The 72,089-nt window shown below is 42.9% G+C and overlaps 1 protein-coding gene and 4 long non-coding RNA genes across 8 annotated transcripts in view; 3 read left to right on the top strand and 2 right to left on the bottom strand.

Moving 5' to 3' along the window:
* LOC115156810 (transmembrane protein 56-B) overlaps positions 1 to 9,351 on the top strand; it is a 12,631-nt gene extending 3,280 nt beyond the window's left edge. For all 3 annotated transcript variants that reach the window (XM_029704506.1, XM_029704507.1, XM_029704508.1), the window contains 6 exons: positions 860 to 1,026; positions 1,261 to 1,350; positions 1,479 to 1,537; positions 1,641 to 1,735; positions 6,316 to 6,389; positions 7,613 to 9,351. In XM_029704506.1, coding sequence (XP_029560366.1) covers positions 872 to 1,026; positions 1,261 to 1,350; positions 1,479 to 1,537; positions 1,641 to 1,735; positions 6,316 to 6,389; positions 7,613 to 7,928 — 789 coding nt within the window. In that variant the 5' untranslated portion in view covers positions 860 to 871 and the 3' untranslated portion in view covers positions 7,929 to 9,351. The remainder of the gene's footprint in view (positions 1 to 859; positions 1,027 to 1,260; positions 1,351 to 1,478; positions 1,538 to 1,640; positions 1,736 to 6,315; positions 6,390 to 7,612) is intronic.
* A 1,460-nt stretch (positions 9,352 to 10,811) lies between these two features.
* On the top strand, positions 10,812 to 12,396 carry LOC115156809 (uncharacterized). The gene is made up of 2 exons (XR_003868329.1): positions 10,812 to 11,373; positions 11,467 to 12,396. It is a non-coding gene; the product is annotated as an uncharacterized LOC115156809 (long non-coding RNA).
* LOC115156808 (uncharacterized) lies at positions 11,375 to 14,921 on the bottom strand. Its single transcript, XR_003868328.1, has 2 exons — positions 14,669 to 14,921; positions 11,375 to 11,647 (listed from the first exon to the last, which is right to left on the bottom strand). It is a non-coding gene; the product is annotated as an uncharacterized LOC115156808 (long non-coding RNA).
* A 16,330-nt stretch (positions 14,922 to 31,251) lies between these two features.
* LOC115156807 (uncharacterized) lies at positions 31,252 to 63,480 on the bottom strand. The gene is made up of 3 exons (XR_003868327.1): positions 63,440 to 63,480; positions 47,286 to 47,369; positions 31,252 to 31,291 (listed from the first exon to the last, which is right to left on the bottom strand). It is a non-coding gene; the product is annotated as an uncharacterized LOC115156807 (long non-coding RNA).
* LOC115156806 (uncharacterized) lies at positions 32,222 to 37,054 on the top strand. 2 transcript variants are annotated; one of them, XR_003868326.1, is made up of 7 exons: positions 32,222 to 32,297; positions 32,591 to 32,652; positions 32,734 to 32,834; positions 33,013 to 33,064; positions 34,945 to 35,003; positions 36,162 to 36,246; positions 36,776 to 37,054. It is a non-coding gene; the product is annotated as an uncharacterized LOC115156806 (long non-coding RNA). The 2 variants fall into 2 exon arrangements; XR_003868325.1 differs by having other exon boundaries at positions 34,945 to 35,024.
* Positions 63,481 to 72,089: the final 8,609 nt, after the last annotated feature.

Here is a 72,089-nt window from a genome sequence, read left to right as displayed (position 1 = left end):
AGTGACAGAGCGAGGGCTTTGCTATGTGGTTTTAAAATGTTTTTTGGGGGGACTGGAAAAAAATGCTTGGAACGTAAAAAACATTATTAACCGGTTCCAATGCTTTTAAAGTAACGGTTCTGCTCCTGAACAGTATAGATCGCTTTCATTTCGGGTTCAGCTCCTCAAAAAGTTTGCTTGTTTTTAGTTCTGTTCCCTGAACCGGTTCCAACCTTTTGATTTCCTCACTGAGGTTGTGAAACTGATAATGAGCTTTTAGTGTTAGAGCTGTTTGAAAAGACTGCCTCAAATGTCAGCCTCTTTTGGCAGGATTTTGTTTTGGGCTGCTTGGTTACAGGCTATAAATTAGGTAATAGACCAGTAAGAGTTTCAAACCTCTCTGCCAATAACAGCTATTTTAAAATGTTCCCCTCCCCACTTAGACCACTCCCAGACAGTCCTAGCAAAAGTATTGCATGAGAAATTGCTCTTTGCTAAGAAGCCCCAATATTTTAATTTTTGCTTGATATTTTTTTATATTTAAAGCAATTACAGTAAGGTACTTAATTGTTACCCAGAAATGTTTTGATGTAGAGATTAAAAATGGCTGCATTTGACCTTTTTTAAGCTGAAATGAATTTTAAAAAGTTGAAAATTAATGCATATTTTATTTATAAGAATCTTTAGGGGTGCCAATAATTGACACCTATCGTTTTGAGAGAGAAACTATTACACCTCTTTCTCTGAGTGATTGTATTAGTATAAAATATCAGTTGATGTTGACTGACTTACTGTGCTGTATGTTTTCATATCTCACGCTCCTATTTGACACTCTACTATGAACTCACACTCCCCTGTCTGTTTTTTCTATCTATCTCAGTAACGAGTGATCATGGAGAGCTTCTCTCCGCTGGTCCTGTCCATCGCCGCCACCAGCTTTGTGACGTTCCAGTGTCTGTTCCACTTTGTCAGCCCCTGGATCTCTGCTCAGTTCTTTCCTGGGTACCACCGTCTCAGTCCCAGACACACCATAGAGTGGAACTCCAGGTACAGCATCTGATCATCTGAGAAATGATATTATTGACTATTCAATCAAAGCTCCTATCAGAAGACCTATTGTATTATCATTTTCCCAGTTGAAGCATATTTCTGAGCGTAGACGCTTTCAGATATCGTTGTCAAGAATTGTCAATATGCGTGGAATCCCACCGCTGCCGTCAAATGTTACGTTTAAGGAAGTATGCTTTTATGAGTATTTGTCTGTTTTTTTGTGTTTTCTAGAACTGTGTCTACATTGCACGCCTTGATAGTGGGGCTTTTTTGTCTCTACATATTACTTCATGATGATGCAGTCAATGAAGACCCTGTCTGGTAAGAATCTCCCTGACTACTGAGTGCTAAGTGTGCAATCCTTGGTAGAATAGTCATATTTTGTATATTTGACACCATGCTTTCTTATCATTATTTTCAACATGTGCTTTGTGCTATCTTGCCAATAGGGGAGATCCGTCACTGGTGAAAATAAATGTGGCCATAACCTGTGGCTACCTCCTATCAGGTGGGTCTCCACTTCAGACATGTCTAACCATTGTATTACTTTGCATATTCCCATGGATTATGTTGACCCATGCAGTGAGCTATCTCCCTTGTCTGTCTTGCAGATATGCTGCTCATATGTTACTATTGGCGGGCGATAGGGGACAAGTTTTTTGTAATCCACCACCTGGCAGCACTGTATGCTTACTACTATGTACTGGTGAGTTCCTTACTGACCCAGAGCAGAATGTGCAGGCAAGATGGGGAAGGGCCAAGGGTGAACACCCATGTAGTTTGATGGGTTAGAGTGGATAACAAAGGTCTGGTCAGTGATGAAATAGTAGAGTTCCACTTTAGTCAGCATTATATTTGGAACACTTTGATTTACAGTGTTGTTACTGTGTAATTGCCCTATAAGTACATTGCTACAAGTGTTATTACTCAGTTTTAATAATTGCAAAACGTGTTTTACTGCAGTATTACCCAGTAATGGAACACTGTAAATTGTTTCCCTCCCCTCTTTGGAAGGTACAGTGTAAGTAAGTAGCTACAGTTGTCAAGCACTTTTGATATGTTGCTTGTTCAATTGTATCTGTATGATATAAAACTCGCTAAGGATAGAGTTTAAACTAGGCATTTGGCTGACAATTTTGAGTTTTATTGAGGAAGGACACTTTGCACTTTTGTGCATGTATGAGTCAGAAGAAATATCTGGAAGCTAGTTGGAATGAAAATCATTGTTTTTGTTGCATTTATTGCATATCTTTATTTGATGTACCACCAGAAGCTTGACAACAGTGTGTTTAGGTAGATGGATAGATAGATGACGGTTCACTCTTGGTCCTGTCCTGTGTAGGTGTTCTGGGCCATCAGGTTCAGTGGCTGCTAAGACTAACGATGATGACAATTGGGACCATTTTTTGCATGGAATGTGATGGCTTGTAGTGCGGGTTTCCAGGACACATTCAGCGTAGTCCTGGACTAGAAAACATGCTTAATGGAGAGTCGCCATTGAAAGTGCTTTTTAGTCCCAGACTGGGCCTAATCTGTGTCCCAGTAAACCATCCTGTAGATTTTCTGTCTATACTGCATGAAGCCTTCCCTTCACTCAGTCTGTAATGGTGATTGGTGCATGCTGGCTTTTTTGCTTGTTTTGACCTTTCAAACTTACAACCTATACAACTATACAAAGAAAGGGACCTCTCATATATTTCAAAATCGCCACCACCACTGGCTAATTACTGGTACCTTTTTGAGGTAATGTTAGAATGGATTGTAGAGTAAAGGTTATGAAATTGATCATGAGATGAACTTATCTGTCATCCACATAGGTAGTCCATACATCTTTTATTTTCTCTAGAGTGTTTGTTCTCTTTTTCTATGTTGGGATGGGGGCTTTTAATTGTGCCAGTTCTCACTAGTTGCACTTCTGTTTTGTTTAGGTATGTATTTTTTTCTGTCTCCTCCACTAACATGTGTGATAGTGATGCACCGATATAACATTTTTGACCGATATCCGATACTTTCCTTGCCCAAAAAACGTTCCGATAACCGCTATAAAAATATTTTGCGGCGTTTTAAGCATTCTAGTCCAGTTAAATAGTTAACACACACACATGGACGCAGCGGTCTAAGGTACTGCATCTCAGTGCAAGAGGCATCACTACAGTCCCGGGTTCGAATTCAGGCTATCACATCCAGCCGTAATTGGGAGTCCCATAGGGCGGCGCACAATTGGCCCAGCGTCGTCCGGGGTAGGCCGTCATTGTAAATAACAATTTGTTCTTAACTGACTTCCCGAGTTAAATAAAGGTTACACACACGCACCACACTGACCAAAAAGTTATTTTCTTGGCATTTACGTATGTCCTCATTACCAGTAAAACATACGGTAATCAAACCTTTTTCTTTCACTTACTTGCTGTGCTGTTTGGTTGTTCATTTGTTCAGTCGTTTCATTCTCAACCAGGATTTCTATGGAACGCCGCTTGTGTCTTTGTGTGTCAAAAAAAGATACACGTCAAATAAGCTTGTTGACCAATCAGGACCTGAATATGACTGCACGTCACATAATAATTTAACGCGTTCATGAATTTTGTATATAGTTATTACACTATCACTCGTATTTCATATTTCACAATGATTCATTGATAAGTATGCTATGATGCTGGTACTGTTGTCTCGCGCACCTACAGTGCTGGTCATAAAAAAAGCTAGCTAGCTCATGGATGCAAACAATATTCTTCCCCCAAAACATAGCAAAACGACAATCTGTTTCAGTAGCTATAGTTAGCTAGCTACAAGAGGGATATCTTCAAACACCAACTTACCATCCTGAGACAAGGCCGAGTATAGCCCACACAGATCTCCCCCACGGCACGAACCCAAGGGGGGGCGCCAACCTGGACAGGAAGTTCACATCAGTGACTCAATCGACTCAAGTGACGCACCCCTCCTAGGGACGGCATGGAAGAGCACCAGTAAGCCAGTGACTCAGCCCCTGTAATAGGGTTAGAGGCAGAGAATCCCAGTGGAGAGAGGGGAACCGGACAGGAAGAGACGGCAAGGGCGGTTTGTCTCTCCAGTGCCTTTCCGTTCACCTTCATACTCCTGGGCCAGACTACACTCAATCATAGGACCTACTGAATAGATGAGTCTTCAATAAAGACTTAAACGTTGAGACCGAGTCTGCGTCTCTCACATGGATAGGCAGACCATTCTATAAAAATAGAGCTCTATAGGAGAAAGCCCCTGCCTCCAGCAGAACATTAGCATCGTGGCTCTTATTGCGGGACTCTGAAACAACTGTGAATTGAGCCACATTTATTGTCAACCTATGTGTATTGAACAATATTCCAGAGGAAAAACAATACTGTGTGAATGTTTTGGAGTCTGATAACTCTGAGGACGACGTTGGCAAAAAATATCTTGGGTATTGAGTAGACTGTTACCCCATTTCATTGATCCCCAATCCTTAGATAATGCTGTACAGTGCAAAATGAATGTCAATACACACAATAGGCTGACTGGGGAGGTGATTTCCCACAGTCCCGCGATAAGAGCTACAACGCTAATATTTGCGTAAACTCTTCACAGTTGTGTTCTGTGAGTGTCACCGAGTAGACTCATACCGCATTTCATTGCTTTGCATTCCAACCTTCTTTAACATTATCTAGTCTAAATATGGCATGATTCCACCAATTGTAACCTGCATCACTTTCAAAGGGGTACTTTTATTTTGAAGCAAACCGCAAATTTCACTATTGTGCCTAATCCTTATTGTGGCTAGCTTCACAACACATAATCCAGTCAGGTTGAGCCTCACTAGCCAGAGGAAGCTAGCTGGCTGCTTATAACGTTAGCTTTGGGCAACAGGGTTAAGTAGCTGGCTAGCTATTTATTTTCATGAACTGAAGTTCAATTTCAATAGGTGAACAACAACTGGTTACCTAGCTAATACTTACTCACAAGGATTCCTAAATCATTGCTAAGAATAGTGAAAATGACTGCAGTTTCTATTGGTCATTGTTTTCAGGCTGGTTGTATTGGTGCTAGCTAGGTACCAAGCTAAAGCTAGCTAGCTACCCCAGAAGTTGCGGTCAAACAAATAATGCTTTATTACCAACGCGGTATTGTAAACACATCGTTCGTGGCCAGTGTGTGCTTGTTTGCAGACTTTTTTGTACAGCTTTGACAGTGCTACTGATAGTATTGGTGGCGCATGGCTTGCACGTGCATATTCAAAACACACAACATTCTATAATAGAACTGTGTTATTTGACGTGTCGATTTTAAAGCTTATTTAACGCATCAAATACTGTTATTTGACGTGTATATTTTTTGACACGCAAAGACCCAAATGGCGTTCCATAGTATGTCGTGAACCTAATAGCAGTGACGCTAATACTGTGTAACTCCGGTAGGGCAACATCTGAACAATAGCGTACTTGGTAACGTTAGTGTGTACCGGTGCTCGACCAGTCGCGAAAGCCAACATCACCCAAGACAGAGAACGGTTGATTGTCGAGGGCAATGAATTCCATTATCTTGGCGTTAATGGATTTCGCCTTTGAGTTGTCTCACTGAAATGTTCTTACTCTTTCAAATGACTGCTCGACTTGTTGACTGCTCGATCCACACAGCAGACATTGTGGGCTAGGTTAGGAATGCTGTGTTGCAGGTGTAGCACAAATTTTTACGTGGCGTCATTACTTCATGTACCTACGTTATATAGTTATGCACAACAGCTTTGACATTGGTTTTTCACATCGGCGTTAGACTAGAAATTGGGCCGATACTGATGTTGGCATTTTTTTAGCTAATATCGGCCGATTCCGATATGTTCACCGACGTATCGTGCATCCCTAATTGTGTGATCAATTAACCTAGTCTTGTGTCTCTAACATGCTGACTATACAGTACATGCAAAAAATGGCCTAAACAAAGAGCAGGCCTGTGTCAGTTGGCTAGGTACAGAAGGGGCCCCTTCCTATCTTGTCTGTAGTGGATTATGTTGTGGTACATTGAGCACATGTTGCCTAATAACAGTATGGACTTACCAGTACTTAGAGGTATGAGCATGCACTGCTGGAATGTTCACCACCACTTTTTGTACACATCTTGAAAATGTCTGTGACCCAAGTTTATTAACAGTGTCATAACCCCAGTAAGTGCACCTCGATTTTTCCTTTTTAGAGATCGTACAGTAAGTTTACGATCATGATTTATCCTGAACTCAAATATTATTGAGAGTACTTCTCTTGTCATTATTTTCTTTGCACTTTGTTCTTTCTCTTTTAGAGCATAGGAATGTTGCCTTATTTTGCTAACTTCCGTCTGGTCGCAGAGCTTTCCACTCCTTGTGTGAATCAGCGGTAGGTAACTTCACTGCCAAATGGACTCATGCACGTGCGCAAACTCGCACGCACAACATTACCTGGGAAGTAGAGGGAGCCTTAGTGCCCTGAATGTATTTGCAGAAGGCCTTTTGTCGTTGGTAGTAGTGCATTTAACCATTTTAGAAAAAGTATTGACCGTTAATGTATAACTACTTATAGTAAGTCAGACCAGACACACCCAGCCAAAAGCTTGTATCTGACAGCATTATTAGAGACCCATGTTTCATACTTAAACACATTTTAGTCACATTTCTAATTGTATGCTATTATCCTGATTTGAATCCAACAAAGACAAAATACAGATGCACTGTTTTATTTATTTTTTATTTTTTTATTTTACCGTTATTTTACCAGGTAAGTTGACTGAGAACACATTCTCATTTACAGCAACGACCTGGGGAATAGTTTCAGGGGAGAGGAGGGGGATGAATGAGCCAATTGTAAGCTGGGGATGATTAGACAGCCGTGATGGTATGAGTGCCAGATTGGGAATTTAGCCAGGACACCGGGGTTAACACCCCTACTCTTACGATAAGTGCAATGGGATCTTTAATGACCTCAGAGAATGTTAAAGAATTGTACTTCAAATCTTTCAAGTGCTGAGTATATGTGCCTTCAGAAAGTGTTCACACCCCTTGACTTTTTCCACATTTTGTTGTGTTTATTTTTTATCAATTTTTAATTAAAACAACAACGAAAAATCAACCATTTACACAATACCCCATAATAACAAAGTCAAAACATATATTTTTAGAAATGTTTGCAAATTTATTGAAAATGAAATAGAGGAATCTCATTTACATAAGTATTGCATAAAATGTCTAAATATGTTTTCACTTTGTATTGTGTGGGTATTGTGTGTAGATGGGTGACAGGGGGATTTTTTTTTATTTTAATCCATTTTTAATTCCGTCTGTAACCCACAAAATGTGGAATAAGTCAAGACGTAGTACAATGACTTTTACCATGTCCTCCCATCATGGTGGAGGATTGTAGCGTAGTGATACACATTTTACATAGGGCTGGTCATGGAATACTGGGGACTCTTTCTGAAGGCACTGTATATATGTGTGATGTAGGTGACCTTTCTGGAACAATGCCAGTTGATATCGATGACTCCATTACAAAGTGAGTTCATCTTCAACTCTTATCTCACTCAGTCACCATCCATAACTGTACTAACTGTATCTATCTTTCAGCTGGTTCTTTGAAGTGCTTGGTTACCCAAAAAGATCATTACCAAATATGGTCAACGGCATTGCCATGACGGCATCCTTCTTCCTGGTGAGGATAGCGGTCATGCCACTGTACTACAGCCGGATGTATGCCGTGTACGGGACGGAACCCTTCTACCGGGTGACCTTTGGTGGCCGCTGTGCCTGGATGGGCCCCAGTTTCTGTCTCGACATTATGAACGTGATGTGGATGCATAAAATGGCCCGTGGCTGCATTGGTGTTTTGCGTTCTCCTGGAAAGGTGAATGTGGAAAAGCTGCAGAATGGGAAAGTGCACTGAGGGATAGAAAAAGGCAATGATGGTGTTATTTTATTGTATGTCTGCTTCAAATGGTTCATGGACATTTTTGGATCAAATGGTTCATGGACTGGAAATGTCATGAGTCCTTATTATCCCGTGACCAGCCCTAGGTAAATTGCGTACCACTACACTTATCTGCCCAGAATACTTACAATTAAACAAGAGTTAAATTCCTCCACCATGATGGGAGGGGACATCGTAAAAGCCATTGGACTATGTCTCCTCTTGGTCATTACAGATAGAGAGTAAGTGAATGGACGGTGTGACATCATGGATGGAAACAGACAGACAAATACTCTTGTCTGCCGGACCCTTTGTTTCAAAAATTGTTTATGTCCACCCAAAGGTGTCTTGTGCATATTGCCAAAATGATATGAACTGACATGGACGAGAATGGAAAAAGAGCTCTCATATTTTTGTCATGTTTATGAAGCTGTAAAGATGGCTCTTGCACAAATATAAGATATATATATATATATGAACAAAAAGAACATAATTACTTACATAATTACTAATTAAATCTGTGTTTTCACCAGCATTAGAATGTAAAAAATGTATATTGTCAGACTCCTACTGAAGTCTCTCTGCTCAGGAGCCTGCTCATGTTTGGAACATACAGTAGGCCTAGGAATTATCAGTCATGTGCATAAATTATCAGGGTAGATTAAGACAAACCATAGCAAACATGCCAGATTGTGTCATTTTATCTCCAGAAGTGACCTTACTGAGTGATTTATGATAACAGCCATGAAAGTGCACTTATGTCTAACGGACACACACACACAGAGTACAACTTCGCAGAGTTAACAAATGATTGATCGTACTTCATTATTAACTGTTGAAACAGAGCTTCATAATGTAATGTGAAATCCCTGTTGGATTTCTGGATGAGAGTATAATGTTATTTATTGTGACATTTACAGCCATGGTAGTTTTAATATTTCATTTTTTAAAATGCATTTTAGTAATGTACTCTTCTTTGAGTAAGTGAGTGATTTATGAACTAAAATGTCCATAGCTGCTTTAAATAGTCTTCAGAAAGTTGTCAGCAGGCAACACGTGTTTGCTTGTGTCTGCTGTAGAGATGTCCTGCTCTCATGTGGAGACAATGCGGGACTGCAAACATTGTATTTTCCATTTTGTCAAGACTGAACGTACTCAAAGGGAGGGTATAGTGGGCAAGGCACATTGAGCAATATTCTTCAAGAAATTAATGACGTTAACCTTGGTTTGGTGTAATTTGGTCATCACATTGTTTTGTCTATACTTATGGCAACTTTGCCCACCATTATTACCTCTGTCTGTTGTAAAAAAAAAACATGCTATTATGCATGCGTGTATTTTTTTATTGAATTTGAATTACATTAAATACTTTGATTCACTCACAATCATTTAAAAAAGTTATCCAGAAAACCTACACGTTTATTTACTGCAGGGGATGTTGGCACGTTTTTCTCATTGTGCGAATCTCAATTGCATACTCATCGTGTATTCTTTCCTTCTTTAAACCCATTTGAGTAGAAGGTCAGAGGGGTGGGACCTCTGGCTTTCTCATCCAATAGGTTTTGAGAAAGGCAAGAAGAGGACGCGAGGAGAATGCAATTGAGATATATTTTGGGGCGGCAGGTAGCTTAGTGTTTAGAGCATTGGGCCAGTAACCGAAAGGTTGGTGGAACGAATTCCTGAGCTGACAATGTAAAAACTCTGTTGTTCTGCCCCTGAACAAGGCAGTTAACCCACTGTTCCTAGGCCGTCATTGTAAATAAGAATTTGTTCTTAACTGACTTGCCTAGTTAAATAAATAAATTCCCTATATGATCCCATTTCTTTCAGTCGGGGTTGGTAATGACATAATTTGAAAGACCTCTACCAAACCAAAGTAGACAAACCTGTAACCACAGAGTTTACTGTCTTTGATGTAACGACAAGGTAAACTATTTCACGCCACTTCGATACCAAATCATAGAGAATGATATAGGCCTCAAGTGCCCAAAAGGCCATATATGCATGGGCATAAATGTGACTTGCTTCAGGAAACTAGGCATATGTTGCACGTCACTACTTCACAGAAGAGGCATTTGAACGTTCTTTTTTTTTAAATCAAAATGCTTTCTTTGGCAGAAATGCCTTCTGGAACATGTGAACTTTCATGTTCCTTAATAACAAATGTGTCTGCCATCTGTAAGTATGAATACAATTGTTAAATTACAAGCCTAGTTGCTTTAGCCACAGAAAAAGACAGGAATCTTCCCACTAGCCATTATTGGCTAAGATAATTAATGGCTGGACATGCCGAAAGATGAGTTCGCCATGTATCACCTTCTGTTTATAGCTTGAGCTGCTTGGTAGATAATCCTTTCTACTGCAGCTATTTTGAAAGATATCATGGAGAACTGTAAAAGTGTTTCTCTGGATTACATCTTCAAACTAAAGGCAACCCTGGCATCTGTGACAGAGCGGAAGAAAAACCTGATGATTCTTAAGGCATTGCACACAGTCCGTGTTAACCAGAGTGACTTGACACAACAGGCCAATCAAGCTGTACAAACAAAAAAGAAACGACACGGGACGTCTTATTTAATGAAAGGGGTTCCAGTCTGCCGTGAAGCGTTCATCCATGTATACGGGTAACAGTCTTAACTACATTTTCAGATATTATATGTTTCTAATTTTGTCAGAAACCTATGACAACCAGTTTGTATTGCCCATACTCTTTGGATTGGGATGACTGCTACTGTAGCTAAATGTCTAAACAAAATACTCCAAGTTAAAGTGTACTGTTAGCTAGCTAGCAAACGTTAGCTGGCTGGCTCACTAGCTAACGTTACGTTTATGATCTGTGTAGTAATATTAGTAGTATCTCAAAGCCATTTGCATTGCTAGTTATGGCCTAATGTTAGCTAGCTAACTAACATTTAACCTAGTTGGGTAGCTTTAACAAGCTATGACAATCGGTTTGTATTGCTAGTACTCTATGGGTTGGGTTTATAGTTCATTGTTTAGCTAGCTAGTTACATGTCTAAACAAAAGACCACTTCACCAGATGATTACATGACCCATCAAGTTAGCCAGTTGTGTCTGGCGGTCATTAAGGCCATCTATTGTATAATAATGCTAAAATATTTGTATCTGGAATTTGCCTTTCAGTGGAACACATCTGACTCTCCTCCACCAGTCATACAAGGAGAATGATCTAAGGACTCCCATCAAAAAGAGAGCCGGCCCAAGCAAGCACAGGTTACACCTGAAGCATGAGGACTTGCAGCAAGTTGTGAACTTCATCAACAACTATGCAAAGGATAATGCACTATTATTACCAGGACGCCACCCAGGACACAAACACTTTGGTGGAAAGCTGCTGCCATCTCGTGACAAAAGCAGTGGTGTGGCGTTTCTACAAGGAATAGATGACAACACTTGATATGTAAAGCATAAACAACACTCTTGATTATTTAATTTACCTCCAACATGATTGGCACTACTTTTATTGATCTCACATGATTTGTGTATTTTTCAGAGGTACGTGTATTGAGGCTGTCTTCCTTCAGGAATCTGTGGAGAGATTGCTGGTGTGGTTAAGGACAGAACTGTGACGGCCAACATCCCACAGCTGGTTGGACTGAATCGAGGTGGTCAGTCACAAATGTAGTCAATTGAATGGGACTTCCAACTTCATTTGTCGATCCCTCCTGGTGACCCTGTTGGAGTCAAGAAGAAGACAATTGACTACTTCAAAATGGAGATTGCCTCAATGGTGCTGCACATGCTGTCACACATGCTATAATGGTACAGATACAAAGATGAGTACTCTCTCTATGGCCCCAGCTCGCTGTGTAGTCATGTGGGCCGTGCGACAAAACAGGCTTTTGGCGGACTGCTGTGAGCACGGTAGCCAACTGTTTATATTTCTTACAGTAAACCATAATAAAATTGTTTGTTTTAGATGATTGACTTAAAGGAATAGACAACTATTTCACATAGCCAGCTGTTTCTAAACGAACGTCAAACCGGCTTGTGTGCTGATGGGATGGGAGTCCTTACGAGATCCATATAGCACGTTGGGGGCGATGAAACAGGAAGCCCACACATTTTCATGAAGGAGTGGGCGGAGGGCCGTTGGGGAGGGAGCGTGAACAGGGCGGGACCAAAGCTGGGGAAATGTTAACTTTTGTCACATACTCTGCAACATCGCGTTGCTATTGAATAATTTAAGCTCACTAGTTTCCAGACTCTACTGGATTGGCTGTTGATACCTAGCACTACCTAACCTGCTTGCTATTACTAACATGAGGGCAAATCAAGCTTTGCTATTCGGGTCTCCCTGTGGGGGTCTGTTGGCATGCCCCAGGGATTTATTTTACTACTGTGAGGTCACTTCTGCTGATTTATTTAAAGGACATTCTACTCCAAAATGCATGAACATTAAATTATATTCTCTTCCTTTGAATCGAGGACAGTTTAATTTTACCTCCTGATCTCAATTTCATCACCAGCCAATTCTATGTTAACCCTCAAAATGATTTAGCTAGTGTAACATTACTGTATCTTAGCTAACAATTATTACCGTAATTTCCGGACTATTAAGCGCACCTGAATATAAGCTGCACCCACTGAATTTAATTTTTATTTTATTTTGAACATAAATAAGCTGCACATGTCTATAAGCCGCAGGTGCCTACCGGTACATTGAAACAAATTAACTTTACACAGGCTTTACCGAAACACGGCTTGTAACAAAAATAAATAGGCTTTAACGAAACACGGCTTGTAACAAAAAATAAAAAAAATTGCAGTAAACAGTAGCCTACCAAGAAAGTCATTGGTCACTATCTTCCTCCTGTGCACTGAAACCACTGAAGTCATCTCCTTCGGTGTCGGAGTTGAATAGCCTCAGAATTGCTTCATCCGATATTGGATCGCTTTCATTGTCGCTCTCGTCACTTTCATCCGGAGGCAAATCCCCCGCTGAGCCCTCTTCAACACGCAGCAGTCCAGCCTTTCGAAACCCGTTGATAGTGGATTTTTTGGACAATGCTCCACGCTGTCAGGACCCACACATTTGAAAGCGGGAAAAATCCATATTAGCCGCGTCATTGTTTAAGCCGCGAAGTTCAAAGCGTGGGAAAGAAGTTGCGGCTTATCGTCCGGAATTTACGGTACATACATCTATTAATAGGGTTGTCTTTCAGGATTACAAGATAGCTAGCTAGTTACCTTGGCGGTTTCTCAGATGATTTGATAAGAATCTGAGGAAGACATGTAATTTGTTGCCACTTGTCACTCTGATATTAAAAGCTTGTTTTAGCAGACATTAAAGAATACAAAATATATAGGGGAAACACTGAGCTGAATCAGGTTGATACTGTTTGTAGCCAATAAATCCTACAACTAGTCTGTCGTTAAGTGTTACAGCTTGCGGAAAGCCGTTGATACGACGCTGCAAATCAGAAAATTTTTGACCAACCTTTACTTACCGATTTTAAATTTTGATCCATTCGGAAGACACCGTTGTTTTATAAACGTGTCTAGTTGCAGGTGGTACTCCCAAAAAAGATTTAGAATATTCTACTTTTTGCACCGTACGAGGTAATCTTAGCTACCGGAGATCTCGCATTTCCAAACATCTTTGCAGGAACGAGTCATTTCTAAGCGCCGGGGCCGCGGCCACATGAAGAGGACACAGTGCGACCCAAACAACACACAAATATTTTCCACACACACACGATGACATTTGTCCCTCAGTACAAAACATGGATTTCATGTTTTTTTTAAACAAAAGTTTATAAGACAACAGTGCCTTCCAAATCGAGAACAAAGAAAGTATCGGCAAGTAAAGTTCAGTCGAAAATCTGCTGATTTACGGCTAAACAGCAGTTTATGCACAACCTCAGATACAAGCTTTAGCTCTGCCACGGAGGGTCAGTTTACAAGGCTATTGTTGGTGTTTGCATTTGTCTATCCGCTCTCTGTTTATAGGCTGTCTTTGTCCCGCAACATAAGAATCCCTTATGTTGCGAGACAAAGCTACTTATAGGCCTACCCCTAGCACCATCAGTTGTTAAACCGTGCATAAGCTCAGCATCTGATTCAACAGTTTCCACTTTCAGGGGTGAATGCTTTTTATTGTACAAAATAGGTTCCACCATCGACACACTGTATGACATCAGTACTTTCATTTGTTTGTTGTAATGTATTGTGGTAGCACCACCAACAGAACTCCCTAAGCACAAGGGGTCCGCCCCGTCCCAAGTTGAGACCACAACCCCCCCCAGCAGGATCAGCACATCAGAACCAGGCCTATGAGTTTGTGGAGTGCCCCATGAAGGCAGAAGACAGAGAAATGTGTGTCTGACATTGATATGGAAAACATGATACACAAAACAGAAATGTTTTTTTTAGATGCACTGTATTGTTCTTATTACTGTATAATTACACTACTTGTTACTCCTACAAGTATAATAACTCGGAAATAAGAACACTCACGTGTTCTAGACATTTGTTTTAATAAACTGTGACGTACTGAATGTTCGCATTTGGTGTACTTCCTCTTTTTTATCCAGGAAGTTGTTGGCTAATCGCTAAAATGTATTTAAAACCAGTCAGTTACAAGATAGGAGCTACTACAATAATAAATACAGAATTGTTACGTGATATGCAATGCTTCCATACACTGTTACAGTGGTGATAATGAAAAGTCAGACAGCTAATTTTCAACAAACCTTTACATGGCGATACTTCCTTAGTTCTCAACTTGGAAGGCACCGGTCTCTCCCTTCGCATGTTGCAGGTGGAACGTTGGAATTTATAAAATCTTCCGTTATTAAATACATTTTTGCTTCATGATGTAATCCAATAATGCACAGGCCGCCATTTTGTCTCTTTCGAATTCTCTCATTGATCAAGACAGGTGGGGTGTCCACCCCAAAGTGCTGCATGTCATGACCGTGACACAGATATTAAACATTGCTTTGAATGACATACACCTGATGTAACTGGAAATTCTGTAGGCTACATCGTATCTGGATAAAGAGAAATAACAGAAAACGATGCGACGTAGCCTACAGAGTTTCCAGTTACATCAGGTGTATGTCATTCAAAGCAATGCTTAATTTCTGTGTCACACTCACGACATGCAGCACTTTGGGGTGGAAAATCAGCAGCACGCCCTAGGTCAGCCCTTTGATATGTCAGTGTGCCAGATCCCCTGGGGGGGTATGGGTCAGAACTGGGTCTACCCCTTGGAACAGATGTTCTGGAATGCCATGGTGAGGAAAGGGTGAGTGGACCAATCACAACACTGCTAGAGGAGGAAAAGGGTTTTAGTGCACCATGTAAATGGATATAGCCAGGCTCGTGTTTATTTGCCACTGAAAATGGACTGAAACAGGGAGGACTTATGAACACTTAACTCTTTTTGTTTTGTTTTCCTTTGCAAAACGTTTTCCGTTGCATGCCCTAATGAACACAATCAATGTACTTTTAACTGAAACTTAAAATAACCTCTGAATGACCAGTACTTGTCATCAAATCAAATATATTTATATAGCCCTTCTTACATCAGCTGATATCTCAAAGTGCTTTACAGAAAGCCAGCCTAAAACCCCAAACAGCAAGCAATGCAGGTGTAGAAGCACGGTGGCTAGGAAAAACTCCCTAGAAAGGCCAAAACCTAGGAAGAAACCTAGAGAGGAACCAGGCTATGAGGGGTGGCCAGTCCTCTTCTGGCTGTGCCGGGTGGAGATTATAACAGAACATGGCCAAGATGTTCAAATGTTCATAAATGACCAGCATGGTCAAATAATAATAATCACAGTTGTCGAGGGTGTAACAAGTCAGCACCTCAAGAGTAAATGTCAGTTGGCTTTTCATAGCCGATCATTGAGAGTATCTCTACCGCTCCTGCTGTCTCTAGAGAGTTGAAACAGCAGGTCTGGGACAGGTAGCACGTCCAGTGAACAGGTCAGGGTCCCATAGCCGCAGGCAGAACAGTTGAAACTGGAGCAGCAGCACGGCCAGGTGGACTGGGGACAGCAAGGAGTCATCATGTCAGGTAGTCCTGAGGCATGGTCCTAGGGCTCAGGTCCTCCGAGAGAGAGAAAGAGAGAATTAGAGAGAGCATACTTAAATTCACACAGGACACCGGATAAGACAGGAGAAATACTCCAGATATAACAGACTGACCCTAGCCCCCCGACACAAACTACTGCAGCACAAATACTGGAGGCTGAGATAGAAGGGGTCAGGAGACACTGTGGCCCCATCTAACGATACCCCCGGACAGGGCCAAACAGGCAGGATATAACCCCACCCACTTTGCCAAATCACAGCCCTCACACCACTAGAGGGATATCTTCAACCACCAACTTACCATCCTGAGACAAGGCCGAGTATAGCCCACAAAGATCTCTGCCACGGCACAACCCAAGGGGGGGCGCCAACCCAGACAGGAAGACCACGTCAGTGACTCAACCCACTCAAGTGACGCACCCCTCCTAGGGACGGCATGGAAGAACACCAGTAAGCCAGTGACTCAGCACCTGTAATAGGGTTAGAGGCACACATGATATGTGTGCCATGCCAGATATGTGAAATGTATTTTATTGATTTCTTTCTAGGGACTGTCCCTATAGACCATCCCTGTTATGGTTAGTGGTGGAAAAAGTACCCAATTGTCATACTTGTAAGTAAAGATACCTTAATAGAAAATGACTCAAGTGAAAGTCACCCAGTAAAATACTACTTGAGCAAAAGTATTTTGTTTTTATTTATTTTATTTAACTAGGCAAGTTAGTTCAGAACAAATTCTTATTTACAATGACGGCCTACCCTGGCCAAGCCCTAACCTGGACGATGCTGGGCAAATTGTGCGCCGCCCTATGAAACTCCAAATCACGGCTGGTTGTGATACAGCCTGGAATCGAACCAGGGTCTGTAGTGACGCCTCTAGCACTGAGATGCAGTGTCTTAAACTGCTGCGCCCATCAAGAGCCCCCGGTTTTAAATATGCTTAAGTATCAAAAGTATAAATAATTTCACATTCCTTGCTTAAGAACGATTTTCTTGTTTTTTAATCAAAGAGTCTCCAGCTTCAGTGGTTTTTGCAGTTCGTTCCAGTCATTGGCAGCAGAGAACTGGAAGGAAAGGCGGCCAAAGGAGAAATTGGCTTTGGGGGTGACCAGTGAGATATACCTGCTGGAGCGCGTGCTACGGGTGGGTGCTGCTATGGTGACCATTGAGCTGAGATGAGACTAGTAGATGACCTGGAGCCAGTGTTTTTACATTTTTTATTTCACCTTTATTTAACCAGGTAGGCTAGTTGAGAACAAGTTCTCATTTGCAACTGCGACCTGGCCAAGATAAACGCATAGCAATTCGACACATACAACAACAGAGTTACACATGGAATAAACAAAACATACAGTCAATAATACAGTACAACAAAAGAAAACAAAAAGTCTATATACAGTGAGTGCTAATGAGGTAAGTTAAGGCAATAAATAGGCCATGGTGGTGAAGTAATTACAATATAGCAATTAAACACTGGAATGGTAGATGTAAAAAAGATGAATGTGCAAGTAGAGATACCGGGGTGCAAAGGAGCAAGATAAATAAATAAATAAATACAGTATGGGGATGAGGTAGATAGATGGGCTGTTTATAGATGGGCTATGTACAGGTGCAGTGATCTGTGAGCTCCTCTGACAGCTGGTGCTTAAAGCTAGTGAGGGAGATATGAGTCTCCAGCTTCAGTGATTTTTGCAGTTCGTTCCAGTCATTGGCAGCAGAGAACTGGAAGGAAAGGCGTCCAAAGGAGGAATTGGCTTTGGGGGTGACCAGTGAGATATACCTGCTGGAGCGTGTGCTACGAGTGGGTGCTGCTATGGTGACCAGTGAGCTGGAGATAAGGCTGGGCTTTACCTAGCAGAGACTTGTAGATAACCTGTAGCCAGTGGGTTTGGCTACGAGTATGAAACGAGGGCCAACCAACGAGAGCGTACAGGTCGCAGTGGTGGATAGTGTATGGGGCTTTGGTGACAAAACGGATGGCACTGTGATAGACTGCATCCAATTTGTTAAGTAGAGTGTTGGAGGCTATTTTATAGATGACATCGCTGAAGTCGAGGATCGGTAGGATGGTCAGTTTTACGAGGGTATGTTTGGCAGCGTGAGTGAAGGATGCTTTGTTGCGAAATAGGAAGCCGATTCTAGATTTAATTTTGGATTGGAGATGCTTAATGTGAGTCTGGAAGGAGAGTTTACAGTCGAACCAGACGCCTAGGTATTTGTAGTTGTCCACGTATTCTAAGTCAGAGCCGTCCAGAGTAGTGATGCTGGACGGGCGGGCAGTGATCGGTTGAAGAGCATGCATTTAGTTTTACTTGCATTTAAGAGCAAGTTGGAGTCCACGGAAGGAGAGTTGTATGACATTGAAGCTTCATTATGAATATAGTGGAGTAAAAGTTTCAAAAATATAAAAATAGTAAACTACAGATACCCCAAAAACTACTTAAGTAGTACTTTAAAGTATTTTTACTTAAGTACTTTACACATTTGGTTAAGGTTTGGAGGCAAAGTGAAATAATTCACTCCTAGAGCCAGGTTTCGCCACTGGATGGGGTGAAAACAGTTCTGAGGGAAAGTTACAGACATTACATATAGACCTAGTCCAAGCAAGTACTGCTAGCACTCTTTATGTGGTTGTTTCAATTTATAATACAATAGATTATATGACCTAATCTTTTCTTCTACTCTTTGCAGGTATGGCTTACCGTTTGACATGCACGACTGGATCGTAGACCGCCCATGAAAGGAGGTGCGCTTGTGATTGACTACTACGATGGCGGTGAGATTGATAAGCAGAACTTCACCATTCTTTGACTCCCTCAGTGTTGTGTGGGACCGTATGAGAGTGGCCTGGGGGCGCTGGACCTCCTGTTAAACCCACAGTGCCCACACTAATAGTCTGGTCTCAGATCTGTATATTGTCATGCCATTCAATGATAGTCAGAGGAGATGGAAAAATCACATACAGCTCTACGGCCAGGTTATCCACTACCACTGTAGATTAACAGGGTTGAATACAGTTTCCATGCTTTCCTTCATTGATTTGAGGGAGTAAACATGTATTTTTTTAACAGACTCTGCTAATAACTAAACCTTTAAATGACAGCTAGGTTGGCTTCATTGCTTGAAGTGAACTGTTTTGTCCACACACAATCAAATTATATTTGTCACATGCGCCTAATACAACAGGTGTAGACCTTACAGTGAAATGCTTACTTACAAGCCCTTAACCTACAATGCAGTTTTAAGAAAATCCCCCCAAAATTAAGATAAGATTAACAAATTATTAAAGAGCAGCAGTAAATAACAACAATAGAAGGGCTATTGAAGTGGGTACTGGTACAGAGTCAATGTGTCAATGTGTGGGGGGGCACCGGTGTCGAGGAAATTAAGGTAATTATGTACATGTAGGTAGAGTTATTAAAGTGACTATGCATAGATAATAACAGACAGTAGCAGCAGCGTAGAAGGGGGTGGTGGTGGGGGGGGGGGGGGTCAATGGAAATAGTCCGGGTAGCCATTTGATTAGCTGTTCAGGAGTCTTATGACTTTGGGGTAGAAGCTGTTTAGAAGCCTCTTGGGCCTAGACTTGGTGCTCCGGTACCGCTTGCCGTGTGGTGGCAGAGAGAACACTATGACTAGGGTGGCTGGAGTCTTTGACAATTTTTAGGGCCTTCCTCTGACACCGCCTGGTATAGAGGTCCTGGATGGCAGGAAGTTTGGTGTACTGGGCAGTACGCACTACCCTCTGTAGTGCCTTGCGGTCGGAGGCCGAGCAGTTGCCATACCAGGCAGTGATGCAACCCGTCAGGATGCTCTCGATGGTGCAGCTGTAAAACCTTTTGAGGATCTGTGGACCCATGCCAAATCTTTTCAGTCTCCTGAGGGGGAATAGATTTTGTCGTGCCCTCTTCACGACTGTCTTGGACCATGTTAGTTTGTTGATGTGGACGCCAAGGAACTTGAAGCTCTCAACCTGCTCCACTACAGCCCTGTTGATGAAAATGGGGGCATGCTCGGTTCTCTTTTTCCTGTAGTCCACAATCATCTCCTTTGTCTTGATCACGTTGAGGGAGAGGTTGTCCTGGCACCACACGGTCAGGTCTCTGACGACCTCCCTATAGGCTTGTCGTGATCAGGCCTACTGCTGTTGTGTTGTCAGCAAACTTAATGATGGTGTTGGAGTCGTGCCTGGCTGTGCAGTCATGAGTGAACAGGGTGTACAGGAGGGGACTGAGCACGCACCCATGAGGGGCCCCCGTGTTGAGGATCAGCGTGGTGGATGTGTTGTTACCTACCCTTACCACCTGGGGGCGACCCGTCAGGAAGTCCAAGATCCAGTTGCAGAGGGAGGTGTTTAGTCCCAGAGTCCTTAGCTTAGTGATGAGCTTTGAGGGCACTATGGTGTTGAACGCTGAGCTGTAGTCAATTAATCTCATTCTCACATAGGTGTTCCTTTTGTCCAGGTGGGAAAGGGCAGTGTGGAGTGCAATAGAGTTTGCATCATCTGTGGCTCTGTTGGTGCGGTATGCAAATTGGAGTGGGTTTCTGGGACAATGGTGTTGATGAGAGCCATGACTAGCCTTTCAAAGTATTTCATGGCTACAGACGTGAGTGCTATGGGTTGGTAGTCATTTAGGCAGGTTATCTTAGTGTTCTTGCGAACAGGGACTATGGTGGTCTGCTTGAAACATGTTGGTATTACAGACAGACAGGGAGAGGTTGAAAATGTCAGTGAAGACACTTGCCAGTTGGTCAGCACATGCTCGGAGTACACGTCCTGGTAATCTGTCTGGCCCCGCAGCCTTGTATATGTTGACCTGTTTAAAGGTCTTACTCACATTGGCTGCGGAGAGTGTGATCACACAGTCGTCCGGAACAGCTGATGCTCTCATGCATGTTTCAGTGATACTTGCCTCGAAGCGAGCATAGACGTTATTTTGCCCATCTGGTAGGCTCGTGTCACTGGTCAGCTCTCGGCTGTACTTCCCTTTGTAGTCTGTAATAGTTTGCAAGCCCTGCCACATCCGATGAGCGTTGGAGCCGGTGTTGTATGATTTGGTCTTAGTCCTGTATTGATGCATTGCCTGTTTGATGGTTCATCAGAGGGCAAAGCGGTATTTCTTATAAGCTTCCGTGTTAGAGTCCCGCTCCTTCAAAGCTGCAGCTCTACCTTTTAGCTCAGTGCGAATGTTGCCTGTAATCCATGGCTTCTGGTTGGGGTATGTACTTAGTCACTGTGGGGACGACGTCCTCCATGCACTTACTGATGAAGCCAGTGACTGATGTGGTGTACTGCTCAATGCCATCGGAAGAATCCCGCAACATATTCCAGTCTGTGCTAGAAAAACAGTCCTGTAGTTTAGCATCTGCTTCCTGCTTTAATTTTTGCTTGTAAGCAGGAATCAGGAGGATAGAGTCATGGTCAGCTTTGCCAAATGGAGGGCGAGGGAGAGCTTTGTGGAGCTCTGTGGAGTAAAGGTTGTCTAGAATTTTTTCCCCTCTGGTTGCATATTTAACATGCTGATGGAAATGAGGTAAAACTGATTTAAGTTTCCCTGCATTGAAGTCCCCGGCCACTAGGAGCACCGACTCTGGATGAGCGTTTTCCTGTTTGCTTATGACGGAGTACAGCTCATTGAATGCGGTTTTAGTGCAGCTTCAGTCTGTGGTGGTATGTTGAAAGCTACGAAAAATGCAGATGAAAACTCTCTAGGTAGATCGTGTGGTCTACAGCTTATCATGAGATTCTCTACATCAGGCGAGCAAAACCCTGAGACTTCCTTAGATATCGTGCACCAGCTATTGTTTACAAACATATGCATAGGCCCCCGCCCCGTGTCTTACCAGAGGCTGCTGTGCTGTCCTGCCGATACAGTGTATAACCCGCCAGCTGTATGTTCTTAATGTCGTCGTTCAGCCACGACTCGGTGATACATAAGATATTAGTTTTTAATGTCCCGTTGGTAGGATATACGTGCTCGTCCCATTTATTTTCCAGCGATTGAACGTTAGCTAGCAGAACGGAAGGCAAGGGCAGGTTAGCCACTCGTTGCCTGATCCTCATAAAGCATCCATCTCTTTCCGCAAAACCTACGTTTCCTTTTCCAGCAAATCACGGGGATCTGGGCCTGGTCGGGTGTCCGTAGTTTATCCCTCGCGTCCGACTCATTGAAGAAGAACTCCTCGTCCAATTTCAGGTGAGTAATCCCAGTTCTGATGTCCAGAAGCTCTTTTTGGTCATAAGAGACGGTCGCAGCAACAATATGTACAAAACTAGTTACGAACAACGCAATAAACCTAACAAAATAGCATAGTTGTTTAAGAGTCGATGTATATTGACTTACTGTAATAAATGCTTGTTTGGGAGGACATACTAATAGTGTTTTTCTTTAGTGAATAATTTATACTCCTAATTTGATAAGATGGCACTGTGTGCTATTTGTTTCCAGTATAATGTGTAGGAGCCGTCTTTGGCCTGTTTATGTGTTGGGGTTATTTTTTACTTGTTTTGTACACTAGAGGGTCATGTTGGGGTCATGGGTCACTGGTCGTGTGTGCCTCTCTCATAGGTGACCAGGAAGGGTTAGCACAGGTGAGAGGAGAACACATACAGTTGTTACCGTATCACAGATGCAGCTTATAGAATGCATCTCTCTGCACCTTTTCTTTAGGAATGTGTGTTTTGGAGCTAATTATATTTTATATGCGCAATAAATGGGAACTTCACCCAAAAAGAGTAACGTTTGGAAAGCTGATCTTTGTGGACGTGTTATGGACAGCTCTCTCCTGTGCCAGTAGCTTTTCATAAGAAATCGGCACTACATTTTGTGTAAATTAGATGTTTACATGGAGTTGTTTTAAGTTAAAGGGAGGGAGGGTCAAGATAACAGTACAGATCCTGTAATTGTGGGCTTGTAACATGTATTGAAAGTGTCAGCTCAATGACTAAACGCATGAAGACAATATGAGAAATAATTTGTTCCATAGAAAACAGGTTCATGGTATCATTTGGCTTGAAGTTGTACAATGCAACACCAAACTAAACTATGCTTTGTCATAGTTTAGTTAAGTTCAGGGCAGAAGTAATGCTTTTGAACGAGAGCGACCCGGCTCTACATTTTTAACTGGTTTGGGACTTTGACACCACCCCCAGTTAGAGGGGAATAAAGCAGCCCAAGAGTTAACACACAGGAACTTTACTTAAATACACTGAGGAAGATGAACATGGGGATGTACATAGGGATGAAAAGTGGTAGTGGAATAGTAGTGACTAACTATGAAGAACAATATACAAATGTCACACAACTCACTTTGGGCACGCACACCAAGTCCAGAGATATGAGTTAGTCCAATTGTTGATGGGCAGAGACAGAGATGTGTTGCTCTCTGCCACTTGAGGGAGACTGCAAGTATTGTGTGACCTGCAGAGTCAAGAGAATGGGCAGATGTCTGGCCCCCTAGTAACCTATCAGGGCACAGGTCACACAGGTCAGGGAGAGTTTGAGAGGCAGGTTTATGGTACCCCCTAGGCTCTGGTCGTGGGGGAAAGGGAGTGGAGTGTGCAGCTGAGGGTTGTGAGGTGCTGATAGCTGTCACTGGCAAGGAAAGTGGTAACAGCTTTCATAAAACATTTCACAGCCTTGGTTTGTAGAAGTTGGTTGTACATTTCTGTTTAATCCTGCTCTGAAAATGAAGGTTATTGTTCATCATTCCCAGTTCCAGGGAGGATGTTGAAGCCAGTAAAATGTATTTATTTTCTGTACTCTTAATTTTAGGTGCTCTGTTGTACTTTTTGATGGATATTTAATATTGCTTGCAGAAGTAGTTTGTTTTGTGCACAACAAACTTGATTTGTGTAGAATAATGTATGTACCAAGTTGTCTAATAATTTGACATGGACCAAAGTTTATAGCTAGTGGAGCAGCCACAGGGAAAATATACATAAATGAGGGTTACAAGCTCAAGTATTAAAGTCAACTCTTTTGACAGAGGTTTTGGTTTGGAGGTGTGCAGAACTAAAAATAGGAACTTGGAGCACATCGGACATATAAACACCAAGCACACATTTAACTGAGTGCTATCCGGGATCCTTGGGACGTCCCTACCCCATTGAAGTTGACATTTTAAATGATAAGGGTTCGGGTAAGGGTTTAGTGTAGGGACATCCCAAGGACTTGAGATTGCGCTGACCACGAGTCAAAGAACACTGTTACTTTTTGATATTTTGAATGACAGTTGTAATGTATGCCTCCTCTGGGTTTGAGAGAGAGAGAAGAAGCAAACTAAACTCTGTAGTGGTGAGTGGGGAAGCAGCTTCAACTGTAAACTTGACCCCTTCCTTATAAATCAAAATCAAGTATTACAGCTAGCTGTAAAAGGCGAAAGGTTGCTGGTTCGAACCAACTAGATGAGGAATCTGTCAATGTGCCCTTGAGCAAGGCACTTAACCCTAATTGCTCCTGTAAGTCTCTCTGGATAAGAGCGTCTGCTAAATGACTACAATGTAAAGCTAGAATCCTTAATTGGTGGAATTGCCAAGTCCGTTTGGGATATTACAACAACAAAGAAGTTACTGCAAACATTCACTACTGTAAGTCGCTCTGGATAAGAGCGTCTGCTAAATGACTAAAATGTAAATGTAAATGTAATGAACACAGTTTTTCCTAAGACATTATTGTACACGCAATAGAACTGCAGAATATGTACAGAATTATTATTATTTTTTTTACCACGCTGCCGGACACTCCTCTCCTCTGTTTCAACAACAAAACAAAAACAAAGGCGCTGGGTGAACAGTGGCGCTGTTTCCTCAAATGCTGATTTGATCTTTAAGACGCATTTGATGCAATTTATTCCTTTTAGACCATTTTAAAGCTGCCAGTAGCCTAAATTTGGCTCTCGTCTCTAGAACCCAGAGGGTCATGGAGACATGCAAGATACCATACCACTACAAGGTACCAACTCCAGAAGTGTAGATTTAGACACAGAAATTCCACACATACTGCTGTCCTGGGGTGTTGAGCTCTTTGCAGGTGGACTGTCCTGGGGTGTTGAGCTCTTCGCAGGTAGACTATCCTGGGGTGTTGAGCTCTTCGCAGGTGGACTGTCCTGGGAAGGGGATGTCTCCTGTCGGGTCTCAAGCCTAGAAGAAGCTGTGACAGTAATATTCAATGTTGAAAAAGTTTTATTCAATTTCATCACAGAATTGTAGAGAAATTAGTTACAGTACTTGACTGAGTGAACAAGCTAACCACCTTAATTATTTTGTTGAATAAAATGTAGGCTGAATGATTTAAAGGCTTCTGAGTGGCGCAGCGGTCTAAGGCACTGCATCTGAGTGCAAGAGGCATCACTACAGTCCCTTGTTCGAATCCAGGCTGTATCACATCCGGCCATGATTGGGAGTCCCATAGGGCGGTGCACAACTGGCCCAGCGTGGTCCGGGTTTGGCCAGGGTAGGCCGTCATTGTAAATAAGAATTTGCTCTTAACTGACTTGCCTAGTTAAATAGAGTTAATAAAAGGGCTGCGTGGTTTATTCATAAACCTTTAGTCCTTCACCAATAATTGTACTTTCTTTTTTACAAGCAGGGTGTCAAATTGTCTAGTTTCTTTAATTTCAATATACAGAATCTGATTTACTTTTTAGAAGTTACTCATAGAGATGGACCATCTTCTTTAAGTCTTTGTGTGGGCCCACTTGAACTGGACCCAAGGCTGTGACAATGTCGGCCACTCACTGCTCATTACCCTTCCTGGTCTCCTTCCCCATTATGGGTTTATAACCAAGTTCATGCAACTCCTGCACCCCGAAAAACAAACATTAACACAGTCCATGTCTGATCTTCACAGAGAATAGAAATGTAAGCCAGTGTTTGGATGAATGGGCTCTAGAACTGTATGCTCCAACTGTAGGCCTATACAAGCATCCATCCGTCCAATGATGACAGTTCATTTAAGGCTGTCCATCTGCCCTTTTGTTAAATTAATTCATTTCATATAGCCCTGGTGCACTAATTTATCTGTATTAGATGCTGTATGCTCTGTTATCACAACACATTCTGGTAACATCAAATGATCAGTAATTCAATAAGAACATATTCAAGCAACCCATCTCAAAAACTGCAGAGCCATCTAAAAATGTTCTTGAATGTACAGTTTTGCAGCAGGCATAAATGTCATGAAACATACTAATGTTGCAGAATTGAAAACCGGTCTCGCTCTACATTCGAGTCCGCATTTTGAGTGTCTTGGTCTCGTCTCAGACACATTTGTACCTGTTACAGATAACTTCTATGGTCTCGAATTGAGTAAGTCAGATATCAGGGGCCATATGTATCAAGCGTCTCAGAGTAGGAGTGCTGATCTAGGATCAAGTCCCCTAGTCCATGCGGTCCCCTAGTCCATGAGGTCCGCTTGTCCCGACGTGACAGTGCTATCCTTTGCCTGGTAGACCCACTTCCTCTCTGTTTCCTCGTGTCAAAATAGAAGTCCTGCATGTGTGCCTCCATATGTGCACAAACAAGCGAAAAGTTGTGGGGGCTTTTATTTTGACATGAGGAAGTGGGTCTACAACAGACCCTCGTTTGTCTGTTTAATAATGCATTCCTTTGGATATTTCGTCTAAAATTCCCTAAGGTATAAGGTCAAACTCCCTTCTGAACTGTCACCTTGCAGTGGTGGAGAGGCTTGTATATACCAAACATACCCCCGGCAGATGCAACCATGCCGTACAGGTCGACGGGTACGAGGCAGACAAAACAGGCTGGTCCCCCTCCCCGCTTGTTACTGAAACCTTTACAGGCCCTGTGTTCCTCCAGGAACAAAGATGATTAAGTAAGTATAAGGGACAATCGGTAGAGTATGTTCAAATATAATTGTAATCAACATTTGTAATAGACAAGGGACGTTTAGGGTTTTGTCTATGTAAAAATGTGTGGCGCTGCTGTCCAGGCAAGGGATAGATAGTATTGTCACGTCGGAACTAGAGGTGCCACTGACCATGTAATCTTATTTGTTTTTGATCTAAAAGGCAAAACTGATCTCTAATCAGCACTCCTACTCTGAGATGCTTGATACTGTACATATGGCCCTCTGACTTGACTCTGTCAAATGCACCTGTATTTGGGGAGTTTCCCCCATTCTTCTCTGCAGATCCTCTCAAACTCTTGTCAGGTTGGAATGGGAGTGTCGCTGCACAGCTATTTTCATGTCTCGCCAGAAATGTTCGATCGGGTTCAAGTCTGGGCTCTGGCTGGGCCACTCAAGGACATTCAGAGAAACCACTTCTGCGTTGTTTTGGCTGTGTGCTTAGTGTCGTGAACCTTCCCCTCAGTCTGAGGTCCTGAATGCTCTGGAGCAGGTTATCATCAAGGATCTCTGTACTTTGTTCTGTTCATCTTTCCCTCGATCCTGACCAGTCTCCCAGTCCCTGCCGCTGAAAAACATCCTTACAGCATGATGCTGCCATCACGCTTCACCGTAGGGATGGTGCAAGGTTTCCTCCAGACGTGACACTTGGCTTTCAGGCCAAATAGTTCAATCTGCTGGCCTTCTAGGCAGAGTTGCAAAGAAAAAGCCATATCTCTGTCCAGTGTCTGTTATTTTGCCCATCTTAATCTTTTCTTTTTATTGGCCAGTCTGAGATTTCTCTTTGCAACTCTGCCTAGAAGGCCAGCATCCCGGGGTCGCCTCTTAACTGTTGACGTTGAGACTGTTTTTTTTTTGCGGGTACTATTTAATAAAGCTGCCAGTTGAGGATTTGTGAGGTGTCTGCCTCCCACTCTTTCTATTCTGGTTTGCGCTGTTCTGTGAAGGGAGTAGTACACAGCGTTGTACCAGATCTTCAGTTTCTTGGCAATTTCTCACATGGAATAGCCTTCATTTCTCAGAACAAGAATAGACTGACAAGTTTCAGAAGAAAGGTCTTTGTTTCTGGCCATTTTGAGCCTGTAATCGAACCCACAAATGCTGATGCTCCAGATACTCAACTAGTCTGAAGAATTCCAGTTTTATTGCTTCTTTCATCAGAACAACAGTTTTCAGCTGTGCTAACATAATTGCAAAAGGCTTTTCTAAATGATCAATTAGCCTTTTAAAATGATAAACTTGGATTTGCTAACACAACGTGCCATTGGAACACACTAGTGATGGTTGCTGATAATGGGCCTCTGTACGCCTATGGATATTCCATAAATAAATCTGTCGTTTCCAGCTAGAATAGTCATTTACAACATTAACAATGTCTACACTGTATTTCAATGGACAAAAAAAATGTTTCTCTCAAGACAAGGACATTTTGTTTCTCTCAAGACAAGGACATTTCCAAGTGACCCCAAACTTTTGAACAGTAGTGTATCTGTTTTTTTTTATGAGAAAGTAGCAAAAATTTGGAAAAACAGTTTTCGCTTTGTCAATTTGAGCTACTGTGATGAGATTTTTATTCATACCATTTTAGAATGTAACGTAACATACTTTGGAAAAAGTCAAGGGGTCTGAATTCTTTCCAAATGCACTGTATATATGCAGTACCAGTCAAAAGTTTGGACATACCTACTCATTCAAGGGGTTTTATTTATTTGTACTATTTTTTACATTGTGGAATAATAGTGAAGACATCAAAACTATAAAATAACACACATGGAATCATGTAGTAACCAAAAAAACCATATTTGGGATTTTTCAAAGTAGCCACCCTTTGCCTTGATGACAGTATTGCACACTCTTGACATTCTCTCAACCAGCTTCACCTGGAATGCTTTTCCAACAGTCTGAGCACTTGTTGGCTGCTTTTCCTTCACTCTGCGGTCCAACTCATCCCAAACCATCTCAATTGGGTTGAGGTCAGGTGATTGTGGAGGCCAGGTCATTTAAATTCAATAATCGAATTCAAAATGATGGAATTCAAATACAATCTGTTGGCACTGATTGCTCCATAGACTTGTTTCTGAATGGTCAAATTGGATTGATTTGCCCTCAATGGTTTTTAAACTTATTTGGCATAGCTTGTTGCTTGCTAGCTACTCTGTTGACAGTTTCACATGAACATGTGGTAGCTAACTAGCTTTAATTGGTAATTAAGTACAAACAAATTAGTGAATGTGCTAGAAAGCTGCAGTGGCAAGCCATTTTGAAAGTTGGATTATTTTATTTTTTGAGGCTTAGAGAACTGAATTATTCTGTTGAATATATGAAAAGGGGGATACCTAGTAAATTGTACAACTGAATGAATTCAACTGCAATGCGTCTTCCGCATTTAACCCAACCCCTCTGAATCAGAGAGGTGCGGGTGGCTGCCTTATTCGACATCCATGGCACCTGGGGAACAGTGGGTTAAATGCCTTGCTCATGGGCAGATGTTTACCTTGTCAGCTCGGGGATTCGATCCAGCACTGGCCCAAAGCTCCTACCTGCCGCCCCATGAAACTTTGATGATACTTGAAATGATAGTTTGTACACTTGAAACACAGACAATGAACACAATAATCAAATCAAACTTTGTCACATGCGCCGAATACAACAAGTGTAGACTTTACCGTGAAATGCTTACAAGCCCTTAACCAACAGTGCAGTTCAAGAAGAAAATATTTACCAAGTAGACTAAAATAAAAAGTAATAATAAAAAGTAACATAATAAGAATAACGAGGCTATATACAGGGGGCACCGGTACCGAGTCAGTTTGTGGGGGTACAGGCTAGATGAGGTAATCTGTACATGTAGGTGGGGGCGAAGTGAATATGCATAGGTAAACAAACAGCGAGTAGCAGCAGTGTACAAAAGGGGGGGGGGGGTGGTCAATGTAAATCAATGCAGTCTTATGGCTTGGGGGTAGAAGCTGTTGATCTACCATATTGAAATGGAATATATAAATATTGAATATTCAATTAAATGTACATTTAATGTCAAAACTGAATTCAGTATTCATTCAATTCAGTTTCAAATCATGAAATACAAGTTAAATCTATGAATTCAATGAGTGCATGACAAATTAAAAAATATTACATTCAAATTCAATATCCTGTTGGCACTGAAATCGCTCCATACAAGTCGTAGTCAAATTTGTATCTGACATCAAACCACCTACGAAGTTAGTTTTGGCTGTTCAGACAGCAGAAGAAAAAAAACAGATTCTAAGCAGATATACAAAAAAAAAGGTATTTGAGTCACTTCCAATGTGAACATGGCTTAAATGTAGCCTTAGAGACACATTTTAATACCATGTGTAGATGCATTTATGAAAATGTGGGCACAATAAGAACGTGGGCAAGATCAGGACACAGGACGAATGTTAGCACCAGGTATAAACAAGGCTCTAGAGTCCTGCATCAGGTCAGATATCCGCTGGTGGGTGGCATGAAAACATTTCAGCGTGCGGTTCAGAAAAGTTATATTTTGGGTCGGAAACATTTTAAATCCAGAGAATATATTCCATTCTGTGAGCGGTGAGGCACACAGGCTACCAGCCATGCAAGCATTGGATCAGGGAACTGTCCATTATTTGTGTGGAGCTGAAACTTGTGTTTCATCACCCCACGTGAGAATACGTTGCGAAGTGTACTTTCCCTGCCTAGCTTAGCTCACACAAATTGCAGGAAATTAACTTTAAAACGTAAATATTTCTCTCCGCTGTCAAGATGGAAGCCACTAAAATGTTTTGCCCGTGAAGTGGGGGGACCCTCAACTAAATCTCAGTTAGGGCCCTCAAAACTCTAGGGCCGGCCCTGGCTGTGGTTCCAACAGAACTTCACTGAACTCACCTCAAATGCACAGTCCCAGGTAAAGGAGGTGCGGATGGGTAGTGAGAAGCGATCAAAAGTGTATTAAATTGAACACGTGCAGGCAAAGGTACAGGATGGCAGGCAGGCTCAGGTCAGGCAGAGGTTGGTAATCCAGAGTAGTAGGGCAAAGGTACAGGACGGCAGGCAGGCAGAAAGGTCAAAACCGGGAAAATAAGAACTATAGCCAAGACAGGAGCAAGCGGAGGTTTGATGAACAAAACAAACTGGCAACAGACAAACAGAGAACACAGGTATAAATACACAAGGGATAATGGGGAAGATGGGCGACACCTGGAGGAGGGTGGAGACAATCACAAAGACAGGTGAAACAGATCAGGGTGTGACAAAGATAGCATGTCCGGTGAACAGGTCAGGGTTCCATAGCTGCAGGCAGTTGAACAGTTGAAACTGGAGCAGCAGCACGACCAGGTGGACTGGGGACAGCAAGGAGTCATCAGGCCAGGTAGTCCTGAGGCATGGTCCTAGGGCGCAGGTCCTCTGAGAAAAGAGAGAAAGATAGAAAGATAGAGAGAGAGCGAATTAGAGGGAGCATACTTAAATTCACACAGGACACCGGATAAGACAGGAGAAATACTCCAGATATAACAGACTGACCTTAGCCCCCCGACACATAAACTATTGCAGCATAAATACTGGAGGCTGAGACAGGAGGACACTGTGGCCCCGTCCGACGATACCCCCGGACAGGGCCAGCCAGCCAGACGAACCCAAGGGGGGGCACCAAACCGGACAGAAAGATCACGTCAGTGACTCAACCCACTCAAGTGACACACCCCTCCTAGGGACGGCATGGAAGAGCGCCAGTAAGCCAGTGACTCAGCCCCCGTAATAGGGTTAGAGGCAGAGAATCCCAGTGGAGAGAGGGGAACCGGCCAGGCAGAGACAGCAAGGGTTTCCACGTCATCTCCTGACGTCCTCAGACATGGACAGACGTTTAATACTGATTTGTATCACAGCTGACCTGGCTGGTTAACATTTGATCTAAACCTAAATGAATGACTATCAGTCCACAACATCATGTCTGTGTTGTTTTCCACTTTTCTTTTGTTCATTGATTAACTGCATGTAAATCGACTTGTACTGAATATGGAAGTTGGGAAATATAATTTAGGCAGTCAGTGTTGGGACATGTTGACTTGACACCTTAATTATTGCAACATCATTATTAAATGTATTGATGATTATTAACCTGCTTTCTTCTTCATTATTTGCCAATAAGGAATAATTATTACCCATGCTAAACGTATACTTGAACAGTATTAATTCGTTAAGCTAAGATAATAATGGCCAATCAGAAATGCCTACCATCTCCATGACTACTGCATTGACAGGTGATTGCAATTACAAGCCAAACCCATGCCTCAAAAGACCTCAAACACAACATCCATTTTAAATTTCGCCCTGTTTGCCGTTTGTTTTCCCTCTGTAGGAATAGAGTACATCCATCTCCAGAGAACTGTGAAAGTAGACGTGGATTCATCAGGTAAGATATGCAAAGAGAAGATGATGAGAGTTCCTTGCGAAACCCAAGTCTTAGACCTCAAACAGTTTAATTATTTTCTCAGCCGTTCTGTATGAATGTGTGTCTTAACCTGGCATTGTACAATTGGGAATTGTAAAGGTCTTAGCAGTAAATGTGGTCAAGGTATCCGAGACAATAGCCAGCCGACACATGCTCTTCTAAGAACTGTCTCTATGGTGTGTCCTTGATTTATCTTACTGCTCCTTGTCACTCCGTCATCCTTCATTGTGTTTCTTTCTCTCTCTCATTCATAGGATCTCATCTTTTAAAGTCAAATAGGTTTTGTCCCTCAAGGAGCTGAAGAGAGTTTGAGCAGGTTGGGCTATTAGAACTGTACCTAGAGTAATTGCCGACATTGCTGTAGCAATCATGGTTTTGTCATGCTGTGCTTTTCCAGATTGGTGCAGATTGTGTGAATTTTCCATATGACAGACAACATACGGACTACCCTAAACATCTGATTAACATTAAATGATGGGTTACATTTGTGCATTGAAGGTAGTAGATCATTCATTGTTTTCATTGATTTTATTATTTTGTCATCTGACTTTTATACAGTATACCATCCACAAGATGGCGGCAAAGTCTACCATATCAATCAGAGATTTGTAAAGTTGTTTGCTTATTTGTTAGTCGATTCCCTAGTTAAAATGTTATGCCTTTCTAATCCTGACAGATTTGGCCCTCCCTCATGTACCTCTTCAACGTGTTGATGATGCAGTTTGATGGTAAATACAATAATGCTAAGGTCATATAGAAAAATATTAAGTGGTGGGCAAAACCATGATGTAAGATAGAAGTTACATTGTAGGGCTAAGTAACAACATACCATAACGCTATTCATGTAACTGCCGTTTAGCGCTACTTAAAAATACTGAACTGAAAGGTTGTTGCAAAGTTTCTCTCAAACTGTGGGAAGTACCACTCATCATATATTCCTGCCTCCATCAGCCATAAATAAAACAGAGCCCACAACATAACCATTACTCAGAGTTCCCTGTATGTCAATATCAATTGTTTTCTCCCTTACAGAAGGCCTGCAAATGAGGCCATTTAAATGTTAGGCAGTGTTTTATAGTTTTATTGATCTCATCTTAAAACAGCTGCGTATTGGAAGATGGATGTCTTTTACATTTCGGAGGCACATTCAATAATATCAGTTTATTCCTGTCCTGCCCAGCCATCGAGTTATTATAATTAGGAATCAGAAGCAGAGAAGTAGTCATGTTGGCTGTTGTACCTATTAACCAGCTGTCATGGGTATCTGCACTGGATACCTCCGGTTGTTGTTAGGAAACCGACTTTGAGGGATTCAGTGTCACTATCAATGGTACAGGTACAGGATACATGCGTGTCATTAAACAATGTATAGGTACAGAATGGTATAAAAGTCTTTATGAATGGTATATTATATAGGTATAGAATTGTGCCGGAGAGTGCCTGTATGAATGGTAGATGGTCCGTAGAATGGTATACAAGTCTCCTTGTGAATGGTATAGGTACAGAAGGATATAGTGTCTCAATGAATGCCATACAGGTATAGAATGGTGTAGGAGATAGTGCTTGTGAATGGCGTAGGGATACAATGTCTTTTGTTTTTCTCAGTGATTAAACAGGCCTTAATGAAACCCACTCACTCCAGCACCTTTATACCACCTCCTGCCCTGGACAATCAATCCACCTGGCCTGCCCTTTTCCCTGACACACACTCTCAAAATAACACTGCTTAAATGTCACTCAACTATTGGCATTGAATTGGACAAAACAGGGCTCAGAGCAGAGACCGCAGGGCCAGCCGGTTATGAAATAAAGATTATGACAAAAAACGATTTTGTCTGTTCAAAATAATGATTGACTTATACATTCTTAGCAAAAAGGGTTCCAAAAGGGTTCTTTGGCTGTCCCCATAGGAGAACCCTTTTTGGTTCCAAGTAGAACCCTTTACACGGGCCTCCCGAGTGGCGCAGTGGTGCAAGGCATCACAGTTACTAGCTGTGCCACTAGAGATCCTGGTTTGAGTCCAGGCTCTGTCACAGCCGGCCGCGACCGGGAGACCCATGGGGCGGCGCACAATTTGCCCAGCGTCGTCCGGGTTAGGGGAGGGTTTGGCCGGCAGCGATGTCCTTGTCCCATCTCGCTATAGTGACTCCTGTGTCGGGCCGGACGCATGCACGCTAACACGGTCGCCAAGTCTACGGCGTTTCCCCCGACACATTAGTGTGGCTGGCTTCCGGGTTAGGCGGGCATTGTGTCAAGAAGCAGTGTGGCTTGGCAGGGTCGCGTTTCGGAGGACGCATGGCTCTCGACCTTCGCCTCTACCGAGTCCGTACGGGAGATGCAGCGACAAGACTGTAACTACCAATTGGATACCACGAAAAAGGGGTAAAAGTAAAAAAAAATTATAATAATAACCCTTTACACAGATGATTCTACATGGAACCCAAAAAGGGTTCTTCAAAGGGTCAGCCGAATAACCCTTTTAGGTTCCAGATGGCACCTTTTTTATATAGAGTATAAGCTCAGTGGTGGATGTGTTCTTGTATAAAGCCTAGATTACTACTCACTCTTCAGATTAACTAGTTTAATGCAGGGTTTCCTAATCTTGCAGAGGCCCGTTTCTGGGTGAACACAGACCTTGGCTGACTAGACGGGAGGGAGCCTCCCTCTGTAAGACTTCACACCAGAGAAGTATGGCACCTTCTAGTCTAGAAATATCGATGTTGGTCGAGACTCATCCATCCATCATATGGTATGGCCTCCTCGTGTTCCAGGAGATATTTGTCAGGTGGACAGTTGTTGCCATGGCGGTACAGCCCCTGTACTGTGGACAGTTGCTACCATGCAGGTGCAGTCCCCTGTACTGTGGACAGTTGCTACCATACAGGTGCAGTCCCCTGTACTGTGGACAGTTGCTACCATACAGGTGCAGTCCCCTGTACTGTGGACAGTTGCTACCATGCAGGTGCAGTCCCCTGTACTGTGGACAGTTGCTACCATACAGGTGCAGTCCCCTGTACTGTGGACAGTTGCTACCATGCAGGTGCAGTCCCCTGTACTGTGGACAGTTGCTACCATGCAGGTGCAGTCCCCTGTACTGTGGACAGTTGCTACCATGCAGGTGCAGTCCCCTGTACTGTGGACAGTTGCTACCATGCAGGTGCAGTCCCCTGTACTGTGGACAGTTGCTACCATGCAGGTGCAGTCCCCTGTACTGTGGACAGTTGCTACCATGCAGGTGCAGTCCCCTGTACTGTGGACAGTTGCTACCATGCAGGTGCAGTCCCCTGTACTGTGGACAGTTGCTACCATGCAGGTGCAGTCCCCTGTACTGTGGACAGTTGCTACCATACAGGTGCAGTCCCCTGTACTGTGGACAGTTGCTACCATGCAGGTGCAGTCCCCTGTACTGTGGACAGTTGCTACCATGCAGGTGCAGTCCCCTGTACTGTGGACAGTTGCTACCATACAGGTGCAGTCCCCTGTACTGTGGACAGTTGCTACCATGCAGGTGCAGTCCCCTGTACTGTGGACAGTTGCTACCATGCAGGTGCAGTCCCCTGTACTGTGGACAGTTGCCACCATACAGGTGCAGTCCCCTGTACTGTGGACAGTTGCTACCATGCAGGTGCAGTCCCCTGTACTGTGGGCTTTGGTCAAGAGGGTAATAGATAACTTTCCCATGAAGCTGTCTGCCATGAGAGAGGCCTTCAAGGTGAATACTTCAATAGTAGCTACATGCATGTCTCTAGTCGTTACTGGTATACTGCTAATATAGGTATCGTAATAGTTCCAACATGCCATCTCATTTCCTTCTCTGTCCCATAGACCCTCCTGAGCAACAAGAAGTTCATTAACTTCCTCCATGACTGGCGCAATGCAACTGGGTGGATAGGCAATTGCTGGCAACAAGGTAGATATAACCTCTGACCTGTAGTGGTCTCAATACCTGACCTGTACTGGGCTCCCAAGTGGCGCAGCGTTCTAAGGCACTGCATCTCAGCGCTAGAGGCATCACTACAGACCCTGGTTCGATCCCGGGCTGTATCACAACCGGCCGTGATTGGGAGTCCCATAGGGCGGCGTACAATTGGCCCAGCGTCATCCGGGTTAGGGTTTGGCTGGGGTAGGCCGTCATTGTAAATAGGAATTAGTTCTTAACTGACTTGCCTAGTTAAATAAAGGTAAAAAAAATGTATAATTAAACTTGAAGGGTAACAACATACTGTACACTTAAGGCTTTATTCAATCCCTAGTGCTGAAGAGCCGCTTTATAGCGCGATTGACAATTAAAGGCAATGTTCCCGCGGAGACGGCATTTAATACAAATGACCTTTACATTGAGCAAGATGAACCTGTAAAGCTTCAGTGATACGGATTGAATAGAGCCTTCATGCTGACTTTGTTATGAATTACTGTCTCTCTTGCTTCCCCTGAAACAGAACAGGAGAGATTTCTACTCCCTATATGAATAGCTGCTGAAGTAAGCCAGGGATTAAACAAATCCTACCTCAATCGCCCAGGAGTTGGCCGACCGTGGAGTAACTTCACCACATTTCTTCGTCTATTTACTGTATATTCAGTGTGTACATATGAATACCATATTGCGCAGTAGTCCCAAACGAACAGGTGTAAATTGACTGAATGACGCCTTACAGATCCAACATTTCAACTTTGCGGACGTCACCATCACCATGCATTGGGACAGAGGTTCATTGCAGATGTCGCTAAATGTTGAAGTCAGCCCTGGTCAACTCAACACCTTCACACTCGACAAGTACACAGTGGATCTCTATTGCCTGCCCCCCAATAAAGTTTCAATTAGTCTCATTCAACAACCCATAGATTTTCAAGATGGTAAAGATTTAAAACACACCCCCAAAACTCACCCAAACTGTAATTAGGCCATCCCATTGAGATAAGGTGAAAGTCTTGCAACCCCCTCAACAGCACTCCTCTCTCCTCCCTCTGTTTCACCCTCTCTTCCCATTCAACCTTTACTTTAGAAATAAATATTCATTCATGTACTTGACTGTATGCGTCTGCATTCATTTAGTCTCGTGAAGAGATCGACGTAACCATAAATGGTACCATAGAATCTGTGGGGAAAGAATTGGATGCGTGGAATAATGAGCAGCAGGGCATTTGGCCTGTAACTTGCAAAGAGAGGTGGAGATCCTCGTTCCGGTTCAGCTCCACATTCTAGCTCTTAATCCCTTCTCTTAACATGTAAAGACCCAGAATTTAATCGAGCAGCTGACCAATTACGCAGGTTTTTAGTTCTGGGTTAACCGAGATTACCATTCAATTCCTCAACATTTTCCAAGGATTAATTGTGTTACACATAAACCAAACCGCACACACATACAGAGTTCTTCAATCTTTATCAGCATAATGACTTAGTGAATGACAGTGTCATCGGATGTGGCATTCCACCCTGCACTGACTGTGTTGATGCTCTAATCGTTCTCATGACCTGCCACTCACGGTGGTTCTGATAGCGTGGGCACACACACACACACCTGCCTCAATTACCCTGGTATTACTGCTGCTCTCCCCATTATTGAGCTGGCTTCTTAATTATCCCTAACTCGTTAGCATGCAGCCGCACGCTCCTGAGGAACGCAGCGAGAGGACGCTGGCCTTTTTAATTAAAGTGGAGTAGTTGTTTTTTACGTGAGAGATAAACGTGTTATTGGCAATTACGCAAAATGAATTTTAAAAAAGTGGTACAGGATGGGACATAATGCTTCTGATTGGTGGACAGGGATGGATGAGAGATATGTTTTTGGATGTCTGTCATACAGTATAGTCTGGCTATGTGGCTTTACATTATGATTCAAGGCTTAGTTTTTGTTAGTTGGTGACTACTGTGACTTCAACTGTGAGAGAAATAGTTATTTTCAATGTTGGCACTTCACAGATTAAGGAAGTCTTATTCCATTCATCCAAACAAACAAGTCATGATTTCGTTGTCAAACCAAGATTAGCATTTTGCCCTATTGTAAGCACTCTGCCACCAAAATCTATTTTCCAACACTGTTACTCAATCAAATGCAAAGGCAATCTTATTTTCCAGGAGAAGATAAGACAGCTGCCATGCTTGAGAGGGGTAGGCAAAGATTAGAGAGTCAATTAGGAGAGCGCATTATACCCAAACCACCACATGAGGGGAATGCACTGGTCTACACTGAGTGCAGTGGAGGCTGCTGAGGGGAGGATGGCTCATAATAATGGCTGGAACGGAGCAAATGGAATGGCATCAAACACATGGAAAATGTTTGATGTATTTGCTACCATTCCACTTATTACGCTCCAGCCATTACCCCAAACCCATCCTCCCCAATTAAGGTGCCACCAAACTCCTGTGACTAAGTGTACAAAACATTAAGAATGCTTTCCTTGACATAGACTGACCAGGTGAATCCAGGTGAAAGCTATGATCCCTTATTGATGTCACTCGTTAAATGCACTTCAATCAGTGTGGATGAAGGGGAGGAGACAGGTTAAAGGAGGATTTTTAAGCCTTGAGACAATTGAGACATGGATTGTGTATGTGTGACATTCAGAGGGTGAATGGGCAAGGCAAAAGATTTATGTGCCTTTGAACGGGGTATGGTAGTAAGTGCCAGGCGCACCGGTTTGTGTAAAGAACTACAACGCTGCTGGGTCTTTACTGCTCAACAGTTTCCCGTGTGTATCAAGAATGGTTCACCACCCAAAGGACATCCAGCCAACTTGACACAACTGTGGGAAGCATTGGAGTCAACATGGGCCAGCATCCCTGTGGAACGCTTTTGACACCTTGTACAGTCCATGCCCAGATGAAATGAGGCTGTGCTGAGGGCAAAGGCGGAGGGGGGCCAACTCAATATTAGGAAGGTGTTCTTAATGTTTAGTGCACTGTGTGTTTTGTCCCGTGTCCCGCGTTTCATTGTTAATGACACATAAATATGCGGGTGAGTAATTTTCTGCGCAGACCTCAATGACTTCTCTATGGGACTCCATTTTGATGAAGTCTTTTGATATTCACATGAAAGAGCTGGAATGAAAAAAAATAACACAAGTATTCTGTACATAGACACAGTGAGTCGATAAATATTTTAATAGAGCCCGTATCCCTTGCCCCCTTAGCTCCGAATTAATACCAGCTTTAAACTTGAAGGCGATGTGATGCTGGGGAGGGGTGATTGACAGCTTAGGCCTTGAAAAACACATCTATTGATATGTGGTGTGTGTGTGAGAGAGAAAGATAGAACTTGCATGTTTAAACTCTCAGACCAGAACGGTATATGATCTTTAAATGACAACCAGCAGAGGACACTGTTGTGCTATACCAAGTGACTATCCCCTCCACAGCCACGGCCACACATATTTGAATTCTGATGTAAATTGAGACTATGGATAATTCTGATCATGATGTTTAATTTGGTTTCCTTCAAAACTACAATTACATCAGACATTACAGTTAATGTAATGAGTTAAATCAACGTTATATTTCACATCAGGGGTGATCAGGTATTCTACCAACCATTGAAGAGGTCTGTGAGTGTGTAAGGGTGTTAAAAGGGGGCTTATCCCCTCTGTTGTAGTTTTATGTCCCTATATTAAAAATAGCAAAAAAGTTCAAATGATCTTCGCTGTGCTGTGCCAGCTCAATGGACAGGGCGCGCAAAGGTGTGTAGGTGGGCTATGGAAAGGTGTGTAGGTGGGCTATGGAAAGGTGTGTAGGTGGGCTATGGAAAGGTGTGTAGGTGGGCTATGGAAAGGTGTGTAGGTGGGCTATGGAAAGGTGTGTAGGTGGGCTATGGAAAGGTGTGTAGGTGGGCTATGGAAAGCCACTGGGCGGGAAGAAAATGCTTCTCATCTCTCATCTCTGTGGTAGGCTAAGTGAATAACGTGATATGCCTCCGCCTGTAATATTTGATTTTGATTCGTAAGGGCGGGGTCAAGTTTACCGTCGAAGCTGCTTCACTCAACTGTGCCTCATGCTCCACCACTACAGAGTTTAGTTAGCTTCTTAGCTAGCCGTACAAAGTGTCAGTGTTATTAGCCTTAGCCGATTTAGCTATCTCAAACCAGCTAATGTGTCACAATGGCTATCAGAAATTGGCTTCAAAAAGTACCCAAACAAAGCCAAAGGAGAAGGAGAGCGATGAGCAGCAGCAGCATCAAGCAGCAATGAATCTACCGAGCTCCAGCTAGCTCCGCATGCAGAGCCTACCCACCTTTCCATAAGCCCCACCAGGATAATGGCTCCTCAGCCCCCTCCACCTCAGACGGTTCCTGATGATCTTGGAACAGAGGAGCCAGCCCAGGTTAGCCTTGAATCCTACCCTAGACGCAGGTTTTCTGTCCAAAAACGTTCATTTAATAACAACTGCTTAATAGGAAGAGAGTGGCTGGAATACTCGGTTACTGCAGATGCGGCATTTTCTTTCCCCATGTCGGAAGTTCTGTGTTGGGTCCAATGCTAACGCAGACAAGGCCTTCACCAAAGGCGGGTATTCTAGCTGGAAGCATGCTATTGATAGTCCCAAAGGATTCACCACCACCAGATCCAAGCAAAGGATGACATTATGTACAGTAAGTACAAATCTCCAACAATACATGGTGGACAGTAGAGTGGGCCAGCAGGACAGAGAAGAGACTGAGTTTAAAATACTGTTCTTCAGCATGTTGGATGCTGTCATTGGTGAAATGGCAGAATGATTCAATGAACACAACAGCCAACTGGTGGAGGCCATGTGTGCCCTTGACCCAGAGAGCCATGACTTTATAGATGTGGAAAAGGTGAAACCACTGCTGGATTTAAGCAAAACAGATTTGGTGGAAGCTGAGTTGTGTCGCTCACCAGTTTTTGCAGACTGAAATCGCCCACTCTGGCTCCAATGTGGACAAATGGACCCTACTTGATATCCTGCAACAATTCTCTGGGCCGCTCTCCACTATGCTGACCGTGCTTACTGCACTGAAACATGAACTGACTTTTGAAGTGTTCACAACTACATGCAAGAACTCATTTTCCATTTTGAGAAATGTCTTCAGTCAGCACGGAAGAAGCATGCTACACCTGAGGAAAGCTCAACTAAGAGGATCTTACAAGAAGATTTTGGGGAGAATGGAATTATCGATTACTAAGGAAGTTTCACAGAGCATCAAGGAGGTTGCAACTCTTTGAAAAGTTAAGATTGAAACAATATAGCTGGTTGGTTTTTATAAAAATCTTGCTTAGTGTGTAGGGCAATGTCCATGGTGCTGATAGAAGGCAGCAGAGATTTCATGCCATTAAACCTGTTACTACTTGTGATATAAGCAGAATTAAATATAATTCCAATGTAAGAATGACGCCTGCGGGCATAGCTACATAGCTCGATTCATCATAGAAATAGATACATTCCATAATGGTTTTCTTGTTAGCCTATTGGTTATCATTGCTGTAAATGGAACTGTACATATTGGAAACGTGTTTATGGTAAACTAAATGGATAAAGTGGGTAGAAAATCATTCACAGAAGTGTATTGTGCCATGTCACAATATGTTGCTGAACTCATGCACGCGCGGCATGATTTGCCATGTTTGAAGCAGGCCTTTATAGAGTGGTGAAGAGGAGTCTACTGTGTCCGGAAGCAACTTCAGCCTTCATTTTCTGGATTCAGGTTCACTCAAACATCGTTTTAAGCTTTGTTTTTTCTCTTGACCGTTAGAGGATTTCGGGATTGTTTATATATTAGCTCTCCTTAAATATTTGTAGTCTGATGTATTAGTTTCAGTCTCAGAATTGTTTAATCAAACTGATATCAGGGCATAAAAACTACAATCGTTGTCCTGAATTAGGCTAGTGCGCATGTTTGCCCAGCTATGCTCGGAGTTTGTTTTCCCTGGCTAAACTAGCTGAACTATGCACGTTTTTGTCCTCATTGCCAAACTTCATAAATACTGCAACCTCAACATCAAAACTCCTTTGCTAGTTATACAAACATGTAACTAAGAAATTTACTGGAAAGAAACTTAAATGATTTATTGTTTTGTTGAATAGTCATAGCGCCAACGTGTTATCTTCCGTGTCGTAAGGATACATTGCTACTTAACGCGGATCCAAGATCAGTTTTGAGATAACCTTATGCAAATGACTCCAGTGTAACTGGACGTTTCTGACTGGTCTTGGAACTGTGACAACAGGCAGCCTCTCCCCACTTGGCTCGATGGGATATATAGTGATTTTGCCAACACAGCCAGATATGTACAGTACACAGCCTTTTACCCTTTTAACTGACTATCGTAGTTGTTGATTAAATCTGACTTTTTTGGTATAATGAGTAATGCTGGAATGTCACAAATGAATTGAAACGAGAAAACCTGAGAAAATAGCAACTCTGTTATGGGTGTGCCTCTGGCTCGTCATTTAACATTCAAACAAACTCTACAGAGTGCCAATGGATACAATGATTGGTTAAATGACTTCCGGACACAAAGGGTTCGCGGAGCTCCTCTTCCTCCTCACTACTCTATAGGCCTATTTATTTGACAAGACAGCTGTGCATGGCTGCATCTCACTGTAGTAGACTGTAGGCAATATTTTGATCATTTTGGATCTTCATTCGCCTTTTGTTTAGTGTTTGTTTACTGTTCATGTAACCAGCCTACATATACACTTGAAGTGGGAAGTTTACATACACTTTAGCCAAATACATTTAACCTCAGTTTTTCACAATTCCTGAAATGTAATCCTTGTAAAAAATCCCTGTCTTAGGTCAGTTAGGATCACCACTTTATTTTAAGAATGTGAAATGTCAGAATAATAGCAGAGTGATTTATTTCAGCTTTTATTTCTTTCATCACATCCCCAGTGGGTCAGAAGTTTACATACGCTCAATTAATATTCGGTAGCATTGCCTTTAAATTGTTTAACTTGGGTCATACGTTTTGGGTAGCCTTCCACAAGCTTCCCACAATAAGTTGGGTGAATTTTGGCCCATTCCTCCTGACAGAACTGGTGTAACTGAGTCAGGTTTGTAGACCTTGCTCGCACACACTTTCAGTTCTGCCCACAAATTGTCTATAGGATTGAGGTCAGGGCTTTGTGATGGCCACTCCAATACTTGACTTTGTTGTCCTTAAGCCATTTTGCCACAACTTTGGAAGTATGCTTGGGGTCATTGTCCATTTAGAAGACCCATTTGCAACCAAGCTTCAACTTCCTGACTGATGTCTTGAGATGTTGCTTCAATATATCCACATCATATTCCTTCTCATGATGCCATCTATTTTGTGAAGTGCCCCAGTCCCTCCTGCAGCAAAGCACCCCCACAACATGATGCTGCCACCCCCGTGCTTCATGGCTGGGATGGTGTTCTTTGGCTTGCAAGCCTCCCCCTTTTTCTGCCAAACATGATGGTCATTATGGCCAAACAGTTCTATTTTTGTTTCATCAGACTAGAGGACATTTCTCCAAAAAGTACGATCTTTGTCCCCATGTGCAGTTGCAAACCGTAGTCTGGCATTTTTATGGAGGTTTTGGAGCAGTGGCTTCTTCCTTGCTGAGCAGCCTTTCAGGTTATGTCGATATAGGACTCGTTTTACTGTGGATGTAGATATTTTTGTACCCGTTTCCTCCAGCATCTTCACAAGGTCCTTTGCTGTTGTTCTGGGATTGATTTGCACTTTTCGCACCAAAGTACGTTCATCTCTAGGAGACCGTACGCGTCTCCTTACTGACCGGTATGGCAGCTGCGTGGTTCCATGGTGTTTATGCTTGCGTACTATTGTTTGTACAGATGAACGTGATACCTTCAGGCATTTGGAAATTGCTCCCAAGGATGAACCAGACTTGTGGAGGTCTACAATCTTTTTTCTGAGGTCTTGGCTGATTTCTTTTGATTTTCCCATGATGTCAAGCAAAGAGGCAATGAGTTTGAAGGTAGGCCTTGAAATACATGCACAGGTACACCTCCAATTGACTCAAATTATGTCAATTAGCCTATCAGAAGCTGCTAAAACCATTACATAATTTTCTGGAATTTTACAAGCTGTTTAAAGGCACAGTCAACTTAGTGTATGTAAACTTCTGACCCACTGGAATTGTGATACAGTGAATTATAAGTTAAATAATCTGTCTGTAAACAATTGTTGGAAAAATGACTTGTGTCATGCACAAAGTAGATGTCCTTACCAACACAATAGTTTGTTAACAAGAAATTTGGAGTGAAAAACGAGTTTTAATGACTCCAACCTAAGTGTATGTTAACTTCCGACTTCAACTGTAGATTGTGTCATGCCTTTATCGATCTGATATGTTGTTTAGTAGGCCTACTACTAGGTAGCTCTATTTTGTTCTGTTAGCATTCATTCAAACGCAGATCTGTCAGTATTCTAAACCAAACCGCTATTCAGTATTTTTTTGGGCACGCCTGAATAACAAGGCTACTACTTTCAGCATTTAGTTTGCATTATTTGGTAAGACAGCTGTGTGTACGGCTGCATTCACTTAGGGTAATTCACCTATTACAAACAGACTATCTTGAAGCCCATATTCCTTACCAAAATGGCCTTGCTCTAGGGCGCTGTCCATTGTGCTGATACAGCCCATCAGAAATAGGCTACCGATTTCAAAAGCACTCAATGATCTCGGAGTCGCGGCGTTTGAACTTTGTTTATTGTGGTTTAGCATGACATAAGCAGAATTCAATATAATTCCAATGTAAGAACCCCAAAATTGTGCTGATTTTCAACTTCCACCTAAGTTACTTTATCCTGGTGCCGGGTCTGGTAAGTGTAACACTGGAAGTGTTTCCGCCTGATGCTTGAGAACAGCAGTCTGTCATACCTGCCCCTCTCTGAGGCTTTGCTTGTAGCCTCCGGGTTTACAGTGAAGAAGGAGGGTCATTTCTACACTGGTGCCAGATCAGATCTGGATGTGCCATGTATGACATGACTACGATGCTCATCATTTATACTCAGCAGGTGATTACAGATGATAAAGGCAGATCCCTAAGTCTGCTTCTCAAATTACAGCATATAGTGCATTACTTTTCACCAGTCACCCTATTTCCTGGCTTATACTATATAGTGCACTTGTTTTTACCAAGTAGTGCACTATATAGGTAATAGGCTGTAATTTCAGAGGCATCATATCTCTTCATTACTTTGGACAAATGATCATTACCCATGAGGTCACAGTCAGTCAAACGACTGCTGAAACAATCAATGGCAATACAATGAGGTCTGTCTCATTTCACTAGCCTCCATGCCAGGACAATCCCATTTCCTTGCCCCTTTGGCAGATAGAGTGTGATAAAACTCAGTCACCTGAAATTTGCGGTATACTGCGAAACAACTTGGCATCAAGTGCTTTCTTGCTTTTCATACTCAAGCGGGCATGCCGTATACAACAAGTCATTTTTTTAAGGATGACGTGATATTGGGCTCTCGAGTGGCGAAGCGGTCTAAGGCACTGCATCTCAGTGCTAGAGGCGTCACTACAGTCCCTGGTTCGAATCCAGGCTGTATCACATCCGGCCGTGATTGGGAGTCCCATAGGGCGACGCAAAATTGGTCCAGCGTCGTCCGGGTTTTGTTGGGGGGGTAGGCCGTCATTGTAAATAAGATTTTGTTCTTAACTGACTTGCCTAGTTAAATAAAAGTTAAATAAAAAAATGATAATCAAATATTGTGTAGGTGTACTTGGCTTGAATTGGCATTCAAAAACAATTGGAGAAGTTTGAGGCGCATTGGGTGCTACTGACCCTTCCAAAAATCTGCCTGCTCTCCGTGGCTATTGCTACATATTTTTAATTGATCGGTTCGCGAAAAGACCTCGGCTTGTTCCTGAAAAGACGGGACAACCTTGTTTCGCTGGCACCTTTCTGACTAGACGAATCTAATCGGAGAAAAACACATCATTAACTGTGCAGACTGAGAAATACGACTCGCTCATCTTCATGCCCTCTCCAATGCTGTCTGCCACGGATAAGGTGCAGGACAAAAGTGGGCGGTGCAGGGAAGGTGCTACTTTTCTGTCTGTGGTGGCAAATGAGCAAATGAGTTGAATATCTATTAGATAAAAGTCTTCACAAGAAGGATCTTAAATGCCCCTGTAGTTACATGATAGTTACAAAAGGCAGACAATTTATGCTGTCGTTACACTGTAACTACCTATGTGACGGCCGTGGAAATACATAGGTAGGAGGGACATGTTTTGTGGGACCAAAAGTGGTAACAAATTGGAATTAAAAAGTCTTTATCCTATATGCCAGGCCTACTTGTACACAAAACAAATTGCATTTTGTCCCCCTTCCCCAAAAATTACACTATATGCATACAGAGCTGTGAACAAATGGTAGAAGCCATGGTCTAACAGGCTCAGCGCTGCTGGAAAACAAGCAGGATAACAGATTTGCCCTTGAAGATGACGATGTGTTGTGCCTAATTGCTGGGAAGAGGATAATTGAGCCACCTGCCGGCTTAATGAAACATTTTCCCATGTTTCACCTTGCCTCACAGAGACGCACAAATACACACAAATCTGTCATGAAAATGGGATGGAGGGATGCGGAGGAGTAGGAGGGATGTACTGTGGGCTTTGTCTGAAACAAATCTAATCTGTTTCTAATGCCCTGGTCCAAAATAAAGGCTATGATCCTGATGCTCGTGTTCGCTCATAGTGGATGAGCTCCTTCTCATGGCTGGACACTACTGTATAGAAATCTGTTCTAATGTTAATCCTTTGCTTTCACGAACATAATTAGTTTCTGAGCAATTTGAATTGGCCAGGATACAGGTTGCAGTGGGCCATTTCAAACCTCAGGTTATGCACAAAGACTGCTGTTGTGCAAGTCTAGCTTCTGACATAAAAGGTTGCTTCCTGCTCTCAATTAATGCAGCAATATGGAGACGTATCTCAGTGTTTGGAACTGCTTCCTTGGTCACGACATCTTAAAGCCTTAGTTTACCGAGATTCGATGCTGACTGGATCATCACGCCTCTATGTCTTCGATGTGTCACTGCCACCCACCAGTCAGCTTAATTGTGGATACCTGGGAAAAGAAAGAACGGAAGAAAACAAAATGAAGACTACCTTCATTGGAGTGGGTTGTGTGCCTCAAGAATAAAATGAAAGAAAACACATGCCCGCACACACTCACGTGCACCCACACACACACGGATGCATGCACACACATACACACTTAAAACAACACATTTCACTACACCAATCTGGTGTATGTGACAATAAAAGATATACAGTACCAGTCAAAAGTTTGGACACACTTACCCATTCAAGGGTTTTTCTTTATTTTTCACTATTTTCTACATTGTAGAGTAATAGTGAAGACATAAACTATGAAATATCACATATGGAATCATGTAGTAACCAAAAAAGTGTTAAACAAATCAAAATATATTTAATATTTGAGATTCTTCAAAGTAGCCACCCTTTGCCTTGATGACAGCTTTGCACACTCTGGCATTCACTCAACCAGCTTCATGAGGTAGTCACCTGGAATGCATTTCAATTAACAGGTGTGCCTTGTTAAAAGTTAATTTGTAGAATTTCTTTCCTTCTTAATGCATTCGCGCCAATCAGTTGTGTTGTGACAAGATAGGGGTGGTATACAGAAGATAGCCCTATTTGGTAAAAGACCAAGTCCATATTATGGCAAGAACAGCTCAAATAAGCAAAGAGAAACGACAGTCCATCATTAGTTCAAGATATGAATGTCAGTCAACACGGAAAATTTGCAATCATAAAAACCATCAAGCGCTATGATAAAACTGGCTCTCATGAGGCCCACCACAGGAAAGACCCAGAGATACCTCTGCTGCAGAGGATAAGTTCATTAGAGTTACCAGCCTCAGAAATTGCAGCCCAAATAAATAAAGTAACAGACACATCTCAAAATTAACTGTTGAGAGGAGACTGCTTGAATCAGGCCTTCATGGTCAAATTTCTGAAAAGAAACCAGTACTAAACCACTACTAAGAAGAAGAGACTTAGGCGAAGAAACACAAGCAATGGACATTAGAGCGGTGGAAATCTGTCCTTTGGTCTGTGAGTCCAAATTTGAGACTTTTGGTTCCAACCGCCGTATCTTTGTGAGACGCAGAGTAGGTGAACGGATGATCGCCGCATGTGTGGTTCCAACCGTGAAGCATGGAGGAGGTGTGATGGTGCTTTGCTGGTGACACTGTTAGTGAATATTTAGAATTCAAGGCACACTTAACCAGCATGACTACCACAGCATTCTGCAGCAATACACCATTCCATCTGGTTTGCGCTTAGTGGGACTATAATTTGTTTTTCAACAGGACAATGACCCAACATACCTCCAGGCTGTGTAAAGGCTATTTTACCAAGAAGGAAAGTCATGGAGTGCTATATCAGATGACCTGGCCATCACAATCCCTCAACCCAATTGAAATTGTTTGGGATAAGTTGGACCGCAGAGTGAAGGAAAAGCAGCCAACAAGTGCTCAGCATATGTGGAACTCATTCAAGACAGTTGGAAAAGCATTCCAGGTGAAGCTGGTTGAGAGAATGCCAAGAGTGTGCAACACTGTCATCAAGGCAAAGGGTGGCTACTTTGAAGAATCTTAAATATAATACATATTTTTATTTGTTTAACACTTTTTTGGTTACTACATGATTCCATATGTGTTATTTTATAGTTTTGATGTCTTCACTATTATTCTACAATGTAGAAAATAGTACAAATAAAACCCTTGAATGTGTAGGTGTGTCCAAACTTTTGACTGGTAGTGTATATTTTTATTCGCACTTCACGCACACACACACAGACACGCATAGACACACAGATACACATATATAGACACACATACTGTAGACACACGTAGACAGAGACAGACAGATATACACAGACACACAAAGAGACATACAAGTAGACACACATAGAAACACAGACACACGTAGACAGACAGACATAGACACACGGAGACATACACGTAGACACACAGATACACACATAGACACACATACTGTAGACAGACATACACAGACACACACACTTACACTTCTTAAATGAGCCTCACAAATGCAATTTGTCAGCTTATAAAATGGCAGGTGCTGCAAAGTGATAGTGAATGTGGTGTGTTCACTCTACCTCATCTGAGAATCTAACTAAACAGATACATCACTGTGGATTATTGTCAAACCCTCCAGCCTGCTACTCCCCACGGGGCTTCCTCAGACACTGTCCTTTTAAATACAGCAGCAGCAAATACCAGATAACCACTTCTTCATACGGCACTGGTGGTTGACCTGTTGGTGGGAATTTAACCGTCTATCGGTCACTTGATGGTGAAATACCAAAAGAAGGAATTTTGCACAAAGGAAAAAATGGTTTTGAAAAAAAACAAATCACGTGTCATACTTTTCAAGCCATCATGTTGACCACGGTATAGACACAGGGGAACAGCCAGCCCAGTTGCACCAATCAGGAGATGTATTACAATTTCGGCCGCCATTACCAGGCACTCTCTTTTAAACTGCCAGGTGTACTTACTGTAGCAACCACCAAACAAATGAAGAATCTGACAATAGAACAGGCTGGTAATAGTGGGTGTTCTCGGCTTTACTTCCAACATACAGCGGTATGTGGTTTTACCATTTTAACTGTTGTTCCTAACAGCAAGAAAGCCATTTTAAGTGTTGTTCACAGTTCATGTAATCTAATTGAGAGTGTAGTTGCATTTCTTTAAAGTAAGATAAGGGAGGACTGCGAGCATGCCAAGGTTTTACTTATTCAGAACCAATGAGACATCTCACTTTAAGTAATTGGTGTGTGACAAATTAGGAAAGGAAAAAGGTTGAGAGAAAATGAGGACACACGCCAAGACATGATTAAAGTTAATATTTGCCATTTTCAAAAATAGGTATAATAGGTTCTCGGGTTTAAAGGTTTTATAGGGAAGTGAATTTGATCTCTCCACATTGACTCCACTCGATATCTAAGAGTATTAAAAAGGTACATTTCCTCATGAATGATCAATAATATGACTCATATAATACATTTCACACTGAGACCAGAAGATCATTCAACACTAAAAGTTAGCCTTAGAATATGTTAGGTCGGTTAATTTAGAGCTTGCGTCAATAAATCTTTTACTGAACTCCATGAGATATTTGCTACTTTCTCACCACCATACCTGTTCAGAAATACACAACTTATTCAATATATTTGACTGTGAGATGAAAAATCTGTGGTCCTTCGTGGCGGATATGAACCAGCGAAACACATGAGAAATAGTGCATTAGCTATATTACCTGAATATCAACAGCCACTTGAGTTGGTTGTTTTAGGCCAAAGTGCAATAGTTATACACAACCAACTTCCTCTCATGAGCATCAATTCTTAAGAGGTCAGTGGTGAGTAGTTAAAAGAGGTTTCGATTACTTCAGTAATATTGTGGTATAGAAATATCCACACACAGTAGGGCTGCTATAAACATTCTGATTACACAGATAGTGAGACCTGTATATATATGAATCATCCGTGGTTTGAGCTGACCCGTCTTGACCTCTGCGAGAGCTCCTTCGAAGCCACAGAACCACCCATATGGCATGCAGACAAATGTGTGTGTGTGTGAGATGTAATTTGCCTCGGTAGGGGAGCTGGCAATAGGCCAAGTCTCAGCGCACGGCACACTCACCTCTCGCTAAGAGATACATCTCTATTCTGTAGTGTACTTTTATCTGTCGGTGAAAGTATATTTAATTTCTTACCGGTATGGGACCTATTATGTGTGCAAGCAACAACAACAAAAAATGTATGGGTCTCATCATAGAATTCCATATAAAATCGTTATAAATATTGTATGGTCTCTGTGGGCCTAGTAAAGATTTGTCATATAACTTTTTAATGTGGCATAAACACAACCAGTTATGATACACTATTCCTGTTGGCTACCCGCGCACGTTTGTCAAAATAATTCCAGCATCCAAACAGAGCACTTTGCACCTGCAATTTGAAAAATGGAGAGAGATATCTGTTAGCCTACAAGTAAGCTAAAAGTGTAATGACATTGGGGGATTGTCATTAGGCCCACTTCACTTGCAGCCTGAATTAATGCGTCCACTGCTGTATGGGCGCCTCTCGGTCGATCTCGGCCACTTATCTCCGCCTTGGCAGAATGTTACTCATCAAACAACAACACAATTTGGAGAGGTATACCGCCCATTTTCAAGTAAATTCGCTAATTTTCGTGCAGCTGACAGTGTTCAATAATGGTGCCGATAGTTTTCTTGGCATTTTGTTTTAATTATTGTGATAGGCTCAGGTATGGGATGCAGTACTGGACCATAGCGGATTACTTTCTCCCCTGCTGCCATCTACCCTGCACTGCAGTTTAAGCGTAGCTTTTCAGTTTACATTAAGGACTCGTTACAGTAAATGCCTTGCATATGAGCATTTAAACTATATTGAGACTAGATTGTATGGCATGACAACAGTAGTCAGAGGAGTTGGCTAAAACACATTCAGATCTGGGACCAGGCAAGTGCAGTCAGCAAATTCCAAAAACAGAGAGATTCATTGTTCAGCTTTTTATGAAGGATGGAGAGTCAACTCTATGCATAAAGCACTGTGACGATAATCTCAGCAATCACATTCAGTTGTGCCACAGGCTCATTACATTTCAGTGGACTCTTCAGTTGTTCCACATCAGAGTTGTACGTCACTCATGATACACATGAACTGGAAGATGAGATGGCATGAGGAATTACACGTGAGACCAGCTCAAAGTAGGTTAACCATGCCAAATGCAATAGCTATACACTAACACACCAGCCCCTGTACTGTGGCAGACAGGGAACGGATGCTGTGTGTGTGTGTGTGTGTGTGTGTGTGTGTGTGTGTGTGTGTGTGTGTGTGTGTGTGTGTGTGTGTGTGTGTGTGTGTGTGTGTGGAGAGGGAAGCTGTGGTTCACTGAGTGAAAAGATAGCTCTGAGTGTGAGGCTTGAAGCGGAAAGCTGATGTTTGACAGGCGCTTCGATGCATAGCAAAATTGTAATTATCGTAAACCAAACGGCAGCGCTTCATTACAAATATTCTCTGTAAAACGCAGTACAAGTGATTTACTCTGTTACTCAGCAAACATGTTAGGATTACGGCTCCAACACCAATGTTATTTCTGATGCCATATCGCTGTATACTTTTAAATCTGCGTTGGTTGATGAGGACTATCAATTATCATTGTAGAGGATACATTTGTCCACAGTTTCAGTGTGTTTGTGTGTGTGTGTGAGAGACTATTGTGTGTGCGTCAATGCGTAGCCTACATATCCGTGTCTTACATTACAATAGACAAACCATCTTCATTCTCTTTCTATTACAGTTGGCTTGTGTACTCTCTCTCACCATGGGCTCAGTAGTCATTTCTACACTAAAAATGAGGGGTTCAACAAGGGTTCTTCTAAGATCCTCAAAGTTCTTTGAAGAAAATTGCCCCCAAAAAGGTTCTTCCAAGAACCCCATAGGAGATGGGGTTCATTGAGGAACCTTCTTAGTTGGTGGGGGTTCTTGCAGGAACCTAACTGCCCAACTGAAACATTTGGATTTGAATTTGAAAGGACAGCAGGTGAAGGCACTTAACAGAATAATGTAAAGATCACCTCAATTTAAGGTAAGTTTTGTCCCTTGTATGATCTAAATGTATATTGTTTTATGATGATACCATCTATCTTTTCATATTTGTGCAAATCTTTCAAAAACAGAAAATTGACAATTTATTGGATATCAAATCAACAAAGGGGTGAGAATATGTAGGGTATAAGAATATGTTGAAGGCTAGCTGTATTGGATGCAGAAGACTGAACTGCTCACTTTTGTGTCTGTGTCTGCAGGTATACAGACGAGGAGGCATACAAAGGTATGTCTATTGGTATGTCAATTGGTATTGGTATGTAACGCAGATCACATTTACCATCCTCTTCCCTTAGCTCTACATTGAATATCCCATAGGCCTCTACATTATGGACAAGGTATGTGTATGAAAAACATTATCAAAACAGTTTTATTCATTCACATTTACCACAAAAACCAAGGTATGAATTCTGTCTTGTGCACGTTTTGTTAATCATCTGTATAATTACATTTTGGGGGATTCAGACTTCACCCTCCCTACACCTCTGACGAAAATAACAGGAAATCTGTTCGATCACCATGCACTGCAAAATCATTCTGGCTGTGGATACGGAGAACATCAACACATTAACATCAACACAACAGAGGATAAATCCATTGGACTTGGGCCTCTGCTGGGAGTTTACCTCATATTTAGATGTTTTATTCTGCTTTGCCACTAAAATCATAATAAACACTGAGAACTAAAATATTGTGTTATTGTTATGCGTATTGTTATTAACAATAATAATAGAGTGGGGTGGGGGTGGGGGTGGGGGGGTAGTTAAAACATTTACCCCAAAGGGTTCTTCAAAAGGTTCTTAGAGGTTCCATTAAAAGGTTATTTGAAGAACATATAGGGGTTCCCCCATAGTTTCAATTTGAAGAACCCCGAAAGGATACTCCAGGAACCTTTTCTTTTTAGAGTGTATGCCATACATACTACTACGGCCAAATGGGATAAAAGCCAATGATGGGGTGCTTATGAGCCATAAGCCTTCCTTTTGCATAATTCATGTTTATTCTCCTCCTCTGCCAAGCCTCGCCTGCCTGGTCTCCATGCTCACTGTGACTCAGTGAACAAAGATAATGTTAGGCAATGTGTTCAGACTGTCAGTGATTATTAGTCCAGGTGATGGGAGGTAACGTGCAGGTTACTAATGAAATCATATCAGGCTACCTGGATACCGGCCTCTAGTGAGGGATTATGAATTGATAGGCCTAACAATTAGCATAGACGCTCAAACAGGACTGGCATGCATTCATGCAAACATGCGTGGAACGCTAACACACGCGCACACACACACAGCTTTGAACCCGAGGAACAAAGATGGGTTATAAATGTGAAGCATACCAATAACTACAGCTAACAAAAACATTCCTGTTAAAATGGATTAGGATTCATTTTATACAGTTGAGTAATCCAAGAATCTAAGCTTCCGAATTTTAATAATGAAAGCTATCAGATACGTTTCATTCTAAGAAGCAAAGACAACTTAATAAACTTAATTTGTCAGGCGGATGCACCACAACGAGATTTTGTTGCTGAGAGTGAAACGTGTCATTTCAGCTAATTCAGATTGGCAGGCAAATTAATCTCTCTCTTTTCGGCAAAAATCTGCCTCCTTATTTGTGATTTACGCATACTAAATATTTAGAATGTCTCTAAAAAATTGTCCCACACAATAAATCCTCAACAAAGCGGGTTTCTTACTGAAAAGTCTTCCATAAATAATACATTTCCTAATTTATGACTTTAATGATTTGCAAGCACTAGATAAAGCAAAATTATAAATAACTATACTGAACAAAAATATAAACGCAACATGTAAAGTGTTGGTCCCATGTTTCATGAGCTGAAATAAAAGATCCCAGAAATGTTCCATACGCACAACAAGCTTATTTCTCTCAAATTTGTTTACATCCCTGTTAGTGAGCATTTCTCCTTTGCCAAGATAATCCATCCACCTGACAGGTGTGGCATATCAAGAAGCTGATTAAACAGCATGATCAATACACAGGTGCAAATTGTGCTGGGGACAACAAAAGGCCACTCCAAAATGTGCAGTTTTGTCACACAACACAATGCCACAGATGTCTCAAGTTTTGAGAGAGCATGCATTTGGCATGCTGACTGGAGGAATGTCCACCAGAGCTTTTGCCAGTGACCTGAATGTTAATTTCTCTACCATAAAATAATTTTAGAGAATTTAGCAGTCCAATCAGCCTCACAACAGCTGACCACGTGTAACCACGCCAACCCAGGACCTCCACATCCGGCTTCTTCACCTGCGGGGTCGTCTGAGACCAGCCACCCGGACAGCTGATCAAACTGTGCATTTGCACAACTGAATAATTTCTACACAAACTGTCAAAACCTGTCTCAGGGAAGCTCAGGGAAGCTCCTCTGTGTGCTCTTTGACCTGACTGCAGTTCGGCATCGTTACCGACTTCAGTGGGCAAATGCTCACCTTCGATGGCTACTGGCATGCTGGAGAAGTGTGCTCTTCATGGATGAATCCATGTTTCAACTGTACTGGGCAGATGGCGTCGTGTGGGTGAGCGGTTAGCTGATGTCAATGTTGTGAACAGAGTGCCCCATGTTGGCGGAAGGGTTATGGTATGGGCAGGCATAAGCTAAAGACAACGAACCCAATTGCGTTTTATCAATGGCAATTTGAATTCACAGAGATACTGTGACGAGATCCTGAGGCCCATTGTCGTGCCATTCATCCTCCACCATCACCTCATGTTTCAGCATGTTAATGCACGGCCCCATGTCGCAAGGATCTGTATACAGTTCCTGGATGCTGAAAATGTCCCAGTTCTTCCATGGTCTGCATACTCACCAGACATGTCACCCATTGAGCATGTTTGTGATGCTCTGGATTGATGTGTACGACAGCGTGTTCCAGTTCCCACCAATATCCAGCAACTTCGCACAGCCATTGAAGAGGAGTGGGACAACATTCCACAGGTCACAATCAACAGCCTGATCAACTCTATGCGAAGGAGATGTGTCATGCTGCATGAGGCATATAGTGGTTTCAACAGACACTGACTGGTTTTCTGATCCACGCCCCAATATTTTTTTAAAGGTATCTGTGACCATATGCATATCTATATTCCCAGTCACGTGAAATCCATTAATAGGGCCTAATTTATTTATTTCAATTGACTGATTTCTTTATATGAATTGAAACTCAGTAAAATCTTTGACGTTGTTGCATTTTGCATTTGGATTTTTGTTCAGTGTATTTAACACTGCTATCACTGCATATACTGTGGTTATTAGTTATAAGTAGAAAATCCCCAGTTCATTGTTACTGTTACTCTTAGTTCAACTCCACAATCATTTGACCACCTAGTGGTAATGGAGTGGACGGGGTACCAAAGTGGACACAGTAGCTCACCCTCAAACACCTCCTAAATGAAACACTTAAAAAGTGGTCTTCCCCCTACCTTCACACCCTATCATGACACAGGTCTTGACTCTGAGTCTTGAGGTGAAGTGCTATAACATAGGAGACACACAGTGTACCATCCGGCAGCTTCCTCAATAATTTATACCAGCAGCACAAGCAGTGGGGGATGGGGGGGGGGGGGGGCTGTAGGAGACACGCCCGGGGCGACAAACAAACCCAGGCCTGGTAGTTACAGTTGTACTCTCCCTATAGAGCTCCCTTCCCCTCCCCTTGCCCTCCGTCACTCAGGCCCCCGACCGGGCCATTGTTCATTAAATGCTGCCTACCACTGTTTCCATGGCGCCCTGAAGTGTTCTGTAGAGGAACGATCAAACAGGACGATGATCATGACAGGTTGAAGCCGGGTTCTGGGAGATGGTCAGTTGACCCGGGTCCTTAGAAAATACCATAAAGTGAGGGTGTGTGTATGTGTGTGAAATGTTAGATATCATACTTCTAAAACAAAGCACAGAGAGAGATCACAACATCTGGGTGATTGGAACATTTCTGTGTTAAGGGTTCATTGTAAAACTGATTTTACATTATGCATAGAGGACATTCATTAATTTCACTCTTTTTCATTGTCATGGGAATTCTAAATCATAAAAACAAAATAAACCAAAGCAAAGTGTCATGTCTTCCGCCGAAGTCTGCCCTCTCCTTGTTTGGGCGGTGTTCGGCTGTCGATGTCACCAGCCTTCTAGCCATCACTGATCCATTTTTCATTTTCCATTATTTTTGTCTTGTCTTCCTTCACACCTGGTTCCAATCCCATCATTACATGTTGTGTATTTAACTCTCTGTTTCCCCTCATGTCCTGTCGGAGATTGTTTGATTGTATGTGATGTGCATGTATTATGTTGGTGTGCGACGGGTTTTGTACCCACTTTTGTTATTTTGGTTTTTGATCAGCATTTATTAAATAACTCCGTTTAACCAAGTTCGTTTTCCTGCGCCTGACTTCCCTGCCACCAACACGCACCCATTACACAAAGTTGGTAGAATGATTGAATTTAGAATGTTTGGTTGACAATAGCAACAGTGTTGATCTTATAACCATTCTATTTCGTTGCCATGGCGATTCTATTTATATTTAGGATACATTTAAACACCAGGATACAACAATTGAACAATAACTTTAGTATAATTTAAATTGTTTGATATGGCCCAAGACTTGCTTCTAATATCCAAGATTATACATTTATCAACAATGAGCTTCAATACCCAGCGATGGGGGTCGATGCCAGCTGCCCCGCATAGGGCTACATGTGATGACAGCATCTGGCTCCGAGGATCATTCATTGCATTTTGTCTCTGTTCATTCAGTTGAGCCTTAAACTCGATGGAAAGAGTGATGAAGCAGAAGATCCATTATTTACTATCTCCACTGTTCACTAACATACTTGATGTGAATGTATCTGTTTGGAGCTAGCTTACTGTACTCCTTGGTAAGTACTGAGGCATAAGAAATCTTGAACCCAGATTTACCTTGATTTCGACTGGCATGCAATTCAGTTCCATGTTCAACAGCACAATATCAGTTTCTTTATCCCCCTCCCTTCCAAAAAAACAAACATAACAAAAGAGTACAACCCAACCCAGCCGCACTCAATCACCCTGGTTTTACATCCTTTGCTTCTATCTCCGTCTCTATCTCCCTGTCTTCAAACCTGGCTTATTGGAGCTTTACGGGCAAAACGAAACTCGCACCTTTATTATTTCAGTTCATCGTGGAACCTGTGATAGCTTATCTTGTTTTATGGGGCTAATATAATTTACCGACTTTAAAGCACACCCACAGGTGTCATACTTTAAAGCTTGACTGTTGCAATCAAGCCGTGTGACATGTTGTGATTTAACAAGCCATGGGAGACCCCCAAGGAAAACGGAGTGAGCGGGAAAATGAAAGAGAAAAATACAAACCGCAGAGAGAAAATCAAGCCGATAAACAGCTGGAGCTACAGCCCAGGCAGCGAAGCCTTTGACGAGCGTTATAGCTTGAGGTAATTATAGAGATATACATCAACCTCGACAATATATTGTGGAACTGCCATGAGCAAAACACACAAAGGGTAAATCAACCTGTCTGCAGAAAAGTTGTCATTAGCCTTATTGAAAAATACTCCATACATTTTTCTTTGAGTGGGTGGCTGTATTTCTAATCGTCTCTATCAGTCTTGATGGTATCCCCGAGCGAATGCCTGGGCTTTAGCTCGAAGGACTAACAAGATTTTCAGATCCCCAGACAACCTGAGGATAACATTTCAGCACTGGACAACAACTTATCATTGCAATTGCAGTGTCGGGTTCAGCTACCTGCTAGACCCAATGTGTCAATACAAGACAGGAGACAGAGAAAGAGAGAGAGAGAGAGACTTTGTCTTTCTTTACTGAAACTTTCTCATTAAAAATAAAACACCAAAATATATGTACTGCATACATGTACCATACTCAGCTTTCCATCTACCACATGATACAAACCAACATCACAATACCCAAAACAATATCCACTTCTACAACCGTATATCCAAAACATCTTCCCCAGCTACACAGACAGCCCCCCCAACACATCATATCTCCTCAAGCATCTCCTCACTTTTTATCATTCTATAGTACTCAAACTCAACCCTAAGGCGAGCAGAGACCATCCCATTAAACAATAGTAAATGGTCTGTTATCCCCCCACCTTTGACCCTGTTCCTCCTTGTTAGCCAAATAGCTAACTTTGCCTGAGCATACAGAAAATTCAACAAAACACATTTGGCCTTCTCCTTAATCGAATACCTGTATCCTATTATAAACATCCCAACAGTAAAAACCTCCCCCAACCTCTCACACAGACATTCCAACAGAGACATTAATGGAATTAACCTGGTGCACACAGAAAACACATGAATCACAGTTCCTTTCATTACACAGAAAGGACACTCCTGCCCGATTCCCGGTTCAACCCGTGCCAACTAGCTGTTAGTGGCCAGGGCTCCATGAAGAACCCTCCACTGGAGGTCCCCTGACCTCTTTGGTACTGGGGGTTTGTAGAGCCCCGTCCATCTAAACCCACCATACTCTCCGCCCCACATACCCCCTGCCACTGACATGCCTTCACTCCTGTTAGGTTCCTAATGTTCCTAAACTTAACACAGAGGTTGTAGAGGGCTTTACCTTCCACCCATTCAAACTCCCCCAGGCTCGGAGTGTTAAAATCTAACAAGTCCTCCAGACCCCCTTGCCAGTCTCCAGTCTCTGCCGTCACCTGCAGTGGCGGAAACATTGGTGGCCCCTCCCCCTTTGGCCGCTCAAACACCCCCCTTTACCGGCTCAGACAGTGCCTCCTGAACCTCCTCCATGAATCTCTCCAGCAGCCTAAGAGACGTTATTCCTGTTTGTTGTGCCAAGACTTCCGGGGTTTTCCACCCCTCCTCTCCCAGCAGTCTCAGGTCACCCAGCCTTTGTAAACCCGCTGCCATCAGTTGCCTCTGCAGGGTGGCCGACTGATCCGATCTCAAAGGGATGGCTGGGTTGTTGAAGATGGGCTCCTCCCACACCCACAGCCCAGGCTCCACACCCCCTTCTCATGTGGACCTTAGCAGCTGCCAGGCCCTCAGCACTGCAGAGCCAACTTCACCTGGCCAGTCTTGACACCACTGCCTGTGACAGCCCCTCCCAGTTCTTCCTGACCCACTTCTCCGAGCCCAGGTACACCCCCAACACTTTAAGCCCTTCACAACCCTACTGCAAACCCCCTGGAAGCAGAGGGGCCCTATCCCCCCATGCCCCACATAACAGAGCTTTGCTCTTGCCCCAGTTCACCTTAGCTGAAGAAGCTCCCTCATACACCTTCGGACTAGTCTCTAGTGCCTGCATATCCTGACCATCCCTGACAATCACAGAATCGTCATCTGCATATGCTGACACTGCTATGCCTGTCACCACATCCATGCCTGTCCAGCACACTCCCTGCAGTCTCCTGCGTAGCAGTACCAAAAAAGGCTCAATGGCTAATGTGTATAATTGCCCAGATAGAGGGCATCCTTGTCTAATGCCCCGTCTCACCCATACTAGCCTACTGAGCCCCCCTCCCACCTTGACCATACATGACGCCCCAGCATACAACAGCTTCACACAGGTCAAAAAACTCTTCCCAAACCCAAACACAGACATCACATTAAACAGATACTCATGGTCCACTCTATCAAAAGCCTTCTCTTGATCTAAAGAGACCAGTCCAAAGTTCACATTAGAACCTCTCGACAAGTCCAACATGTCCCTGATTAAGAACAAGTTGTCCGTGATTGAGCGTCCCGCTACACAATATGTTTGGTCCTTATGTACTATCGATTCCAAATGGGACTTCAGTCTGGTAGAGAGGACCTTGGCAAATATATTGTAGTCCTCACAGAGTAATGCCACAGGCCTCCAGTTCTTAAGTTCACGCATGTCCCCTTTTTTGGGTAGGAGAATCAGAGCTGCCCGACAGCAGCTCATTGGCAATTCTCCTACCCCGACGCATTCACGCAACATGCAAAAGAAGTCCTGTCCAGTTATTCCCCAGAATTTTTTATAAAACTCCACTGGGAGTCCATCGATCCTCGGTGCATGACCGGGGGACATCTGGGTTACGGCTTCTGCCAGTTTATGGGACAACAGAGAAATGTCCATTTCATCCCTCTGTGCCAGAGAGAGCTTAGGGAGTCCTGCGAACAAGACCTGAGCACACATAGGATCACACACTTCTGCCCTATACAATTCAGTATAAAACTCCACAGTCCGCTCCCGCGTCTCCCCCACCACAGAGGTCACCCGCCCATCAGACAGCCATAGACAATGCATACCCTTGGCTTCACTGCTCTGTCTTTCCAAGCCAAAGAAGAAGGAGCTGGGAGCATCCATCTCCTTGAGCATGAAGAACCTAGCTCTTACACGTGCTCCCTTTGCTTTAACCTGGAAAAAACTGCCCAGGTCCCTACGTAATTCGGCTAAATTAGCCTGGAGGCCTACATTACCTTGCCCCACCATCTCTACCTCCATCTCACTAATACAACACTCTAGTTCCCCCAATACTCTCCTAGCCTCTGAGGATGAGAGAGCTGTGTACTGTTGACAGAAAAGCCGAATTTGGACTTTCCCCACATCCCACTCAGAGACTCATACTCCTCTCTTTGCTGCCCCCACCTTTCCCAAAAGGTCTGGAAACCTGAGCAAAAAGTGGCATCTTGTAAGAGCTTTACATTGAATTTCCAATAGGATGCCTGCCGGGGCCCTGGTGAAATAGACAGCTGAGTCATGGTTATGTGGTGATCGGAAAACCCCACCGGGAGAATGGTAGCGCCCAACAGCCTATTGCTCCGATTCCTAGACATATAAAACCGATCAAGTCGGGCTGCACTCACCCTAGTCCCAAAAACCTTCACCCATGTATACTGTCTTGTGTTTGGATGTTTAGTTCTCCAAACACCCACTAGGTCGAACTGATTAACGATGTCCCTTAACACTCCCACTGACACTGAATGAGGCTCTTCCACATTTGTTTTTTGTAAAATCCATTGTACAGTTCCAGTCCCCTCCGACCACCAGCGTCTCCTCAGGCGCTACCTGTGAGTTCCTGTCTAAGACTCCCAAATAGAACCCCTCTTTCTCTCCCTGTATTACACATTTATAAAGACAAAACCCATGTTAATTTCTGCTTTAACAACAAGGAGCCTACCCCTACACACCTCTTTTGAGGAGCACATTTTTACAGACAGACCCGGTGCAAAAAGGACTGCCACCCCTGCACTAAGATTTGCCTCATGGCTCAACACACTTGCCCCTTTCCACCAGAGCCCCCAATCGACTTCATTCAACACATCACTATGTGTCTCCGGCAGAAACAACACCTGTACTTTTTTTAGTTTTACATATTCACCCAACACACTCCTCTTTCCCGCATCTCTGGCGCCATTTATATTGAGCGAGCCTACCCGAATAGTCTCCATAAGAAGTGGGAGAAAAGCCAGCAGAGAAAAAGACCAAGAGCAAAGCTCAAAAAGCCCCAGTGTCTGAAAGAAAATATACATCTTAACCAAGCCTAAAGATTAACTTTATTCCCCTTGGTCTCATTCAGGAACCTTGTCAGTTCTCTCAACGTGTCCTTAGACCCCTCTGCTTGACTGGCTGTCAGCGCCAGGCCCATTGAAGAGGAGTCTGAACAAAATAACTCCTCATCCTCTTCCTCAGACTCACTTTCCTCCTCATCTATATCTCCCACCCTGACCACCTGCCCTTCCTCTCTGGTCAGGGCATCCCCCACAGCAACGGGCAAAGTTTCCATGGTGCCTTTGACCACATCCTTTTTCCTTTTCTGCTTGACACCCTCCTCCTCCCCCCTAGTCTCTTACACTTCCCCACTATACTCTCCTCATCTACTAGCATAACCTGACTAGACCCAGCATCAGCTACACCACCCTCCATAGCATGACTAGGCCCAGTATCATCTACACCACCCTCCATAGCATAACTAGGCCCAGCCTCAGCTACCCCACCATCTCTAGCCTGACTAGACCCAGCCTCCACTACCCCACCATCTCTAGCCTGACTAGACCCAGCCTCAGCTACCCCACCATCTCTAGCCTGACTAGACCCAGCCTCAGCTACCCCACCATCTCTAGCCTGACTAGACCCAGCCTCAGCTACCCTACCATCTCTAGCCTGACTAGACCCAGCCTCAGCTACCCCACCATCTCTAGCCTGACTAGGCCCAGCCTCATCTACACCACCATCCCTGGCATAACTAGGCCCAGCCTCTGCTGTCCATCTCATTACCCCTCTTTCCTGATATGATCAGGAAAGAGGCAAATTTGCAACTACCACTCTTGTCAAATGGGTAGAGAGAGGTGAAACTGGCACCAACACATCCCTTACAAATATTCCACTAGCAATTAGCCTACCAACCAAATTTGCTCTTTTCATGAACACAACCACAGCTTTGTTCATTCTAGAAGCAGAATGTATAAATTCAGCTCCTACCTGTTCACCGACCGCCAGCAGAACCTCCTCCACCTTAACTCCATTCTCAGGAACACACCTGAATCCATGCCGTATCGACAGCGTCTCCTCCGCGCTAGGCTGAGAAGCCATCGCGCACACCACACCTTCCAAACCCCAGGAAACTTACTCTGTCCTCTTCCACGCTAACTTTGAAAAAACTGTGGATACCGCTAAAACAAATATTGCATTAACCCTCCACCATAGAAAGATTCAATTGAAAGAAAAGACCAAGAAAATAATCAACAAAGTTAGTTAGGACGGAGCCCTCCACACCAAACACTCAAACTCCAAAAAGCTCCCAGCATGCACTGCAAGAGAGAGAGAGGACGATGAGGGAATAGTGCTGTTTACCTTTACAGAGTGCCACGGAGCGATGGCTCCCTTCTGTCAATCAAGGGAAACGTATTGATCAGTGGGAGGTTCTTAGGGGGCAGAGAGATGACTGGAAAAGACTGCCTTTTAGAGAGAGGGGAGGGGAGGGGAGGGAGAGGGAAAGGAAGGCAGAGAGAATCGGGGGAGAGGAGAGGTATAGAGAGGAAGGGAATAGGGCGAGGAGGAAGAAAAAAGAAAGAAAGAGAGAGACAGCAAGAGGTAGAGAGAGAGAGACTCCACTCAAGCAGACACAGCACCAGTCTGAACTGCCCACTTGATCACAGACCTTTAACAGGAAGTGGCAGCTTGCAGGAAAAACTCATGGTGCATGATGGGAGAAACCAGGCAGACTGGAGCATAGCAGAGCCTCATAGATCCGTATACTATATCCATTTCTTTAGCTACAGTATCAGCTCTCTCTCTCTGTCTTTCTCGAGGACAACCTATATAACTCTTCTTTACTACAGCCTAACATTATACTGTTCTCTAATGCCAATGGACTATGATATTGAGGAGATTTATTGCGTTCTCATTGCATAATGCTGTGGTTTTCGTGGAAATCCTCTGCAGCAAAAAGAGAAAATCAATTATCTAACATTTCATATCCCGGCTGTTACACTTCTGACGTAATGAGCTAAATAATTTGGGATTCGGCTCGGCCTCTAAATCACGTTTTCATGGTTGTCACAATGGATTTAGGGGAGTGTCCCATGTCCTTTCTCTCTGAATACAAGATAAGGCCTATTCACTTAACATACTACAGTGCCTTCAGAAAGTACTCATACCCTTTGACTTATTTCACATTTTGTTGTGTTACAGCTTAAATTCAAAATGGATGAAATATATTTTTCCCCTCACCCGTCTACACACAATACCCCCATAATGACAGAGTGAAAACATGTTTTAGAAATTGTAGCACATTTATTGAATGTAATGCGTCTGTGTGTAGCTGGTGTAGATGAGTCAGGCGCAGGACAGCAGATATGAGTAATGTACGCTATTTACTCAACAATAATCACAATACACGTCAAATAAATCAAGGCCACAATAACGGACCGGAATACAATAAACAATCACTCACAAACAAACATGGGGGACAGAGGGTTAAATAATGAACAAGTAATTGGGGGATTGAAACCAGGTGTGTAAGACAAAGACAAAACAAATGGAAAATGAAAAGTGGATCGGCGATGGCTAGAAGGCCGGTGATGTCGACCGCCGCCCGAACAAGGAGAGGGACCGACTTCGGCGGAAGTCGTGACATTGAAAATTATATACAGAAATATCTCATTTACATAAGTATTTACAAACCTGAGTCAATAATTTGTAGAAGCACCTTTGGCAGCGATTACAGCTGTGAATCTTTCTGGGTAAGTCTCTAAGAGCTTTCCACAACTGGATTGTGCAACATTTGCCCATTACTCTTTTAAATATTCTTCAATCTGTCAAATTGGTTGTTGACCATTGCTATTCAACCATTTTCAAGTCTTGCCATAGATTTCAAAGTACATTTAAGTCAAAACTGTAACTCGGCCACTCAGGTAAGCAACTCCAGTGTAGATTTGGCATTGTGTTTTAGGTAATTGTCCTGCTGAAAGATGAATTAATCTCCCAGTGTCTGGTGGAACGCAGACTAAACCAGGGTTTCCTCTAGGATTTTGACTGTGCTTAGCTCCATTCCATTTCTTTATCCTGAAAAACTCCCCAGTCCTTAATGATTACAATCATACCCATAACATGATGCAGCCACAGCTATGCTTGAAAATATGGAGAGTGGTACTCAGTAATGTGTTGTATTGGATTTACCCCAAACATAACACTTTGTATTAAAGTGAATTTCATTGACACATTTTTTTGCAGTATTACTTTAGAGCCTTGTTGCAGTGACTGGGTGTATTGATACACCATCCAAAGTGTAATTAATAAATTCACCATGGTCCATTTTTTCCAAATATGAACCCATCTACAAATATGTGCCCTTTTTGCGAGGCATTGGAAAACCTCCCTGGTCTTTGTGGTTGAATCTGTGTTTGAAATTCACTGCTCGACTGAGGGACCTTAAAGATAATTGTATGTGTTGGGTACAGAGATGAGGTAGTCATTCAAAAATCACGTTAAACACTATTATTGCATACAGAGTGAGTCCATGCAACTTATTATGTGACTTGTTAAGCACATTTTTCCTCCTGAACTTATTTAGGCTTGCCATAACAAGAGTTGAATACTTATTGACTAAAGACATTTCAACTTTTCATTTTTAATTAGTACAAATTTTGAAAAACATAATTCCACTTTGACATTGTGGGGAATTGTGTGTAGGCCAGTGACAACAAATCTAAACGTTATCCATTTTAAATTCAGGCTGTAACACAACAAAATGTGGAAAAAGTCAAGGTGTGTGAATACTTTCTGAAGGCGCTGTAAATCCAGGGGACTAATAAATATACATATCTAATCCTGCCGACTATGCTAAATGTAGGGCTATGCATGCTCACTCAGATACATTGATAATGTAACATTTCCTATATACATAGTTACAACTGTACGTTCTATCTAGATTCAGGGGGATTGGCATGGGTTGCTGATAAGCACTTTGTAAAAAGTACTATGCAAATACAATGTGATTGATTCATTCAGTCATTGAGATTGATATGTACTTCGTAATTCAAGGGGTAGAACCATGGCTAGATAGTCAACTACTTCAACTCACACCCACGCTAACACCTACCGTATCACGTGTGTGACCCCTCATATGTGGAAGCCGTGTAGCACACAACAACATAGCAAATCTGCCGAAAATGTAAATGTAATGTCAATTTAAGTATATGGCAACTCCCATGCCAGGTTTCCAGGCATCCCAATAGTCTTTGATCTCTGCTGAATTATTCCCCCGTCAGAGAGTTTAGCTTTAACTCTCCTTTTCTACCCAGGTTAGACATCTGTCCACACTAACCGCTGTGTGTTTCCTCCTCCGTAAGACCCCACTTCCTCTCTCAATGGGTCCTGAGGACCTGTTTGAGACCATCAAATCCAGGGCCGCAACACTGTAGCTCCTGGCCTCTGAGGTTCCCCTCACTTTGAAGTCCACCGAGTGAGCTCTCTCTCCCCTCCAAAATCCAAAACGTATCAGTATTTTACAGAGGGACAACAACATGGGTAATATGTGCGGTTGGACCTGAGGCTTTGCTTTAACCCTGTTTGCTTTAAAGAGAATATTTAGAGTAGTAGAAAAAAGGATGTGAAGATCCCAAATTTACTGTACACTCACATATTGCCGCATGGCACGTGTTGTCTTACTTGTGTGTTCCGCTGCAGGTTTGATGGGTGTTCGGTTCAGCTTGTCCAATGCTCCTTCAGTGGAGCTGTGTGTCTCAATTTTCAAACATTTTATCATGCTTTCTCCTATCTAACAAAAGGCGGAATCAACAAATGCCTATACAACATTAAAAAATGTTAGGGTGGGGGGCAGAAAAGAGGAAACGAATCAGTCCAGTACCTCTCCAAAAACACCTGCCTTGCCTGGTTTTCTACTTGTCAAACCAATCCCAGTGAAGAATACGAGAAACTCCTAAGCCCTATAGCTTGTAGCATGGAACAGCATTTCCGCACTGAATGAGCCATTTTGCCACAGAGCATCAGAGAGGTAATAATGCCATTAAGAGCCATTGGGGAGAAGGGGACGAAGGCAAGTCGATCTATTTCAGCATGCAGGCCAGACTGCCTGTCATCTCCTATTTTCTGCCCAATTGACAACAGCTTCTCCGGGTGGCCTTTCTATTCTGGGTTCCTGTCACTCTCCTCTCGCGCTGTATGGGGAGATACATGACCTGAACCAAACCGAACGACGCTGCTGGAGTCGACTGTGAGTCAGCCAGAGCCTCCCTCTGTGAAAGACAGGGTAAATAGAGGAAAAGAGAGGAGACCAGACTCTGATCTCATTGCAATGGTAGATGGTGGTTGGTTGATCTCTGTCTCATGAGGCAAATGCTTTTGTACACTAGGAGATCTCTCGCCTGATTGGACAGAGGTTCAGGGGGGTGAATGTGAAAGTGTATCTTTGAAGAGAGGCTGTGGAGAAGCAGGAGACAATAGGTCGACTGGACTGGGTTGTTCTACAAAATATACACAAAGCGTTATCTCTGTTATGGAGCTAACACAGCTGATTAGTTTGCGCTCATGAAATCTACAGTAGCACTTATTTTTGCCATTCCCCATTCACTCGTTTGAAGTGGTACATGGATACCCCGAAAGTTACATCTGATATAACACACAGGACCATGCAGTGTTGTTGCAGTCTACACTAAAGAAGTACAATACGACACAAAGGTAGACTTTAGTAGAGGGGGCATCAGGTTGGAGTTGCTGTGTGGATGTGACAAGCACCTGCAGTATAGCTCCTGAATCTTCACCTCCCATCAGTCTCTCAGTGACTAGAGAACCCTGACCTTTAAAGTGGAGCTTTGCCAAGGGGGAAACAGGGACGCAGTCAACGTCAGTCTCATATGTTTACATTGTGTTGTGGTGACAGACCTAAATGTAACAGGCTTGGTTTGGCAGGGGAGAAGCAATAAAGCGTATAGAAGTGAGAGAACCAGTGAAGTGGACTCTGTCTTTCTTTCTGCTTTGTCTTTTTCAGTGTTTGGCATGTAGTTTCATGTAGTTAGGCTTTCATCAGAACTGGTAACATTTTTGCACATCTACAGATGTAGGATATTAATGAGCAAGTTTGGTCCAGAAAATAATGTGAATTATTATGCGGATTATAAATAGTGGACATTTTTGTAGTGGTTGTTACATTTTTTATAAGAGAAAATCAAGTCTGAAATTTCAAAGTGGAAATGACAAACTTCAGAAGCCTTTTTAAACGTCAAATACACTACAGGGTTTACATTTCTTGCATTGCAGGAAAGTTCTCTTGCAAAAGGTGATCAAATTAGGACACTACATCTTTATGCAAAGTAACATTTTCGGATGTTTTCGGAAGTCTGTCAGGTTCACTCAATCATCAACCATTTTCACTTACCAATAATCTGTCTCCAGGGCCACAACCAGGGTTTGAGTTTTAGTGAGGTCCGGGAGGGAGTAAAGTTGATTTAGTGCATTTCTATACAATAAAAAAATCATTAAAATGCTATTTGAAGGACAGCAAAAACAAGCAAAAATGACCCCAGACATTATCACCTCGGCAGCTGTACACTCTTAGAAAAAAGGTGCTATCTAGAACCTAAAAGGGTTCTTCGGCTGTCACCATAGGAGAACCCTTTGAAGAACCCGTTTTGGTTCCATGTATAACCCTTTCCACAGAGGGTTCTACCTGGAACCAAAAATAGTTCTCCTATGGGGACAGCTGAAGAACCATTTTTTGTAAGAGTGTAGATCCATTCACCTCAGTCGATCTACAAACACATAGCCTATTAGCTATACCATTGTAATGGTATACCCCTGAAAGGGGGGAAACATGAGACATGATTCACACTGACACATAGCATCAGTGACGAAGCGAAAACGTATATAATTTTAAGAAATGTATTGTTTACGTTTTGATTGCATTTTAATGTAGGCCTATAGGGAATATAGGCCATGTGGAGATGTTTCTATTGAAACATATTTTATTTTTTTTAAGTTCCTAACTTGTTTGATAAGATTAGAACAGATTTTCTCAGGGGACCCCACATGGGGTCCGACCCCAAGTTTGGTAACCACTGTACTAAACTCTCTCTCTCTCTCTCTGCTTGCCTCCTTTCTCTCTCTGTCTCTACTTCCTCCTGCATGCATTGCAGCCTTCCTCAGCCTCACCACATCACTGTCTGTCTCAGTAGCCTCTCTCTGTGAAGCAAAGGTATTTTTTGCTCCTGCTGGGTTGGGCTCTGTTTAACCTTAACTTCTGACTTCATCCTTCTAGCTGGCTAAGTAATACTAGCCAGACCCCTTCAACGTTACTGCAATAGAAGTCTCTGCCGGTAGCAAGCCACCTGAGTGACGGACATATACACTGCTGAAAAAAATAAAGGGAACACTTAAACAACACAATGTAACTCCAAGTCAATCACACTTCTGTGAAATCAAACTGTCCACTTAGGAAGCAACACTGATTGACAATACATTTCACATGCTGTTGTGCAAATGGAATAGACAACAGGTGGAAATTATAGGCAATTAGCAAGACAGCCCCAATAAAGGAGTGGTTCTGCAGGTGGTGACCACAGACCACTTCTCAGTTCCTATGCTTCCTGGCTGATGTTTTGGTCACTTTTGAATGCTGGCGGTGCTTTCACTCTAGTGGTAGCATGAGACGGAGTCTACAACCCACACAAGTGGCTCAGGTAGTGCAGCTCATCCAGGATGGCACATCAATGCGAGCTGTGGCAAGAAGGTTTGCTGTGTCTGTCAGCGTAGTGTCCAGAGCATGGAGGCGCTACCAGGAGACAGGCCAGTACATCAGGAGACGTGGAGGAGGTCGTAGGAGGGCAACAACCCAGCAGCAGGACCGCTACCTCCGCCTTTGTGCAAGGAGGAGCAGGAGGAGCACTGCCAGAGCCCTGCAAAATGACCTCCAGCAGGCCACAAATGTGCATGTGTCTGCTGAAACGGTCAGAAACAGACTCCATGAGTGTGGTATGAGGGCCTGACGTCCACAGGTGGGGGTTGTGCTTACAGCCCAACACCGTGCAGGACGTTTGGCATTTGCCAGAGAACACCAAGATTGGCAAATTCGCCACTGGCGCCCTGTGCTTTTCACAGATGAAAGCAGGTTCACACTGAGCACATGTGACAGACGTGACAGAGTCTGGAGACGCCGTGGAGAACGTTCTGCTGCCTGCATCATCCTCCAGCATGACCGGTTTGGCGGTGGGTCAGTCATGGTGTGGGGTGGCATTTCTTTGGGGGGCCGCACAGCCCTCCATGTGCTCGCCAGAGGTAGCCTGATTGCCATTAGGTACCGAGATGAGATCTTCAGACCCCTTGTGAGACCATATGCTGATGCGGTTGGCCCTGGGTTCCTCCTAATGCAAGACAATGCTAGACCTCATGTGGCTGGAGTGTGTCAGCAGTTCCTGCAAGAGGAAGGCATTGATGCTATGGACTGGCCCGCCCGTTCCCCAGACCTGAATCCAATTGAGCACATCTGGGACATCATGTCTCGCTCCATCCACCAACGCCACGTTGCACCACAGACTGTCCAGGAGTTGGCGGATGCTTTAGTCCAGGTCTGGGAGGAGATCCCTCAGGAGACCATCCGCCACCTGATCAGGAGCATGCCCAGGCGTTGTAGGGAGGTCATACAGGCACGTGGAGGCCACACACACTACTGAGCCTCATTTTGACTTGTTTTAAGGACATTACATCAAAGTTGGATCAGCCTGTAGTGTGGTTTTCCACTTTAATTTTGAGTGTGACTCCAAATCCAAACCTCCATGGGTTGATAAATTAGATTTCCATTGATTCTTTTTGTGTGATTTTGTTGTCAGCACATTCAACTATGTAAAGAAAAAAGTATTTAATAAGATTATTTCATTCATTCAGATCTAGGATGTGTTATTTTAGTGTTCCCTTTATTTTTTTGAGCAGTGTATATATAAGCGACTATTTACCAGTTGTGCACTCAGAGAGTCTGTTTTTGTTTGTTTGGGGGATGTCTGTAGATACGTCAAGAGTCGCGGGACGGTTTTAAAATGTCCTTTCATCCGGAATCTCGCAAACACACTGTCATCAGGGTCTCTAGATCTTACTCTCTAGTTGCCTACTTGAGCCGACTGGGAGCTGGGGTAGTTCATTTCACATCTCAGGCCCTTGGCCCGTTTTTCCGCACGAGGGTGGAGTTTGAGAGAGTGGTGAATGTGCTGCTAAAAAGGCGAATCTGGGAGGCAAATCTAAGGAACGCATGCAAATATAACGAAGAAACCACTGTTCATGATTCAACTCATTCACAAAGAGGCAGGCGCGATTAAAACTTAATCACAAGCATTCTGAGCTTTGATCATTGTTGGGAGCAATATTTAGATGCTGACCTGTAACTGATTTTCTCCACTGTGTACAACATATATATTTTTATTATTATAAAAAAAATCTAATTAGACCAGACCTCAGTGTCCTCATATGCAGTTACAGCCATGTCTGTTAGAAAACATGATTAGTCCAAAACTTCTTCTTCATACCACAAGTATCGATTCAGTCAGAGTCCACTGTTTAAAAGGAGTGACAATCTCGATCCATCCTACTTTGAGATTCCCTTCCTGCTCTTTTCCTCTCTCCATCA

This window comes from Salmo trutta, chromosome 21 (assembly GCF_901001165.1).
Source record: "Salmo trutta chromosome 21, fSalTru1.1, whole genome shotgun sequence".
In the NCBI taxonomy this organism is placed as follows: Eukaryota; Metazoa; Chordata; class Actinopteri; order Salmoniformes; family Salmonidae; genus Salmo; species Salmo trutta.
The sequence above is the reverse complement of the archived record's forward strand: the minus strand, read 5'-3'. Positions and strand labels throughout refer to the sequence as shown.